The 72089-nt window shown below is 44.0% G+C and overlaps 1 long non-coding RNA gene across 1 annotated transcript; it reads right to left on the bottom strand.

Annotated features, from left to right (window-relative positions):
* Positions 1 to 13451: 13451 nt before the first annotated feature.
* Positions 13452 to 32843, bottom strand: LOC105013766. Its single transcript, XR_828260.3, has 3 exons — positions 32150 to 32843; positions 27641 to 27714; positions 13452 to 14014 (listed from the first exon to the last, which is right to left on the bottom strand). It is a non-coding gene; the product is annotated as an uncharacterized LOC105013766 (long non-coding RNA).
* Between the last annotated feature and the right edge of the window lie 39246 nt (positions 32844 to 72089).

Raw genomic sequence — 72089 nt, 5'->3', positions numbered from 1 at the left:
ATCTGCAACACAACCAGGAGGACTTTGGACAGGGAAAGCAAGGGGTCTTTCAAACCAGGTACTCCTCAGGTGTGGGCCAGGACCTCATGTCCTCCTAAGTTTAAAATGGCAGGAGACCGGGAACATTTTGAAAATGCATTCCTTATATCTACAAGGATTTATAGGAGAAGGAGAACTGACCCTACTCCCCCAGCATGATAATATATAATAAGACCTTGGGGCTGAGACAGGGGGGTTCGGTGACACTGTGGCCCTATCTGAGGGAGGCCCCGGACAGGACCCAACAGGCAGGAAATAAATCCACCCACATTGCCAAGCATCAACCAAAGGGACACCCACCAACCGTAACCAGCCCAATTACACAAGTGCGCAACAGAGAGACATCAACAAGGCAGTGACTCCGCCCCCAAATGGCATTGGAGGGAGGTGAGAGCCCACTTGGCAAGACAGCAAGGGTGGACAATAACAAGCCTCTGGTCACCTTCACGCCACCGGGCCAGACTACACTTAATCATACACCATGCTGTAGAGATGAGTCTTTAGTACACACTTGAAAGTTTGCACTGAGTTTGCATTTCTAACCTTAATTGGCAAATCATTCCACAGTAGTGGACGTATATGAGAGAACGCCCTGCCTCCAGCTGTTTGTTTAGAAATTCTAGGTACAATTAAAAGGCCTGCATCTTGCGATCGTAGGTTACGTGTAGGTATGTATGGCTGGATCATTTCAGCAAGGTAAGTAGGAGCAAGTCCATGTATTGATTTATAGGTTAACAGTAAAACCTTAAAATCAGCCATAACCCTAACAGGCAGCCAGTGTAAGGACGCTAGTACAGGAGTAATGTGTTCAAAAAGTTTTGTTCTAGTTACGATTCTAGCTTCCGTGTGCAGCACTAACTAAAGTTTATTTATTGATTTGTCAGGGTAACCAGAAAAAAGAGCATTACAGTAATCTCATCTAGAAGTAACAAAATCATGGATTGGTTTTTCTGCATCCGTTTTTGATAGAAAGTTTCAGATTTTTGCAATGTTCTTTAGATTTTTGCAACGCCGAGTTTTCTTACAGTTTTTTGAGATACGACCATGCAGCCGTCGAGGTTCACAGTGAGATCTGCCAACAATAATGGCCCCAGAGCCTAGCCTTGAGGAACACCAAAACATACCTTTTTGTCAGAGGATATGCCATCCACACATACGAACTGATATCTTTCAGATAAATATGATTTAAACCAGGCTAGAACATGTCCACATAGCCCAATATGGGTTTCCGGTCTCTCTAAGAGAAGGGAGTGATCAATAGTGTCAAAAGCAACACTAAGATCAAGAAGCAACAGGACGGATGCGGAACCTTTGTCTGAGGCCATTAGAAGTTAATTTGTTACCTTCACCAGTGCAGTCTCAGTACTAGTTTGGGGTCTGAAACCGGACTGGAGCATTTCATAAATGTTATTTGTCTTCAGGAAGGCATTCATTTGTTGGGAAACAAATTTTTCTAAGATTTTTGAGAGGAACGGGCGGTTCGATAATGGCCTATAATTGTTTAATATGTCAGGATCCAGATTTTTGTTTTATTTTTTTTGTTTGGTACACATCCGGAGCAAAGGGAGCAATTTATTATGTTCAAAATTGGCAGACCTAGCACAGGAAATAGCTCCTTAAGTAATTTTGTTGGAATCGGGTCTAGCTGACAGTTTGTGGGTTTAGAACTCATTACAAATTTAGTAAATGTGTCGAGTGATACGGTATCAAAAATTTCAAGTGTCCCCATTGACACCTGGTCAGGGAGGTTCAGGACATTCTTAAGACAACTGAGATTTTGGGGAGTATAACTATTTAAGGAGGAGTCAATCATTTGTTTTCTAATGGTGATGCTCTTTTCATCCAAGTAGTTCATGTATTCATTAAAGCTAAAGTGAAGACCCACTTCACTTGTTGAGGGTTGCTTTTTTGTTATCTTTGCAACTATATCGAAGATACATTTTAGATTGTTTTTGTTCACCTCAATCAGGTTGGAGAAATAAGCTGATCGAGCAGATGTGAGTGATTTTCAGTATTGTAGTGTACTGTCTATCCAGGCTAGTCTGAATACTTCCAACTTGGTGGAAGTATGAGCAAGGTACATGCTCTGAAAGCATAATAGTCTGTGGAACACAAACATATTTGTAAAGGTGCTAATAGGAATTTGTCTTGTCACAAAAACATACACTGTGACCTAAGGGTTGGACCTATGAATGAACAAATACATGTGTTGACTCAGTGGTCTCTAAAATGTGAATTTCTCTGCACAAAGCACATGATTTTTCGAGTCTGTCTGAATGTGAGCTAAATACTGTTTCTGTGCAACTGTGCATGTGAAAACCACTCATGCCAGAAATAATGTGGTAAAAAGTAATTAAGTGCAATTAAGTGCAATCAGTTCAGAGTTTCAGCAGGGCTTTGAAGATGTGGGACGGCAAGCGCACATTCACTTTATTTACCTGTTTAATTGTTGTGTAGAAGAGGCCAAGACAAGCGCTGGAGATGTCAATGCAGATAATTCACACAAACACAACTTATCTGCTGGGAAACACTGTGAGTGTGAGTGGAAGCGAGAACAGAAAGTGAAGTCAGCCAGTATCCACCCCACTGAAGGGTAAGACATTACAGTTCTTCTCAATTGCTTTGGCTCAATTCTCGAATTAGTTTTATTTTTCAAAAACATTTGTTCAAATCTCTGAACAATTAGTTTCTTGCTCACACCAGATTGAAATGTATTATTCATTTAAGCAAATTGCACATGTTTTGGCGCATGTGGAAAAGATTAAGCTCAATTGTCTACAATATGGCACAATACTTACAGTACCTGCAAATAGTTTGCTGAACAAAACTGATGAGTTGATTCTCAGTGAAATTGTCATACTCTTCACAAATTCTAAACATTCTTTCATTGTGTGAGCCATCACATGCAAAGTGATATATTCAATTATCAAAATCTGTCAGACATACATGTATATTCCATAATTATGTATGACATGGAATGTTTGTGATATCTGCTATATTTGCAAATTACCTGCCAGGTGACATAATGAAATAGGAATTGCCAAGAGATTTTTCACCTGGTGCATTGCAAGGGAAAACATTAGATGTTATCTTGATGAAAATCTCTTGCCAGACCAACAAGAGTGACAGGATGTCCACCCAGAAGATGGTAAATTGTAGTGATACATACAGTGAGGAGGTGCAATTTATTATTTTTTACTACAGGTTTCTCCATTGGTGCAGTTTTTTTGTCATGAATACCATTTTGTGGCGAATCTTCCACGACAACAATTTGTACAGTATTCACTTTTCCCAGTAAAGTTTTACCACTGTTGAAAGTGGTATCTAAAAAGCTCAGTGTGATACACACCAGCATTCAGCTGAACAAAAAGTAGAAAAAAACTCAAAGAAAGTTCAGTTTTGTTCAGCAAGCTATGTGCATGTAGGTATTGTGCCAATTGTAGACAATTGTATTTACTTTTTTGCTCACATGTGCCAAAACACGTGCAATTTGCTTAAATGAATGAGAAATTCTAATCTGGTGTGAGCAAGAAACAAATTGTTCAGAGATTTGAAATGTTTTGAAAAAAATAATTCTCATTTGAGAAATGAGCCAAAACGATTGAGAAAAAGTGTAACTTAAAGCATTAACTCTAGATGTATACCAGTCATTTTTGCTGGTATGTATGCTAGTAGTACAGTAAAAATATTGCCCCTCTAAATGGTCTCCTAAACAGAGGTTCTGTCACTGTACACACTCACATTTAGGTGCTCCAATGGGCTGGACAAAGGCTGACAACTGCTACTGGAATTTCTGTTCAACAACAGGACAGCATGTTAACACACCCTGCCGAACAAATACACCCTGGTATCCCCACAATGTATTTCATGTCCCATAATATTACTGATTTCTTTACAGACCGACTCATTTCCTCGGTTTCAGTGCGTGTCTCTACAATAAGGTTGGGGTGAGAAACAAACTCCGCTAGCTCAGCAGTGCCCCAGAGGTGCAGATGTTGAGCAGATAGACAGCTGGTGGCCAGTGATCGCCCTGCTCCCTGCTGGCTCTGTGTCACAGTCGCTGCCTAGCGCTCTGCCATCCTCTGTTTCTTAGTGTCAGTCACTTCATTGGCAGCTGTGCCGTGCCATCACTCCAGTCTCATGGATTCTGTTCTTTTCTTTTTCTTTCTTTTCGTGTCCCTCGCTTAATGCACCTGTGAGTGTTGTTGTGTTTTTTTTCAGAGGGAGGTTTCTTTGGCTGTGTGTCAGATATGGTGACACCCACCTCCCCTCCCCTCCCCTGAACCTGTCACTGAGCTGTCTGTTCCCTCCTGTCGCCTCATTTGTTTCTGCATGAACCTCCTCAGAGAGAAATGTGCCCTTGTCAAGACACAACAGTCCACAAAAGGTCCTCGCTCTTTTTGCTTCCGTGCTCCCTTCTTCTTTCTCTCCAGCTCTTCTACCTCTTTAGTTTATTAATCTCTCTTTGTCCCTCTGTCTCTGTAATAAAGGTCCAATGAGGTCCATGATCAACTCAGTCACATCCTGAACGTATCGCTCTGTTTAATGATTGCTTATCTAGTGATTTGTTTTAGTACAGGAAAAAACATTGTTAAATGTTTCTGTTTCCACGCATTCAAATAATAATATATATTTTCCCCAAACATTCTAATTTACCCTTTTCTGTTTGAAAATGTAATTTAAAATATTAATTGGACATCTGTTGTTCAGGCAGACACTAAACGCTCAGTGCGATGGGAGGTTTGCAAGATTTTACACACACGCGCACACACACACACACACACACACGTATAAGCAATATAATATAATTCCCATGGCCATTGTGAGTTGTAAGAATCCCAAATGAACTCAATTCTCCTTATTTTTTGGGGAGTTGGGGAGAGGGGAGCAGGGGGCATTATAAAGCCCTGTGTCAGACAGCAATTTCACGGTCCCTTATTATAACCAGGTGGCTCTATACGTTGAGCAAGTATTAGCATTACAGATGAGACAAATGTATATCGGCTGCAACACTAATTTAGGCTATCAAAGAAAGGCTACAGTAGCTAGAACCTGTGAGGTTAGAATCATTTAGCGTAAAATTGCTGTCTTAGTGGGCTTTAGCCGAACCCCTGCCCCATTACACTGTGGCTGTATGACGTGTTCTGGGGAAGCCTTTTAGACTGAAAGGATGTGCAGTCCTTCTTAACGAGATCTATGCATTAGGCAGTAGTTTCAGGATAATGAGCCTGTACCTACATGGGCTACATAAAACCCCATGCCAGTATGCCCAGATGTTTTTTGATGCCTTATTTTAAATGCCTTATTTTAAATTCTGTGTGTGTCTGGTGGCCTTGCTGTTCGACTATTAAATGTACACTGTTGGAATCGGGTAAGGAGAGAGAGGATAGGATTGTAGTGGATTTGAAGGGACTCAGTACAGGTACTGGTGCTCTGAATCTTTCAGTTCACGGTCAGGTACAGCAGCCAACCAAACCTTGCTGGTCACTCCCGGCGCCACCAAGTGGTTGGGTCCACTAGCACCACAGGCTTAGAAATAACCCTGTCTTGCCGACCACATAAATATTTCAGCTTTTGTTTTTCTAAGGAAGGTTCTAACATTCGGGGAACAAAAGAAAATCATAATGTTCCATTTCTTTTTCTTTTTCATTCGAAATGTAAACCGATTTTCAATAACTCAGTTTTAAATCTAAATGTATATTTGTAAAGAATCATGCCCCAAATATTTTTAAATATTCGAAGAACGATAATATATGAGACAGACCCTTTCCAACGGACTTCATGATTCCTAATATGATGGCTAATGGAAATGCACAGTTTTTTTGTGTGTGTGCATAGAAAGGTAAAGGCCTGTGTGTGTGTGTGTGTGGGTGTGAGATGTATAGTGAGAGTTGAGAGGGTTTCTCCCCTGCACAGAGCAGTTCATGTGTGAAGGTGGGTCGTGCCAGAGGACAGGGGGATGGGCAGGATGCTGGTTGAGGGGAAATGCACAGATTTTGCGCTTCGTTAACCACCATCCTGCCAACCATTCTCACCCCCCACTTCAAGTCCCCCACCCCTCCCAATTCCTTCCCCTGTGTTAAGCCTGCCACAGCCCCATTCCACCGCTCCTCAAACCCATGGGCCTTTCGTGTTCTGACCTCATCATGACCCATAATAACGGTCTCTGTACGTGGAGGAAATCCTACAGGTTCTATAGACATATTTCTCCTGTTCACTACGCCCCCCAGCTTTATCCAGGTTCTCCCTCTCTTTCTTTGTTCCTTCTCCCTTCTTTTTTGGCTCCCCTTACTTTCGCTTTCTCACTTCTTCATTTGTCTCCCATAGCTCTTCTGTCTTTCTCCTCTTTCGCTTTGTCTCTCTTAGAAAATAATGCTGAGTTGGTGAATAATGTCCAGTGCCCCCCCCTCTCCATCTCTCTCTTTTTTTCTGTCTGTCTTTCTCTTATACTGTAGTCTCTAGTGAAACAGTGTAATCATCCTCTTCTGCCGCCATCTCTTTTTGTCTCTCCTCCCTGCTGCTGAATGAGATGTGATCCCAAGCGCAGTGCAGGAATTACTCATATCAATGTTTTTATCTGAACAATTATTTTCTCTGCCCCTCTTTCTTTCTCTCCTCTCTATTTCGTTTAGAGCCTCTCAGTTTGTCCCTGCTCCTGCTCCCTCTCTGGCCAAGTCTAGATGGACGGATGCTGAAGGCAGTGCGTGAGCCTGTTACAGGGCTGTGAAATGTACAATGGCTACATACTGGAATAAGGATAGAAGGATGAAAGGAGGGTGAAGTATTCTGGTGGGATGCTCTGGGGCAGGAGTCTCATGGTGCTCTGAGGAGAAGCACCAGGTGACCACAGCATTCCTCTATCTTTATGTGGAGCAGAGTTTGTGGAAAACTGAGCACAACTGTGACCTCAGCATTCCTCTATCTTTATGTGGAGCAGGGTTTGTGGAGTACTGAGCACAATAGTGACCTCAGCATTCCTCTATCTTTATGTGGAGCAGAGTTTGTGGAATACTGAGCACAACTGTGACCTCAGCATTCCTCTATCTTTATGTGGAGCAGAGTTTGTGGAATACTGAGCACAACAGCAAGTCACATTAATCAGTCTCTCTGACCTTTCTGCCTGTCTGTGTTACCATGTAAAGCACACTGTGTGGCTATTGTATGCCATAGAGTTGTGTGCGTGAGTGTGTGTCTGTCTGTGTGCGTGAGACAGTTAATGTGTTCTGATAATGTGTGTGTTTGCCGGGCAGATGGAGATATTTGCATTTGTCTGTAAATATTTGGGTCTGTGTGTGTGTCTGTCTTTTCGGGGCGCCTGTGCCTGTGGCTAAAAATCAGGCGAGCTACAGAGAAGAACAATCTTTGAATAGCTGGTCTCAAACTCCTCTCTGCAATAGAGGGCATACATTATCTCCTGGTCCACTGGGAGTTTACACCTGTTTAAAATGCGGCCAGTTGAGCTGCCCATGAAAAGGGGCCGGACTTAAGTTTAACCTGCGTTGCGGCAGGTCGTAACCATGGTGATTTACTTTACAATGTTATGGTACAATGTCGGGATGTCCCGCCCCTCTAATTTACACCCCCTTTGTAGAGGAATGCAGATGCTTTACTTACTTTAGAGCCAGAAGGTCATCAGATTGTCTGGACCAGCATGTTGAAACGAGACTGAATATTTCTAATGGTCACTTTGGTTAGCCATTTCAAATGTACCTTTGCTTTTGTACATAGTAATGTGAGCGCAAACTCTGCTCCACGTTATAGTATGGAATCTTTCCTGAGGGAGTATGGCATCTGTCCTGGGGGAGTATGGCATCTGTCCTGGGGGAGTATGGAATCTGTCCTGAGGGAGTATGGAATCTGTCCTGAGGGAGTATGGAATCTGTCCTGAGGGAGTATGGAATCTGTCCTGAGGGAGTATGGAATCTGTCCTGAGGGAGTATGGAATCTGTCCTGAGGGAGTATGGAATCTGTCCTGAGGGAGTATGGAATCTGTCCTGAGGGAGTATGGAATCTGTCCTGAGGGAGTATGGAATCTGTCCAGACCGAGTATGGAATCTGTCCAGACCGAGAATGGAATCTGTCCTGAGGGAGTATGGAATCTGTCCTGAGGGAGTATGGAATCTGTCCTGAGGGAGTATGGAATCTGTCCTGAGGGAGTATGGAATCTGTCCTGAGGGAGTATGGAATCTGTCCTGAGGGAGTATGGAATCTGTCCAGACCGAGTATGGAATCTGTCCAGACCGAGTATGGAATCTGTCCTGAGGGAGTATGGAATTTATCTTGATGTTTCTCTGATTGGTGAACCAAGGAATTATTTTAATTAGAGAGCTGAAAAGTAAAGAGAATGTTCCATTAGAGAATATCACCTACCCCCTTGGCAGTTTTTCTTTCTCTCTCCCCTTTTCTCTCACTCTCCCCCCCTTTCTGTCTCTCTCTCATATTGTACTCTTTTCAGTACAATAGCCTCATCCTCTTCAACACCCATCTCTTCTGTCTTTCTCTCACTTTTGTAAATGTGGTTCCCTGGTGCAGCGCACAACACATAGTGTTTTTATCTGAACAATTATTTGAGTTTTAGCAAATGAGTGATTAATTATTTGCAGCTCCAATTACCATTCAATTACGAGCAACACATAAAAATGTCCATGTTGGGCTAAATAACATTTTGCAATCATGCCATGCCACATTCCTGGGCTAATTGAGGTTAATTAAGTAGCTGGTAAGCAAAACCACATTAATGAGCATAATTAAGGATATCATTGAAGCGGGTATAAGTAAGTAACTCAGTAGTTACTGGAATAAATGTACATTTGAGCAGGTCTCTGCATGTGTGTACTCCCTAACACACACCTTTCCTCTGACCTGTCTGTCTGTCTGTCTGCCTGTCTGTCTGTCTGTTTCTATCTATCTGTCTATCTATTCTGTGTGCAGATCTAGATGATGTGGACATATGACAGTTCATGAAGCAGGGCCTCCCTGGGTCTGAATCATTTCCCTGGGTCTGAATCTTTTCCCTGGGCCTGAATCATTTCCCTGGGTCTGAATCTTTTCCCTGGGCCTGAATCATTTCCCTGGGTCTGAATCTTTTCCCTGGGCCTGAATCATTTCCCTGGGTCTGAATCACTGCTGAAGTACAGTATGGGCCATTAGAGATGACACACATCCAGATGGGCAGACAGACAGCCAGATGGGTATACAGACAGGCAGATGGGCAGACAGACAGCTAGAATCGAGCAGGCATGTCAAGAGGCAGTCTGCCGACAGATAGATAGAGAGGCCTAACATCACACGCCACAGATAAGGCTCCGCCTGAGGAGATAGGCCTTTTCAGATCAACAGGATATAGACTAGCGACAGGAGAGCAGAGCAGTGGAGTGGGAAGGGAATAAAGGAGACCCAGTCTGTCCCTCATTCCCATCCTGCACCACAAATAGAAAGGAATCAGCTTCTGATGCACTTATTGCAGTCTGACAATAAAATACATTCAAATGACTGTAGCAGCGTAGTCTGAGAGAAAGCCCCTTTAGTTTGCTGGCATTTTAGCTCAACAATCCGGTCTGGGAAACACTGAGATGAACAGTAGTCAGTCTCTCATCATATAGAGCAAGATTAAATTGAAGCCAAAATGCACTGTGAAGTGAACTTGAAATGAGAACATCGTCTCTGTCTATCCAGGGTGTTGGGTCAGTAGAGCTTATCAGATACATTGATTACAGTGTTCCTCTGCTTTAGGCTCCAGGGTAATTCCGTTTCTGTTCCCTGCTGAGGCTGAGTAGAACTTACTGAGCTAAATCCTATGAGCGAATTTAGCGTTTAGATGATTGTATTTGTTTCTTGTTTGTGGCTGCTAGAGGGAAAGAAGTTCACTAATGGATTCATCTTACTAGCCAAGGCCTTTGTGTCCCAGTAATGATGTGTTTTCCCAACACGGCCGCTGTACCGCCCCAATATTACGGTTTATCAAAACAGCCAATCATCCAGGCTATCCGAAGTCCCGATTGGAGCGTTGCCTTCTCCTTTCCTGAATGTGGTGAATGATACATTCCCTTTGTGGACACTAATTCATCTCCTGTTTTCCCTGAACGGGGGGCCTGAGACAGCCGATGTGGACGTCCTGGTTTTACAGACCTTTGTGGACCTGTCAATCACAGGGCAGCGTTTACCGTTCCTTCAGCGCTGACTGCATCAACTGCTTCTGTCTGTCTGGTCCCAGTGTTCTGCCCTCTTCACCTCTCAGGTAGGGGCACCACACACCACACACGAACACACACGAACACACACACGCACGAACACACACACTTGCATCACTAATATAGAATCTTGCTGGAAGCGTAATAGTGTGTGTGTGTGTGTGTATATATGTGTTTTTTATGTGCTTTGTATGTGTGTGTTGCTGTGACTTGGTGCGAGCCAGACAGAGAGACCCCCTGGCTGCTCTCCCATTGACTTTCACTTTGCCTGATACAGGATGTCAGTTTAGCAGTCGATTGAATATCTACCAGACCTTTATTTATGACACTCAGGATGAAGTGTTGCTCTGTGTTTTTTCTTCTCCATTGAAGAAGTGCAGAGGGAGAGCTAAAGAGAAAAAGAGAGATAAAAAAGATCAATCAATACATTTTTACAGAAAGCCCTTGTGTAGAAGTACTGGAACTGAGCAAGGAGTGTGGAGGGGGGGGGGGTAGGGTTCCCCAACCTAGCCAAGCCTGTCTCATAGTCTTCTCACGCAGGACTCCCAGTTTGTCAGTCCCCACAGACCCACCATCATCAGTAATGCCTTCAAGATGCCATGTTTGTGTGTGTGTGTGTGTGTGAGTGACTGCGGGTGTGTCATTTCCCATGAGCCCGCCACCATCAGTACTGCCTGTAATGTGACCAGCATGGTCCATTGATGAAGACGGCTCGTTGGCTGGGTGTGGGCCTGCAGCCTGCTGCACTTCATCTCTGCCATAGCCTTTCCTTTTAGAACCAGAGGAATGCCGTTTATTGAATTCCTTTCTGTTCAATTGGATAACACTCTATTGCTGTCATTTTTCATTTGGCAATGCAATGCAAAAGCATACCTTTGTGTCCCGTCCACTGTTCCAATGGATTGTCCCTTAACAGATTGTAGTGGCACACTTTGTTTCTCCCTAATCAGATCATGTCTGTACCCCAGCTGAGGATAACCAGCGATTTTCTGAAATGCCTCAGACATTCAGGCAACACCCTGTATCACTGTAGTGTTCCAGTCTGTCCGCTAGGGGTCATCTATTCAGGTACCATGGCGTTAGCAAAGCAGTCCTGGGTTCCATTCCTCCCTCAAGTACTTCTAAAATAGCACTCATTTACTCTTGACCGAACTACTGGTGTATCTTGGACAGAGATTGAGAAAGGACTGAAGAAGAAAAGTGAGTGGAAAGAGGGAGGGCGTGCACTCATTCTTCACAGAGCCGTGTCACATGGTTGCTGATAAATGTGGTCAAGCATCAATACGGTGTGAATAATGAGGCCTGGTGCACTTTGTTGTAAGTGCAGCCGTGTCCACACACACACACACACACACACACACACACACACACACACAGACGCACATTTAATTTTCTATCTAAAAGGGGATACCAAAGTTGACCGCTTTTATTAATCTTAACCCTAAACCTTACATTAACCCTAACCGCTCCCTAACCGTAACCTCAGTAACCTAACATTTCTGCGTATACCTAACCTAGCCTTAATGTCTAACCCTGAACCTCGTGGATACATTTCAATTGGGATCAGGAAAATGTCACCATTAGTCATCTTTTCCAGATTTTGTTGTCCCCGTTATATAAAGTAAGAAACACACACACACATTCACTTACCTAACAGTTTACAATGCTCGTCACCCCATCTCAATTTGGATATTAAAATGTCCTACGGTGCTTGGCACGTTGCACCATGCTCTCGAATGTCACCCGGCCGGTGTATTGATCTACAAGGGCAGCATTATCATATTATATTGTGTTGCAATGCAGTGTCTGTGGTCAGTCTGTCTGCTGTACATTCCTGAGGTCCAATGCACACCGGAAACGGGGGCACAGCTGTAGTGTCTTACAGGACTGATTCCATGTGGGAGATTCTGGTTAAGGTTGCTGGTTTCAGTGGTTTTGTACAGCCTGTGTAATGGAAAGTAAGGTTATGAAATGCCTTGGTATTCTTCGTTCTGTTTATATTTTTAGCTTCTGTTTACTTCACCAGAACCGTGTCAACGCCCTCTGTGACATTGGATTTTGATGATGCCATTGATTGGATCGATTAGGCTCTGGCAGTAGGAAATGTGTGGGTTCTGTTTTATTCCCTTCTAAAGGCTGCAACAATAACTGTTAAATATATTGTAATCGTCTCAGTCCCCCTTCAACTACTTCACCACATCCTAAACATAAAACCGAACACAACCATTTACTTTGGCTGTGTCAGCTTTGCTCTTCAGGTCAAGATGCTTCTTTTGGTTAACGTACTGTACTGCTTCGCTCAAGGCGTTCAACACCATCTATCACCGAGACCCAGGCAAATTGAGCTTTCAGCTGGGGGGTGATAAGGAAGCACATTAAAACATCTGTCACACCTCCACAGCCCTGGAGATATTAAGACAGTGAAGAGGGAAGGAGGTGGAGTGGGTGGGTGTGGTTTTTAACAAGCACACCACGGTAACAAAGAAATAGAGACACACTGATTGACTCACTGGAGGGAGGTTATGGAAATAAAATGGGGGAATCTTTGTATTGTGCTAGCCACTGTAGATGTGTGGTAGCTGCTGTAGATGTGGACTGGTGGTTGCGGCTGTAGTTGTGGACTGGTGGTTGCTGCTGTAGTTGTGGACTGGTGGTTGCTGCTGTAGTTGTGGACTGGTGGTTGCTGCTGTAGTTGTGGACTGGTGGTTGCTGCTGTAGTTGTGGACTGGTGGTTGCTGCTGTAGTTGTGGACTGGTGGTTGCTGCTGTAGTTGTGGACTGGTGGTTGCTGCTGTAGTTGTGGACTGGTGGTTGCTGCTGTAGTTGTGGACTGGTGATTACTACTGTAAATGTGGACTGGTGGTTGCTGCTGTAAATGTGGACTGGTAGATGTGGACTGGTGGTTGCTGCTGTAAATGTGGACTGGTAGATGTGGACTGGTGGTTGCTGCTGTAGATGTGGACTGGTAGATGTGGACTGGTAGATGTGGACTGGTAGATGTGGACTGGTAGATGTGGACTGGTGGTTGCCGCTGTAGATGTGCAACGGTAGTAGACACTGCAGATGTGGTCTCTCCTGAGTTTTATGGATGAAGGAATATCTCAGCATGTCTTTGGTGTGATTGACCCCCCCCCCCCTCCAAATCAGGTTATTACACCCCCACACAACACACATTCTCCCCGGTAAGACCACACAGTAAAGACGACTTCAGCAGTTTATGGACTTCAGGATAGATTTTTATTGATCAGACATGTGCATTAAGACTCAGAGAGGGAGAGTCTTGCTTCACCCCGAACACATGCACCCTCACCTTAGGAAATGGCCTCTCTGTGTACCGTTGTTTACCAAGCTTAGCAATAATATAATTATATAAATACAGAACAGTTACTAATAGTATGCAGTAATACTTACCTGGATTGTTTTTCACTAAAAAGGGAATATCCCTTCTGGTGTACAAATAGATTTACCCACAGTCGGAGCCTACTCTGTTCTGGTCTGAAGGGTCAACTGGGTCGGCCAACAGTGCTTCTGGATAGGTGGGACCATTCCTGACACAGTGTCTCTGCTCTCTGGTGGGGCCTGCTGTCAGTCATTGAATCAGATGCCGTGTTGGTGTCTATCTCAACCATTCGTGGTCTCTCTTGAATGATCCGGAGTGATCAATGCACAGCTACAGCTGGTTGAAGGGGACCAAATCCATTGAACAGTTGATTTGGTTCCATTTTACCAGCTTTAGCAAAGCATTTTTGGTGTGAGGTCCCACGGAAGCGGGACAGCTCCTGAGTCCTGGAGGAGAGGAAACAGAGAGGAGAGGATCAGGGAGAGCTAGTTGACATGTTGGTGATCAAACACACGTCTCTGTTGCTAGCGCACAGAGACAAAGAGCTGGATGATGCCATTATATGTAATCATAGACCTGCACCAGGTTGCAAAATAATGAATGACATGGAGTAGATATGGCAGATAGGGAACAGAGAAAAGGAGAGAGAAAAGAGGAGGTGAGGTGAATGAGGAGAAAAGAGGTGGGCGTGGGGCCCTAAGAGATGAACATAAACTATGGCTGCAGACAAACCTGAGGAAACAATGAATTTATCACAAGTTTGTCAATAATGCTAATGAACCCCCAGGATACAACACCTCAGGAATTAACTCCAATTGACCTCTGCAGAGCCCCCCCACCCCCGACCGCTTTATTTCCCCCAGTCTTCCTCGTGTTCACTGCCACTCCCTCCTCGTCCACCCTCTCACGTTCTCTCTGTCTACCTTTCCATTCCCTTCCGGACCCATCTTCTGGAGTATCACCTCTTTATTGTGTGATCTGTCATTTGTTATTCAGGGTCGTCTTGGCCCTCAGTGTATAACTGGCTCCGGTGCACTCAGCTGCCCGCTGTGCGCTGCCCTTGGTGCTCCCCACTCACAGCCTTGTTCAATTAGCTGTAGCTGATCATTTAGCCATTAGGAAGTGTACCACTTCACACCCTTAACCCACTGCCGGATCCACAAAATGAGCCACAGCCATTAGGTGGCCGCTATCTCTTCCACCTCCACCACCGATCCCCAGTCTATCTCTTCCACCTCCACCACCGATCCCCAGTCTATCTCTTCCACCTCCACCACCGATCCCCAGTCTATCTCTTCCACCTCCACCACCGATCCCCAGTCTGTCTCTTCCACCTCCACCACCGATCCCCAGTCTGTCTCTTCCACCTCCACCACCGATCCCCAGTCTGTCTCTTCCACCTCCACCACCGATCCCCAGTCTATCTCTTCCACCTCCACCACCGATCCCCAGTCTATCTCTTCCACCTCCACCACCGATCCCCAGTCTATCTCTTCCACCTCCACCACCGATCCCCAGTCTATCTTTTCCACCTCCACCACCGATCCCCAGTCTATCTCTCATCCCATCAGAAAGCCAATGCAGCTAGAACTGCAGCATCCTGCTCAGTCTCTCTCCTGTGTGTCTCTATATATCTTCCCCCACTAACTCTCTCTCGCTTCCCCTCACTTTCCTTTCTCCCTCTCTCCCCATCCTGGTCCCTCCCTCTCTGTCCCTCTTTTCCTCTCTCTCATTCTTCATTCCTCTCTTTCCCTCCCTCTCCCTTTACCACCTCTCTCTCTCCCCTCTCTCTTCCCCTTTCTGTCTCTCTCTTCCTCTCTCTTTCCCATGCTTGTCCAGAGGGAGACATGTAGACACAGGATCATGCAGACACAGTAGTATGAATACACATAGATACGCTCAAGCAAACACATAGCTGGGAACTTTAACCAGTATCACCAACATCGTTCGTTATTGTACAGTCTCCACGATATGACCTCTACCACTCAGAACCATGTTCAAAACCGGCGTGATTAAGTGTTGCGAATTAACACTGAATGAAGTGTTGTGCCGTGTTGCATAGTAACTCGCTGACATCTCTGTGTCCGTCTGAATATGTGACTACAACATGTATCTAGCGCTATCCGGACTTGGTTTTTAAACTGCAGTGCCTAAATGCGCCGATTTTAAGGTTAACCCATCAAATGAAAAAATTTGTGATTAAATAACAGGCAGACGAGCTAAAGAGCACGACAGGCCTTCGAATCCACTCTCTGGCGTTTAATAAACTTGTCACCAGAGAGCCGGTGAATTGATGAGGGAGAGGCTTGGCTAGGAGAGGACAGGGGATGAGGGGAGGAGAAGAGAAAGAGGGGAGTGGATAGAGTAGCACACGGAGAAGGACACTGAAGCATGGCCTGGATTCTACCTGTCCCAGAGCTGCTTCTGTACATACTCTACTGCACTGTACAGCACTGCAGTGTGTGTGTAGGTGTGTGTGTGTGTGTGAATGCATGTTCAAGAGTCCGTTAGGAGTGTGTGTGTTATTTGAGAGAGAAAATTAACTTAAGAGGAGAAAAGCAATTTGCATTAAATCCTTTTCACACACAGGTTTTTATATAGATTAGAGAGGCAATCCCTCTGTTACACTTTTCCTGTTTTAATTTCAGTCTTTCCCTCCATATGTCTGTGCCCTCAAACACACGCCCGTTTAACTCACATACTTTGTAGTCATCTAGTCCTCCAGGTAAGACTGATGGATGGTTAGCAGTGACAGGTAGGAGATTCATTCTGGATGTTCCCTAAAGCTGCTGTACACAGTAAAGTCATAATTGTAGAGGTCTCATATTCTCCAGGCATAAACTGTAATTAGTAGTCAAGCCAAGTGCTCACCTCTCAACACTCCTCTATAGTCAAATGCTAATTTTAACACGCACATAGACAAGCTTAGAAGGTGTGCTTGTCTTGAGTAGAAGCGGTTTGTGTGTGTGTGTGTGTGTGTGTTGTGCCCTTTATCAGTCTGGCTGCTTTTAGATGGACTGGCTACTGATGTCTATTCTGGGAGCCTGCTGGACTCTGCATTCCTGCCCTTATATTGGAGATGGAAGGAGGGTTCATCGTTTGGGACAGCTGGACCTTTCAATGAGGGGTCGGGAGGGGTGGGGGGAGATGGTCGGGAGGGGTGGGGGGAGATGGTCGGGAGGGGTGGGGGGAGATGGTCGGGAGGGGTGGGGGGAGATGGTCGGGAGGGGTGGGGGGAGATGGTCGGGAGGGGTGGGGGGAGAAGGTCGGGAGGGATGGGGGGAGATGGTCGGGAGGGGAGGGAGGGGTGGTCGAGAGGGGTAGGGGAGATGGTCGGGAGGGGTGCATGCTGTCCCCTAAGAGGGAAATGTACAGGTGGCAGAAGGGGAAACTGCCCATGAGACACTATGTATAGAACTCCTGAGGGTTTGCGCTCTCGCACCATGTCCCTCTGTTCTCCCTGTCACTAGGCTTCAGTATGAACCTTTTTATTGGAAGCGCACAGTACGGTCCATCACTCTCTCTCTCTCTTTCTATCACTCCCGGGAGTGTCACAATTACAAAATCATCTCTCTTTCTCTGTTTCCCTCACTCTCTATCACTCCCAGGAGTGTTTCACAATTACAAAATCATCTCTCTCTTTCCTTCTCTCTCTCACTCTCTCTGCTACGCTGTCTCTCTCCATCCACTTGACTCTTCTCTGTCTCTCCTTATGTGGAGAATTGGGGTCTGTATGGCTCTCAGCTGGCCTGCTGTCTGACACACGACACTTCCCCCTTCCCTCTGGCCTGGAGGGCCCAAGGGCCAGGCACCATCAAAACACACCACTTCCTGTCACATCCACATTGTACAAGACCTCACACTGTTCTTCCACTCAGCCCTCTAATAACCCCCCAAAGTCAGCAACATCTGAACAGGACACGGCTCGGGGCTCCCTACTGGCCTGTCTGGACTAGCCAACCTGGCAGAGATATACAGCAGTACCAGAGACACACACTACCTTGTGACAGAAAAATCACTCATGTAAGACTGTAACGGTCATCCATTCATGGTGAGTTCACTACCCTGGAGGTGGAGGCTGAGGGAGACAGCGCGGCAGATTAAGTGTGACCATATGTTTTTCGCCCGCTCTTCCAGTTTCCGAGTTAAAGCGCCGCTGTACCATGTGCTAGACTGTGCTGTGGACCACTCCTTGTTTAATGGAGGGCTGGTGACAGCAGGGTTCGCGGAAGATGTCAATCAGTCCTCTGGTTAATGAGGCTAATTCACTCACAGTAATGAAACAGCTTGACCTCTGCTCAAACCGTAAACTTTATCTACACTGCCTTTATTTCTTTCTGCTAATTGTCTACTTAATGGTATGAATTGGGTGGGCTATGCTTTGTCAGTGTGTGTGCACGTGTGTGTGATAAACACTACAGTGCTGGATAGGGAACATTTGAAGGACCAGAGGTGGTCACGGTTTCCTATGCTAGTATGGGCCAGGCTCGAGGCCCACCTGGCAAGCGAAGCCTCGGGTTGGTAGTTAAGTGACCTCCCCATCCGAGGCCCCTGGTGTCTGGGGAGAGAGAGAGGGGGGAGTGCTTCTGCAGTGCAGTGCCATGCTGGGCTGGCTCCTCTCCCCTGCATTCGAACGTGAGCAGAGCAACACGGGTCCAAGCCCTGACTCAGCACTAGCCCTTCCTCTGATTGGCTTATCAGGGATGGAAACAATATTGTAACAGGACCCTTTATCCACGGAGCCAAGCCAGCTTCACTTTTCTCACCGTGATTAAAAAAAAGAAGACCGAAAACCTGACTGACCTTGTGTTTGTGCAGTCTGTGGCTTAGACTGTATGGGCTTAGTTCACAGAGCATGTTCTATATTTTCTCTGTATAAACCGGGTATCCTGTTTATCATGGTATCTAATGACAATCTGACACAATTAAAGATCTACACTTCAAATTATACTTTTTTATTAGATCCATGTTTATTCGGCCCATGTTCATTTTACTTTGGAATGATTTAATCCTCAAAACCGCTTATTTCTTAACCATTTAATCTAATAGTAACACCCTTTAAAGAATCAATAGCAATTTAGATGCTATATGTAATTATTTCCTCTGCACTTCCCTGCTCCTCTCTATCTGCTGTATATCTCTGATGTGTTTGCATAGACCCACCAGATGTCAATTTGGTTTGCTAGTTTATCTTCTTCTACCCATTTGGAAAAAAACAACAACTATAATTTCTGTCTTAATGTAATCTTCATTAGTGGAGGTTTACTCTTGGACCAGCCATTTGTCTTATCGCCTTGGCAGTGTGATGAGAGTGCTGAGCGTCTCCTTTGCGGCACGGCTGATTTTAACCAGGACTGCCTTGCAGTAAAATTCTTTATGGCTAGAGGAAAGGGATGGACAGTGCCATTAAACGGTACATTTTGAGGCCCGCCGTCACCACCGTTTTGAAGCCCTAGAAGACATCTTGATCTGGGCCCGGCCAGCGCCCTAGTTAACTCCTGTGGAAGGCTGCCTACCCTCTTATCTTAACACAGCAAAAGAAAAGAAATGGTCCCAGTCATATCAGAGTGCCATGAAAACAGGGTCAGGCTGTTTACTCGCCAGCACAGAAATATGAATACATTGAAAGACAGTGGCTTTGCTAGATGCAGTTAATGTGGAGGTGAAAGAGTTCAGACGTATGCGCTGCTACATTTAGGAGAAAAACGCCTGAAATGTCATGATGTCCTTGCACTTTGTCAGAGAATGATGTCATACGCATTACAACTGGCTGCCAAACTGCAGCAGACCCATCTTCATCTCTCTCTTCCTCTTCCTCTCTCTCTCGCTGTCTCTCTCTCTCTCTCTCGCTCTCTCTCCCTCTGCATTTACCTGGCTTATGCAGCCTGATTCTCACCCCAAGCACGATCCTACTGGCCCTTCCAGCCCCCCCACACAGCTCCCAACCCTCCCTTAACGAAGTACGACCACTTAGATATTTTAGCCATGCATTCATTACCATCATCGGCAGGCGCACAAAGCGGGGCTTGATATACACTCTGCCGCGAAACAAAAATCCAATGCAGTTAAACTCAGAAAGGAGCTCAGGCGGAAGAATGTCCTGGCTGACACACTCTCCATTGTGAGTGTGGGACATCCCTTTGTCAGTCCAACAGAGCCCTGCTGCATCTGTCTAAAGGGACTGAGGGTGTATTAAATGTGCTGTGTTTAACTGATCTCACCCAGACACAAAGAGCAGCAGAACAGGATAAGCCTATAAGGCTGTGGAAATTAAAATCTATTTCATTTGATCTCCCCCTTGTCTTCTAAAGACATGAGAGAGATGGGGAGAGGGGGAGAGGGGGAAGGCAAGGTGATTCAAATCAGCAGTTCCATGTTGCCTCGAGACAGAGTATTGTATGGTGAAGCGGGAGAAAAAGTTGGCCACTTCAGAATAGCTCTCATCAAGGTGATGTCTATGTGTAAATAAATGAGGGGAGAAAGTGAATTCCAGCGTTGCTATTGACAGAGTAATACATTTAGATCAGATCATCAGAACTGAAATGCTTTGATGGAATGATGGGTGTGGATCTCAAACTTTCCATAAAAAGCATATAGGTAACCCAACTTCATAAACTTTCTCGCAAGATAAAAAAAGAATTCAAACAAACACACCCACCCACACACACACACACACAAACATTAACATGCAGAAACAGTGTTTGCACAGGGAAACTACTGCAGCGCAGGTGTTCCCTCTAAAGCATGCCATTCTGTGTGAGCATGTCTTCCCCTCTATTCCTGGCTCTGCCACTCTCGTTTCCCTCACCTTCAAGTGTCCTTCGGGGACCTTGGGCACTGGGCTTGCTCCTCTGCTCTGCTCCAGACCAGTGCTGCTGTTCCCATAACAGAGCAGAGCCACACAGTCTCTGTGTATTTTCCCACTAATGAGCCCCTCAGCCTGCAGGCCAGCAGACCACGGCGGACCAGTGGGGTCCGGACAGTAATCATGCTAATAACTCAGACTGCTTCCCTTCCCGCTCTAACACTACTGCTGCTAATGCTGTAACACTGAGCCGCTGTTTCCCCCCGTTTCTGTAACAGTAATACTGCTATGAAACCGTTACTGTTACAGATAATAATCTAACTACAATACGATTCTGTACCACTCTTACAGAGAGCAATCTGACTGTGATACCGTAATCGTTTTGGATCAAAAGGAGGAGCAATTATTTGAAGCCACCCAGCGGCTGCTGGAACAGATAGAAGACATAACTCTTTATTGTATTTTAGAGAGTCATTCAGGCCACTGGCTCTCATCCTCTCGAGCCCATTCCTCTGACTTCTTCACCACTACCCCCCCTTCTCTTTCATCCCCATCTCTTTCATTTTGACCCTATCCTGTCTCTATCGTGTTTCCATGTATCTATGACTCTTCCTCTCCAGTGCTCACAGTTCTTAGCTCTTCCAGCTTGCTGTGGTATTGGAATGTCAACTAGGCTCTCTCTGACACTGCACTCCACTCCTCTTGAGATATATATGCACTTAAAGCGATCTCTGATCAGGAATGCTGGCTGCTTGCTATTTTCCTGCCGCATGACCGGTGTTCCTCCAACTCTCACCTGCCTCCTCTCCTCCGCTTTTCTCCTTCTTTCCTCCTTCTGTCCGTGCTCCACTGCTGGCCTGACAACCTGTCTGCGGTGCTACTCTCACGGCAGCTGCTCCCAATTACACCCGCTTATAAGGGACCGGCAGGAGGATACGCTAGGCCACACACACAGACGGAACACCAAGGCATGCATACACAACACACCCGTGTTCACGCCCATTCTGAAACAGAACAGCACAGGAACAAGCAAAATGCAGTGCTGGGTTTCACCTGAAGTAGGTTAGTATGTTGTTCTAGCCACAGACCACAATGGATGCTTCGAGGGAAATGTGTTTACCTTATATTTCCTCTGAGAAATACCCATTCCCCCTTTGGCAATGCTATTTTATTTAGACCTCAGAGGGGGTGGGGAGCTTTATGAATGAGAAAAATACCTAGCATATGGTTTGCCTCATTAACATATTTGACAATTCATAACAAAATATTGTTTGAAGTTAAACTATCAAGTGAAGTCAGTTTCTGGAACATAATCACTTCTGGGAAACATTTACATTTGTATGATCCCTGTTAATTTGGGTTGTCTTTAGGATAAACTGTAGTCATTTTCTCCCATCAGTAATTACGGTATTATAATAACATAAGCTATAAATGTTATTGCCTTATAAACAGATCTTCTGTGTAACGCTAATTTTACAACTAGAAACCTCTGTAATGTGATTGTGTGTGTCTGCATGTGTTCAAGCGTGTGGGTACGTCGCTATGTGTGCATGCATGTGTGAATATGTATATGGGGCGGGGGGGGGGCACTAGACATTTTCCAGGCTGACATTGACAAGAGGATGCTGCCATCAGAGTGCCCTTGTTCCTTTAATGACTTCCTCCTGCTTTACAGCTCCGCTGAATTTTAATTAGCCCAAGTGTTAATTTCCAGTAAGCACAGCCAGTTGGTATTGTAGAGAAAATGGCCAGCGTCTGGATGGAGTATCATTACACACGGCAGACAATTCTGAGGACTGTACACTTACTGTACCCTAACACTCATCTACTATATGACTACACTGTACCCTAACACTCATCTACAATATGACTACACTGTACCCTAACACGCATCTACTATATGACTTCACTGTACCCTAACACTCATCTACAATATGACTACACTGTACCCTAACACGCATCTACTATATGACTTCACTGTACCCTAACACGCATCTATTATATGACTTCACTGTACCCTAACACTCATCTACAATATGACTACACTGTACCCTAACACGCATCTACTATATGACTTCACTGTACCCTAACACGCATCTACTATATGACTTCACTGTACCCTAACACGCATCTACTATATGACTTCACTGTACCCTAACACGCATCTACTATATGACTTCACTGTACCCTAACACACATCTACTATATGACTACACTGTACCCTAACACTCATCTACTATATGACTACACTGTACCCTAACACTCATCTACTAGATGACTACACTGTACCCTAACACTCATCTACTATATGACTACACTGTACCCTAACACTCATCTACTATATGAATACACTGGACACTACCACATATCTACTATATGACTACACTGTATGCTACCACACATTTACTATAGGAAGACACTTTCTTTTTCTTACATCAATATAAACAGCCTTTGGCATTTCTAATCAGTGAAACTGTTTTCCACATTTAATTTGTTGCAACTAATTAATTATTACTTAAAGACAAAATAAATCTCTGCTTGAAAAGCAAATACATGCATTCTATGAAAAAGCTCACAGTGTCTTCCTATGATCATATTGATGCAGTAATTAAATATGTATCTATGTAAACAGGAGGATCGCTTGTCTGTTTTAGGGCTACATTGTTTATGCAGACACTGATAGAGTCATGTAGGGTATGGCGAGGTTACTGGAGTTTAATGCAAGCAAATGTCTGTTTAATTGATTGAAACAAATTACCTCAGCATTGATCCCTGTTCTAGTGTTCATACTGATGGGAGTGAGGAGGGCAACAAAGGGCAGCTCTGAAGCACAGAGGCTCGAGTCCCTGACCCTGCTGGGATACAACTGGAAGCTACGGATGCAGAAGCCCAGATTAGCAGATTCACACTGCTTGTTTTTCATAGAACCTCAGTTGAGTTCCATTAGTCAAAATGGCAGTTGTAATTGCCATGGCGTGATAAATGGTAATATTTAGTACTGTATCTTAGTGCAGCCTGTGTCTCCTCTCTGATCAATTGTTTTTTTTGTGCTTAGATCAAAGGACTCTCATCAACATTTGTTTAATTGCCGATTGACTCATTGACTTTTCAAAGTTGTAAAGAAATGATGTGGTTCAGCAGTGTGCTAATTGACTAATTCATTCCAAGCATCTTTTTTGCCAGGCTGTTTAGAGTACTGTGTCTTTCACCGTTAATCTTTTGCCACTTTTCTGTCACAGTACTGCCTCATTTTTTGATTTATGTAAATTCTCAGTGGTATTCAGTGACTATGAGTAGTCTCTTAGACACTCTGGAAAACTGTTAGTTTTATCACTCAGCATATCTGATTCATTTCTATTTCATTGACTGATTGAGGGTGGTTAGTGTGGTGAATTGCAATGCATTCTGGGTGATGTTGCTGCCTCAGCTTAACGCCTGTCTGTCTTCAGTCCACCCCAAAGACAAGACTGTACTGGTGTAATACCATGTTAGTATAAAGTATAAAGTCCAGCCCCAGATAATATGAGCATTACAAAAAAATATACAGTGAGAAGGATATGACAACAGTAGGCTACATATTCATTCCCCTGGATCCCAAAGTCTCTGAGTCAATGTCTAGTTTATTGACCAGATTTTGTGGGGTTCTGTTTGAGATTTAGGTCTCGAGGGTCGTCAGTACGATGTAGGACGACCAGATCCACATGTGAAACTTGATTATGAGCAGTTGTCCCTCCCGTCTGTCTGTTACCGTCAAGCAACACATTGTCAGGGCAACATTACTGGCACCCTATAGGAAATTGTATAAACAATAATACAAAAACTATGTAAAGAAAAGAATAGAATAAGAAAAGAAAAAACTAAATAATTAGCTTTCCATGCAGTTCAGTATTTGTAAAACATTGTCATACTGTACTTTTTTACTCATTTATTAAATGTTCCAAAACTATGGGACCTAACTACATTATCCAATACGCTGCTAGGCTTGCTCTAAACTCTGGCACGTAATATCTGTAAGCACAGCCTGGCCTAGCATAACCCAACACAGCCTGGCCCAGCGCAGCCTAACACAGCCTGGCCCAGCGCAGCCTAGCACAGCCTGGCTACAGCCTTGTACAGCACAGTACAGCCCAGCCTGTCCAAGCAAAGCCCAGCCTGGTCCAACACACTGCTCGAAAAATCTCCCAGATAAGAAGAAGCCGGCCTCCAGCTCACTTCATGATGACTTTCTTCCTGCAACTTATATACACCCCTTTCCTCATTATAATGGTCAGTTATACAACCACCAAGTTTGTCCCGTTTTGGTGTGAAACAAATACACCACATTACACTATGCTTTGACCTGTATATAACATTAACTCACGTTTTGCAGTCACTAGTGTATTTCCTAATGGTCAGTGTTACACAGCACTTAACTGCCCTCGCCGGCCCTGAGTGAAGGCCCACACACATGCTCTTTGGTTGGACTGCCAGTCTGCCGGGCAGCCTGCCGGGAGGCTGTAGTGCGTGGGGCAGCGGGCGTTGCTGGTTTAGTGGGCCTCCCTGACGGCTGGCTTTGGCTGTCTCAGCACGGTGCCGCAGTCAGCATTGTTGCATATTTAATGTCCTGATGAGCGCTTCCACCTGCTGACACAGGCAAAGTGACAGAACAATACACCCCTAACCCCCCTGCCCGGAACACCATCATCAATCCACTGCCTCGCACGCACGCCACCCCGGCCCAGCCCCACCGCACCGCCCTCCCATCAGCACTCTGTCCCCTCTCCCCCTGTCTCACTGCTCCCTGTCTGACTGTGTGCCCCGTTCCCCTCTGAAACGGATTGGTCTGTACGGCAGCACTCCCTCTGGTCCTGGCAAAGCCACCGTCACCTGGCCGAACGAAAGTGACCTCACACCGAAACGCACCCTACGCACAGTCGATCATCACCGTCACCTGGCCGAACTAAAGTGTCCTCACACCGAAACGCACCCTACGCACAGTCGATCATCACCGTCACCTGGCCGAACGAAAGTGTCCTCACACCGAAACGCACCCTACGCACAGTCGATCATCACCGTCACCTGGCCGAACTAAAGTGTCCTCACACCGAAACGCACACAATGCACAGTCGATCATCACCGTCACCTGGCCGAACTAAAGTGTCCTCACACCGAAACGCACACAATGCACAGTCGATCCTCACCGACACGCGCTGTACGCTCATCGAGTACCGTTTTGTTTTGTTTCCGACCAATCGGTTCAGTGACGAAAGAGATCTGAAATGAGAAGCTTCTATTTGATCAGGTCAACTATCAGAACTGGGATTCCTGTGTAAGTGCAGTCAGCGCCCTGTACAGACCAAAGGGTTGGCAGCGCCTCTGGTTCCTGTCACTTCAGGACTGCAATGGCTTGATACTTTCCAAGTTGAAAGATCTCTGCCTGACTACTATCTTAAGCACTGACCATGAGCGAACATCGGCAAAACATTTATAACTACACCACAAGGTTAAGCACCACTGAACCTAAAACAGCCTTGGGGTACAGGTAACAGTTTACAAAAGGATGAGGTGTCTACTGTCCACCTAAAAGAGGGCATAATGTCTTTGCCGAGACCGGTGTAATAACTTGCGGACAGACACTGACTGTGCGCAATCAACACACAGTCAATTATCTGGTCTTCCTTTCAGCATCACAGTCCCAGAGTCAGTGGCTTCCTCTGTCTGACCTGCTGCTGTAGCCCATGGTATCCAGTAGTAAGCATTTGTTCACTGCACCATTTGCTGTAAACTGCTGTCTCTGTTAGTCTCTGTCACCGAGCGCACAAACCAGATCTGCTTCCCGTAAAAAAAAGTTACAAAAATAAAAAAGGGCCATGAAAGGGGAAATGCTAAAGAAAGTACTCCGAAGCCATTGAAGTATGACAGACATCTGTTTCTTTATAGAAAGGTAGAAATAAATGGGATGAATGATATCCTGAAATCTATTCGGAGTAAAAAAAAAAAAAGTGCTGACTCTGATTCGCTGCACCTACTGTACGTCTCTGCAGTACGTGCTGGATTGAATTCAACCGAACCAGAACTGAGCAGAAAACTGCGTATGCCATCTTTTTAAATAGTCACACAGATACACATATCTGCAGATTCATACGCATGAATACACAATTAACACAAACACTCACTCAGTGTCCAACAAACAACCACGGCTGACAGTACTTAGGCTCTTTCTAAGGTCAGGGGTCTCTGTAATAAATGACCCTGTTTCTGTTGAGTCAATTATGTCAGATCTTAGTGAATTAGTTGATTCCACATATTTAAACCTCTGACTTTAGTTGTTAGTATGACTTTTGGTTCATTTGTGTCCAAATGCGCTGCGTTTCTCCCCTACCTGGGATACATACTTCTTTACATTCCATAGTTGCTCTTGTTCATATGGGCATATAAAGAAGTATGTCCCCCAAGCAGGTAATGGTCCTTTTTTGCGCATTGGTTTCGCTCCACCTTCTCTCCTCTCTCGCCGAAGAGCCTAAATGTTGAATCAGGGTCCCAGGCCCACCGCTCCCATCTGACAACCCCCCTTCCCACCTCAAGGGTCCCAGTGGGGGAGAATTATAACCCCCCCCCCCCCCCCCCCCCCCCCCACTATCAAATCAGAAAGTCACTGATTCATGAGGCTTCAGCTTTTACACCACTTCAACCTTTCGTTTTCTTACAGTCTATGGTGTTCGTGAACAAATGCACTTGTTTCTGTTGAATTCATTCATTAACAGTGCTGGAGATATTGAAAAGTCAGTCACACAACACAGTGTGGTCCCATTATGGGCTCAGTTGCTTAACCGGTCAAACCATTAACATTTCGCCTCAAATTTTACTCCGCATTTCTCAATGATAAACCATTGATATAAATCATTACCAAATAACTCGCAATAAATCATTACCAAATAACTCGCAATAAATCATTACCAAATAACTAATCAAAAATATCACATGCAACTTATGGCTGTATTCCTTTTTTAACATAAGTAGTGCAATCATGAACATCTGTATTACTCCTGTGTGCCGTGGTTTTAACATGATTCTCTCAAGAAAAACCTGCATTGCCGTGAGTAAATGTTGCCTACTCTGTAGACTATTACATGTGCTAGTTTCTTACACAGGCTGTCCAGAACGGCACGCTATTCACCTTGAGTGTCACGCTTAGAGGTGTAACTGCAGCAGCGGAGAGAGCGAGAGGTAGAAGGAGAGAGGGATAGAAATAGAGGGGGAAAAAGACAGAGGTAGATCTAGCGCTTACCTAGTGGATAGCTGTCAGGTAGTGTCCCCGTCTTCAGATGGGCCAATGCGCCAAAGAGGAGTAAAACAATAAAGCTAAGGGGAGAAAGAGACAAGATGAGGAAGTGCATCTTCTGCTTTTCTTCTCTCTCAGTCAGTCCAGGGTTCTGCCTCTGCAATATCTTTCGTTCTCTGAATCTCTCTCTCTCTCTCTCTCTCTGGTTCTCTCTCTCATACACAAACGCGCACACTCTCGCCCCCACTCTCTCTAACAACCCCTCTCTATACCCCTCACTCTTCCCCACTCCCCCTCCCCCTACTCTCTCGCTCTCTCTCGCTCTCGCTCACACACACACTCTCTCTCCAACAAAAAAAACTTGTAGTCCAATGCAGAGCTCCCCTTGTCCCACTGGTCTACACTTTTCTAGGTACTGAAATAACCCCCCTCCCTCCATCATTGCCACGTGCATCCCGTTTCCAGTCTGCCTCCCTGTGATGTAGAGCCTAAAGTTAACACTGCCCTCTCTTCCTCTGTTGGCTTTCCATGCCTCGCCTTGTCTCACTCTTCTCCTTTACCTTCCTTATCTTCTCCTTCACCTTTCCTCTCTTCTCCTTCACCTTTCCTCTCTTCTCCTTCACCTCCTCTCACCTCCTTTACCTCTCCATTACCTCCCCTCTCTTCTATCTCACCTTTCCTCTCTCCTCTCTATCTGTCCTCTTTTCTCCTCTACCTCGCCGTATGTTTCCTCATCCTCTCTTCTATTCCTCTAATTGCCTCCTCTCTTCTCTATCGTTCCCTTCTTTGCTTCTACCTCTCCACTTCTCACTCATTCCCTCCTTCTCCCTGCCTGCCTGTCTCTCTTCCTGATCTCTAAAGCTCCTGTAACAATGTAGTCCCGATAGGATGAGGAGACAGTAATGATAAGATTGAATGGCAGGCTATTATGGTCAGGTACTGTATGGAGCAAGCAGACTCAAGGTTTCCTCTGGAACCCTCCAGAAAAGATGTACATTACTGCCTTTTGTGTGTTTGTATGACTACAGTTGTGTGCGTATGTTTGTTTGTTTGCGTGTGCGAGGTGAGAGAGAGTGCCCTTGTTGGCTGAGTGAACACCATTCACCTGAGACCCCCTGCCCCCTCCCATTAGCCTATCTCCCTGATCCAAAAGCCTTCCCCCACCCTGTCTTTTTAGATCAATACCAATTTATAGGCAAATGCACAAAGGCTGACTTGCGCTTTTAATGAATTGAACCATTGCAAACGTCAGTCTTCTAATGAAGGGTCTGAGAGGGGTGTTAAGTACACCTACTGGAAGAGGGACTGTGTGTGTGTCTGCTAGCCAGTGTGTGTATATGTGTATGTGTGTGGTCAGATGGTGAACAGCCATTGCTCTGATTGAATTTTCCCTCCAGACCAGTTTGGCCTCTGTGCTGACTCTTTGAAAACATTTGACAATTCGGTCATTTAGCAGAAGCTCTTATCCAAAGCAGCTCAGAGTTCGTGTGTTCAGGTAAGGTAAGTAGGAAGACAGGTGTGACTACCACTCATACATAATAAGCATGTTTTACTCAAGGAAGCTATCAAAAATGACAGGAGACGTTATGATTCTGTGACAGACACGAGAAGACAAGAAGTTAGACAAACAGACTAACAAGGATGGAGTGTCCCTATGCTGTTTCCGGTGTAAATGAGGCGCCGTATGAAAAAGCCGACGCCATCACATTGACTGACAGCTCAACAGGAACTGCTCTCCTTCACCGCGGCGGGGGCCAAACTACCCGGACGCGTCTTTACCTGCGAGCTGGGGCCATTAGCCGCAACAAATAATTACAGACCCCCTCCTCAGACAAGGAGAGCTGAGAACAATACATTATGGATTCACCAAGCATGACTAACGATGAGGGCCTTAGGAAGCTATAGGCTGGGAATTTGAATGAAATGTCTTTTTCTGTAGATTATTTTGACTTGACAAATGTTGCAACAAATACTGTAATTAAATATGTTTACACTATTCTGGACTGAATTGTCTGGAAGCCTAGACGTCTGACAGAAAGAAACAAGGGAGCAACGAGAGTGTTATTAACACCCCAACTACAGTATAGGGTTGTTGAAGAAAGTGTAAAAAAAACACTACAGTGTTTTAGATGTGAAAATCAGTGCTATGTTAACCGACACACACGTTCGTCTAGAAGTGGACATTCGTGTTTCATTGAAACTATCTGCAGTGTCACACGCGAACGTGATGACGGGTGTGGGAGTGAGGCAGCAGGAAAAAGGAGGGGGGAGTTGGAGAAAGAGGCAGCCTGCAATTGTATGCATGGACATTATATGTGCACGCACACACTTACACGTACACGCACTATAAAGATCCCAAGGATTCCCCAGAGACGAGTACTGTGTGCGTGTGCATTCGTGTACAGGGTCAACATAAGTGGAGGAAGTGAAGGGGTCTACGAGCCCCTGCCTTTCCATGGTTGGACCTGAACCTCCACAGGCCTCTGTTTGTAGCCCAGCCAAGCCCGCCCCTTAATTCAACTAAAAGTCTCCCCCATAAATCACAGTGCTTCTTTCCCGCCCCCCCTTCCCCACCACCGACCCGCCACCACATGCGCACACCCTGTCCTGCATGTGCTCCCGATCACCGGACGAGACCCATTACCAGAAATGAAGCCCGACTTCAAGCCTGCTTACCACGCCTCCCTGCGAGGGCTGATGTGTGTTGAGGAATGCTCATGAATCAGATTAAAGGATGAGCGCTGTGTATTCAAACACCTGATCTGGACCGTGATACCCAGAAGGAGGTCTATCAATTTGTAAAAGTATTAAAATAAACCTCAGAGAATTTGTTTCAAGGGACAGCTGAATCATTGCAATGCCACCACTTTTAGAGTGTCAGCTATTCCAATCCCTGTCAAACAGCTGCTCGTGTATGTAGAACAACCAGCCGTAGCCTGTTTCTCTGGCAGCACCTCTGTCACCCGAGCTTCCCCAGGACCAGACCAGGAGTCACAGTTAACATGTCCCACTCAGACGCCCGACTCCAGGACCAGACCAGGAGTCACAGTAAACCCGTCCCACTCAGACGCCCGACTCCAGGACCAGACCAGGAGTCACAGTAAACCCGTCCCACTCAGACGCCCGACTCCAGGACCAGACCGGGAGTCACAGCAAACCCGTCCCACTCAGACGCCCGACTCCAGGACCAGACCAGGAGTCACAGCAAACCCGTCCCACTCAGACGCCCGACTCCAGGACCAGACCAGGAGTCACAGCAAACCCGTCCCACTCAGACGCCCGACTCCAGGACCAGACCGGGAGTCACAGCAAACCCGTCCCACTCAGACGCCCGACTCCAGGACCAGACCAGGAGTCACAGCAAACCCGTCCCACTCAGACGCCCGACTCCAGGACCAGACCGGGAGTCACAGCAAACCCGTCCCACTCAGACGCCCGACTCCAGGACCAGACCAGGAGTCACAGCAAACCCGTCCCACTCAGATGCCCGACTCCAGGACCAGACCAGGAGTCAGAGTAAACCGTCCCACTCAGACGCCCGACTCCAGGACCAGACCAGGAGTCACAGTAAACCCGTCCCACACAGACGCCCAACTCCAGGACCAGACCAGGAGTCACAGCAAACCCGTCCCACTCAGACGCCCAACAGACAGCTGAACACCACTGACACCCCACTATCTGGGATTAGAGTAAAATTAGCCAAGTCAAACGCATGTCAGCATAGTTTGGAACCTTGCTCCCACCTTCACCTCCTGCTTCTATCTCTCTATCCCCTCTCTTTCCCTCCCTCCCTCCCTTCTCTCCTGAGAGTGACATATGTGGCTGTTCGGTCTATAGATAGTCTTTTAAGACCTGCGGTGATAGGCCGATTCCATGACTGCCCTCACTCACACTCACTAGTGTCATTTAACCCCACCATACCAGTATCAGTCGGCTTTCAACCAACTAAAACCTCACACCTGTCTTCTTCAAACCACAAACATGTCTTTTACAGTCCCAAGTTGTCCATGAGTCAGTCATTTCCTTGACAGAGGAAAGCAAAGACTCCTCATGTGCCATGATGCAGCAAAAGTGCAGCTACTGCAGTGAAAGTGTTAAGGCTACGATTTTAGAATCAACTCTTAATGCATATAACAATGTAACTTACAGACATTTTCTAAACTGTAAATGTTTGTAGTTCTTCTGATAACCCTCAACCATCTACAGATACAAAATTCTCCCACAGGCTGACTCTGGCATGAATGCATGGCGGCCATCCACGGGGGTTAACGCGCTGCAGCCCTAGCCTCTCCGCTAACACTAATGCAACTTTGACACTGGAGCAGATAGCATCTCAGCGCTTGGTGCCCCGTCGCTGTGGGAATGGTGTCAGAAAGAACTGCACCGAGAAGGCAGCCGGGCTGTCCTACTGACGGGCAGTGAACACATGCACAAGCAAGCAAACTCCTGGCGCACACAGTACTCATGTTGAATCGGAGACAGTAGAGACACGCATGTAGAGAGAGCAGCACGTACCGGTGGGGGGTGATCCGGAGGGGTGGTGGCCCATGCGTTGCGGCTGCTGCAGGCAGAGTGTCCGTCCCTTCCCTGGGAGCTGAATCAGCGATGGAGAGTTTAGGGATGCAGAGAGGAGAGGAGGGTCATGGGAGATGCTGCCTCTCTCACTCCGAATGGGAGGAAGAGGATAAGAGGAGGAAGAAATACCAAAAAGGAAAAAGGGCAGGTAAAAAAAAAAAAGAAAAAAAAAAAAAGACTTCAACCCTTCTTATTAGAAGACTGTATAAACTGATGATTTAGCATTGAAATGCGCCATCTCACGGCTAACCGTCCCTCCCTACCTGGCCATGCTATGTTTGACTGAGGGAGCCTGATCAAACTGCTATAGAAGGATCAGAGAATATGGACTGTGCACTGACAGAGCTGAAGGACAAATCGAGAAGAGTGGCGGAGGAAGGGAGGGAGAGCGAGAAAGACTGACGGTGTGAGTGCAAGAGACAGAGAGTGAGATAGCCGAGTCTAAACGGTAGCATGAGAACAGAAAGGAAAGGAAGGAAGGAAGAAAGAAAAAAGTAGGCTACGTTTTGCCTCAACGGTAGATTGGGAGGGATGACATTTTTTTCTTTGACAGAAAGTGTACCATCTCCTTCCATTCTCCTTCTCGACACTGACCCACAATATTCCACAGCACAACAGTGCACGCGCATCCAGAGGTCATCGCAGCGCGGGCCTGTATCAACCTCCAGATGAAAGTACAGATGAAAAAAACAAATGTGTCGATCCCGTCACAGGGAGACTTCACAGGAAAGGCTTGAGAAGATCAAAAAAAGTTAGCAAAAATATTTTTAAAATCAAAACAGTGTCACCTGGCGATGCTCTGGAAGAGTCGAACATTGACTTTAAAATGAAACGTGGACGTCGCCAAAGAAGGACTTGGACCAACTCAAAGAGGGAATGGAGAGGCAGTGTGATCAGAGTAACCCCCCACAGTCCAGAGGCTTATATACCCAGGTAGGAACGGCAGACATGCCCCCCCTGACTAGCCCGCCTGCAGCCCGACGCTGCCTGGCCTTATTTAGTGAAGCATGGCAAAAAATAGCCTGTCAAGTGCTGAGCGTCCCGTCAAAAGGGGGTTGGATAGTGGGACAGACGGGGTAGAGTGGCCGGGGGGTGGGGGTGGGGGAGGGGGGCGGGGGGCTGCTCCAATCAGTCTCTCTGTCGATTGACTAGTTTACCCTGTCCTCCTCCTTTCTCTTTCTGTCATCAACCTTGACTTCTCAATCTGGTGTCCTATAGCCATTTAGCCCAGGCCAGGCAACTCTAAACCATAGCAGCCCTTCCACCCCCATCATCTGAAGCCCCTGCATCCTGCCCAGTCACCCTGGGTATTTTTAGTGGGCCCAAATAAAGAGGTGTGTGGCCTTCGCCCCCCCCCCGCCCCCCAGTCCCGGCCCTGTTGCCCAGGGTGCACTGCAGATTGGCCGGTGCTATTATGTGCCTCAGCTATGTATGGGCAGGAGTGGCTATGCTCAGGGCGAGAAGGGGAGGAACTTCAGGGTAGACCCTAACGTCACGGTTGCAGTGCGTTTCTTTGTGTGTAGATGCATGACTTGATAAAAGTACAACCTGTTTAAGTTGGTGTACGTACGCCAACACGACATGGGTCGAGTTTTTAATGATCGAGAGTGTGTTTCTGTGCGGCTCCTGTGTTCTCTTTCAGACCTTGGCTGAGGATGTGCTGTTCCGTTTCTGTGTGTTTCTCTGCTCCAGTGTCTTTGGAGAAACAGAGACAAAAAGGTGGAGGTAGAGGGTCTGGGAATTAAAATGACAGGAGGCGGTGGGGACGGAGAAAGGAAGGGAGGGGAGAGATGGGAAAAGAAAGGATATTGATTTCCACCTTAAAGAGGCAATCTCCGCTTTTCCAGAGCTCCTGGGAGGTGTGTGTGTGTGTGTGTGTGTACCATGATGGTTGTCACAGGGACACAGTACAGTTGGGCATTCAAACACACTGCACTATCTCTGGTGTGCGAGCAGAGCTGAATCTGATTACACAGCATTCAGAGATCCTGGCAAAAAACACATTTACTCTTCTGACATTTGTTCTATAGCCACATCGTCCCACCTCGTCTCATTCCCCATTTTTATAGTTTGGGCCCAGGTTGTGTGTGGGAGCTGTTCCTTTGAAAAAAAAAAAGAAATATCTCCATGAGAGCAAGGATTATTTTAACAGAAAATTTCCTTTTGTAAATCAAGGAGTTCTTCTACTTGAAACGTTAACCTTTGTTACAAGGCACATTAGAAAAGACTCCATTTAACTTGATTACCTCAAAGTTTGTTTCTGAATACATTTCGGCATACAAACCTGTCCTAAGCGGAGTGCGTGGATGTATGCACATTGCCTGTACTTCATGTATAAATGTGTGTGCGTGTTTGTAGTGTGGACGTGCTCGTGTTCGTGGTATGGTGTTTAGGTAGCTGGTCTCGTTCTGTTTGTTGATCACTGGCTGCCCTTTTCGAGTCCCTCCTCTCATGTCAAAAATGTTGGAGTGCTGAAAGTTAGAAGGTTGTGCTGCAAGATAAAAATCCCCTGAAGCGACTCGGACTGTAGTAGAGGAGGACGTCGTCAGCAGGGCAGAGCACGGGCAGGGGTCATGAAGGGGCTCAAAATGGCTGAAGGACACTGGAGAAAAACAATGACTCAATTACGTCAAATTCCCAACAAACAAAATGCTTTTTTTTTTTTTGGCGGCTCTTTCTTTCTGCCCCAGAAACAATTACTCACTGTCACAAATTATAAATCGTCTTGCTCGTGTTAAATAATAACTCCATATTCTATGTAATTTTCTTGTTTATGTTGTTCATTTTAACTTGTGGTATTTAGTTGGCTGGATATTTTAGGCTTGGGAAAGTTAATATGGTGATTACACTACCTCACTAACCTGATGCAGGTTAAACGTGGTTAAAAGTGTTCGTCAAATATTTTATTAGAGTGGCAGTACTATAGATATTTTCACTAATGGGTAGGTACATGCAATAGGCCTGGCTGGCTCGCCACTCTTACAACTAAGAGCATTAGCAAAATCTCCATGCAGGCCTTTCTGGGAAATTGCAGAGATCTGTATTCATGTTTAATAATGAGATGCTCGTGTTCTAACCACAGGAGGAGTTTTTGTCCCAAAGGCGGGACGGGACGCCTGTGTTCTGAGCCAATAGAAACACGTTGTGCTTATTTTGAAAGGATTCTAGCGATAAATAACCTCTCACTTCTGGTCTTCCACTCCTTCACACTTGTGAGCTCTACAGGCTAGACCGACGGGGATGGTGGTGAACTTAGAGACTTAATGACCACTTTCAGACTGGTTTCAGACTGGTTTCCGTCAGAAAAAGGGGAAAAACAGGGGAAACATTTTTGTGTTTGTCTCAGTGGTGGCTGACTATCGGGGGTGGAGAGACACTGGTCTATCTGTTCTTTAGCACCTTTCCCTGCACCCCAATAGTCAGCCACCACTGAGACAAACTGCAGAGTGGAGAACAAACACAAAAATGTTTCCCCTGTTATTCCCCTTTTCCTGTCTTCCCTTGGATGCAGTTAAAGCTGTCCCAGGGGAACATTACTTCAGCTGGCATGTGAAATGGCCTAAGAGATTAATGCTTCTTCTACATTACCAGGTGGCAGGAGAAAAGCAATGGATCCAGTCTACAGATCCCCACACACTCAACATTCAGTCTAGTCTTTAATCTGGGAGAGAGAGTTCTCTCATCGCAGCCACAGTCTGCTGATGAAAAAGTGAGGGGGTGAGAAGTCTTAATGGAGTTGGAAACTTAAATTGACGAGAATGACTTCCCATTTTGGTAATGGTTATGGACTTTGTACTACACAACCTTGAATGCCTCAAAGGAATGAAGTTGGAATTGTGTCAGGGACTTGGTTCAAAATGAGACCTTATCCCCTATATAACACACTTATTTTTACCTGGGACAGTAGGGCACTGTGAGAGGAAAAGTGTGCTATTTCAAATGCATTCAGGGCTTTTATTTCTATAATGTAATTAAACCATCTGGTGTGTCTATGTGTCAAGGTGGACACGTCTTGGGAAGCAGCTGGTGCCTGTCCCAGGTTTTAGGACTATACCACAGAGATTATGTAGTCTGAACACAAAATGGACCTTTAGTTATTCGCTGTTGGCAGGCTGTTTGGTTCCCCCTCCAAACATGCAGCAGAGGACAGGACAAGGCACAGAGACAGAGAGAGAGCTGTTAGTGCTGGCAGACAGAGAGACCGACTGAGATACCTGAGGGAAGAGTGTTTCTGGAACAGGTTTCAACCCTTTAATACTGTAAGGACAACAATCCCCCTGGTCTTGGATCAGTCGTAACGGGCACTTAGTTTTGGACCCAGAAGAAGCGAGTGATGGTGCCATTAGTTGGAGGCCCTGTAAGCTATAAGTGGAAACGCTGCCAGGAGAAGGATGCAATGAGAAGCGTTCGAAACGCAAACATACGCGTACAGTGTTAGAAAGCACCATAAAGCTCCATCTGCATCCTCATCATAAAGTCTGTCTGTATGACCGTGCCACGGCCAGCCCCTCTGCTGTTCCCCGTCCAATGATTTAGTGACAGGGGGATTTAGCCAATCTCCATGACTGAATCTGAATTATGGTGCCCAGACAGGGCTAGTGTAGTGTGTCAGCTCTGAATCAATAAACACATCTAAATATAAACTTGCCTCATGTAACAGTGACAAAATTGCCTTTTATTTTTCAATAAAAAGACGGTGTGGAACAGCCCAGTGTGGGTTTTTTCCCGGCCGGGTGTGCAAGTGAAAAGGTTTGCTCACGCAATCTGTGTGTGTGTCTGTGTGTGCGTGTGTTTGAGAGAAGGCTAACAGCGGCCGTGTAAGTGTGAAGTTGTGTTTTGACAAAGCCAACACAGATAAAGGCAAACTCTCTGTGGCCATGTCCGCACACACCTCCTGCACAAATATGACAGGGACATGCTGAGGTGAGACAGGATTGGCTGCTGGCCAACTTTTTTTTTTTTTAAATGACGCTTTCTTTCGCTGGAGTGCCGAATCGACCCACCCTCTGTTTTATGTGGCTGTATGATGGTCCTAGCCACAAGGTCACATGACAGTCCCATAGAGTCTCCTTCTAAGAGTGTTGCCCTCCCCCTCGCTCCACCTTGCTTCTATAGGCGTTGCGTCACTGCAGCTGAAAATTCCCCTTAGGTTGGCAAATAACAACAATGTTAAATCAAGGCGAGTTTCAATTATCATTATTGTCATATAGCGTATTTGGCGTCTTCCTCCTTTTCTTCTCATGCTAATGTTTAGCCGCGGTCGGGGAGGGGGCTGGTCCTCAGAGGCGACTGGGGAACAAGCGCATGACACATTGATGGATCTCACTCCCGCCTCGCATAATCATTCTCCTGGCCACTCGAGGACAGAGAGGGAGAGGGGGAGAGAGAGAATGCCACGTTGCCCACCGCTCAGATGGTGGTGGTGGTGGGGGGACTGTGGGGGGGGACGGGGGACTTGTGGGGACTTGTGAGATCAGAGTCGCAGCTGTAGCTAGCGATAGTGCACGGTGTGTTAACACGCTACCTCGCCTCCCTCTCACATCTGTTCATTCACTCTGCCGCACTGACTTTAGCTTAGTGAAGTGATCATTTCCCTTTGAATTAAAACTCCCCGTAGATTGCACTCCATTATGCTGAACTACTGTATCAGAATCTCTGACAACAACTCGGCATGCTTGGACCAGCTGCTCAGGCTCTGTCTTCAACGCAGCTAGGCTAAATACCCTCTGGAGAAGGCCCTGTGGACCGCAGTGATTAGTGGTCCAAGACGACGTTCTGTTACATAGAATGATATAACGTGTAACACAGTCATAATGCCTGTGGCTTAGATATAAGGCCTGGAATTTTCTTGGCCAGGTCACTTGATGGGAAGATATCCTGGTCATACTCTTGAATGCTAAACCTATCACTCTGAGGTCCATATGTGTGAATGTTGGCAGGCCAGGTTGGTGAAGGGTTTTTGTTTCAATTTAAAGATAGATGAAAGGTAGATGAAGTAGACACCGTTAGCGTTAGGGAGGGATAGCATGAACTAGTGAGAGATGAACAAAAGTGGAGCGCTAATATGTTGATGAATCTGTGTGTATTTTGGTCGTGGCAGCTTTGATTTATCACCAACAGTTTATTCAAGGTCCTGAAATTAGCGAGACACTCTGCAGGATGGAAACACAGTGTGTCTGCATATGTGTTTGTGCAATCTCACCCAGCAAAATCATTAGAATCTTTTTTCCCGACCTATTTATTCGACTCTATTTTCAATGTCTTTTCAACATACAATGCTTATGGGGTTGCCTACTGACCTTTCAGCACATTTCATTCAGTTTCTGCGGAAACAAAATCCATCCCCCTCAGCCGATATCCCTTTTTATGGATAAGAGAAACGTGGAAGGCCAAGCAGTCAGACTGTATGGTAGATAACAGACTAAATGTTAGGACAATTACAGCGAGGGACATATTCTTACCAATAGAAAAAGTTCGAAAGAGGGATGAGGATGAACCAGAGGAAGTTATGAGATGGTGATGATAAAGAGAGTACAGCAGTGCACTTGGAAAGTCAAAGTTGTGTGATTCCAGAAGAGGTTCTGCGATGCGCCCCGGTGCTGGCTGAGGCAGAGAGATAATAAAAAGCTCCTCTCTCCTCCAACAAGGTGTCGGCAGGCAGTGTCTTCTTGTTCCCAAGCAGAGCTCCTAGATTGCAGTCCCAGCTGGAGATGGATGGGTTTGGGCCTGGCCAGGAATGTCTGTTATCTGTCCTGATAGCTGATGGAACGGGTGGCAGACACTGAAAACAAGAGAGTGTGTGTGTGTGTGTGTGTGTGTGGGGGGGGGGGGGGGGGGGGGGGTTAAGGAGAAGACGGGGTGAAGGATGGAGGATGGTTGGGTTAGCAGTGAAACAGAGGAAAAGGGAGAAAAATGGTTCAAACTCCCCTAGCGAAGTGAGTTTCACTGTCCTCCATGGAACTCTCTTTCGCTCACTCCCCCATTCTCTTTCAGTATGATTTATTGCCACACACCCTCCAAAACACTCCCAGACTCTGTCTCCCACTATACTGTTGATGATGCAGGTATATACAGCATATATATAGTATATATATATACACACATACAAAATATGCCTCTCTTCTGCGTAGTTCATTTGTGCATGTGTGTGAACGTCTTTGTGTGTCTGGGTGTGTTTCTATGCGTGTAGGCTTCACTTAACCCATTTATTTCGCCAGTTGTCCTCAAAATGACACTGATAGCATCCCAGTCTCTGCCGTAGGTTCTGCAGCAGGTTCGTACAAACTCCCACTCACGCACGCATATATAGTACACACAAGCATGCTTTCAAGCCTTTTCCAAACCTTACCTTAACTAATAAGACATGATACCCAACCATTACATTTAGCTTATTCAGCAGATGCTCTTATCCATAGCGACCTACATGAGCAATTGAGTACTCAAACCAGCAACATTTCAGTTAATGGCCCGACCCTCTTGATCACACTGTTGCCTTCCAACTTACTACCGAACCTTGAACCTGACCTTAAAGTTCACTCTGGTTGCATGATCAACCCACTGAAATTGCCAAGCTCCTCTGAAACAAATTGTTTTAAAAAGGTGTTCCCACCTTGTCTAAAAGTGACCTCACCCTGTCACAGAAATATCGCCACAAATCCCAATCAAAATGAGGTTCAGGTGTGTAGCTGGTTGTTTTTCAGAAGGCGATGCCATGTACTCCCTTTCTGGATGTCACTCTTGTTTAGTCTTTTAAACCAATGATTTGTTTGCGCCGTCTGACTTTTAAACTGAAAATAGATTTCAGATGATGATCTTGTGACCAGAGTGAACCTTCAGTACCTAACTCTAACCTTAACTGTAATACCGTACCTAACCCACTCACTTCCCTGGGGGATTAGAGTTTGAGTGCTACACCTATCACTAGTAATAATGGCTAGTTGGTCATTGTGGTCAGACGGCATGTAGGGTCTCCAGGGGTGCAGCGCAGAGCAACAGCATTGAGAGATGAGGCAGAACTCAATTTATAACCTTTGACTCGTCTCTGTCTGTAGTACAAGTGTCAAAGTCATTGCATGGAGGGCTGAGTGTGTGTTTTCGCTCGTGCCTTGTACTTGATTGATTCATCAAGGTCACTAATTAGTTAGGAGATTCCCTCACCAGGTTATTAAGGTCGTAAATTGAAAGGAGAAATAAAGCTAAAACCGACACTAGGGCCTTCGTGGAATGAGTTTGATACCCTTGGTTTTTAGTGTATATTAAAAAAAATTGGCCCATGGCCCCAGTTTGCTATCAAAATGTTTGTGCAACCGCACCATTTAAATAAAGAAACAAAAAGATTATTTGACAATTAATGTTCACTCACATATTTGGAGCTATGACATTCTGAAAACCTGAAGGACGAAGGTTTTAAATACACCAAGAAAGATCAGGCAATGTTTGTTTGTGATCTTCTGTGTGGAAAAGATTGTTCTTTTTCCTCCAAACTGTTTTACTCCTTGGTCCGGTCCACTCAGTTTAAAGGAGTTGTTACGGAAACCAAAGACACACGTTCCTGCAAGTGTTTTTTATGATGAGGCCATTATATTTTGTCACCCATTCCTCCAATTACCTCTGGAAACCACATTTTTTATGAAGAAACTAAAATCTGCTCTATTTAATACACCTGCATGTTGTAACCCTGAATCTGTGAACCAATCGAGATTTTTTTCCCCTCCAGTTCTTTGTGAGCAAACCCATTTTCACATCAGGAGGTTTGGAAGAGGCTGCTAGAGAACGAGGTGATTTTCCTTAGGTTCAGTAAGTGGATGTTTCACTAGGTGCAGAGAGTTACATCAATAAGAACAAGTGAATCAAGGAGGTAAAACATTAAATATGTTTGGCCATGCCATTTGCAGCTGTTATATCTCTGGCAGGGCTGTCGGCTAGAGTCAATGTCTTATTTTGCCTTGCACGAGTCCACTGCACCAAACATCCAAATAAATTATACATACACTGGAACTAGGTTAAAGGAGTAAATATTACTGTGTGGAGTTATCCTAACACTGCTGCTCTCTAAGCTCACAGTAAATAAGAAACCACCAGGAGAGAGAGAGAGAGAGAGAGAGAGAGAGAGAGAGAGTACTCATTTCATACATTATTGATAATGCTAATCATCAGGGTTAGAGGAAGTGAGGAAACAGTGAACAGCTACTACTGGCAACATACTGACCTTTCCATCAGGATGGGTCTCACTGCAGGAATGATCAGGCTAAATGAAACCTGCAGAATGAGACTAAATATTTAAATAATGATATGTGAGGAATAAAGGGTGCATGATCAAGTAGTGAATTACAGTAGGCACAACCTGATGGAACATGTTTTCTGTAAACATTTAACCGTTACGGACCTTGATGTAATAAGGCATGAGTGTCAATACAAATAGATTCAGGAGACACATTAAAATGGCAATGCCCTGCTAAAATACTTAAAATGAAAATTCCCTTTGTAGTTATTGGGACAGTGAAGGATTAAAAAAAAACATTATGAGGTTTTCAACATATGACTTGTAGGCTGTTTTTAATTCAAAGTATATGTGTAAATATTGTTTTCACTATTTATAAATGACAACACTTTTTGTACATATTTTTTATCCCATTTCAGGTCACCAAAACCTTTGGACAATTGGCTTGACAAAAATGTCTGGTTGGTCGAGTGGGTTCTGTCACATTATTTGCAGGCAAGAAAGAGCTGTGAATTTCTAATGTTTCAATTTATTTATTTAAACTTCATTCTATGTTTTGCATTTGCCTTTGTATTCTCCTGCTGGTGGCTGTCAACATGATGACCACCTGCGTGTAAATGGAAGTCAAGGAAGCCATTATACGGCTGAAAAAAACAGCTAAAACTTTCAAAAGTAAAAATGCAATGGTGTAGTTAATCATTGCAAAAAATAAGAACAAAATAAGTATGTAAATCCCCTCAAATAAAGGTTAATAATTTGTACTCAGTAATTGGCAGATTTTGTAGAAGTACAGGGCCAAAATATGTTAAATAATTTTCAAGGAAGCCTTATATAAATTGAAACTATTCATGAAATATCTTCTGTACTGTACTGAATCTATTAACTATTAAAAAAAATGTTTTTATATTTTTCATATATAAATGTATATACATTTCTGTATGTATATTTTTTCAAGCTTGGGAAAAGAAAGCAAAAGTGAAAAGAGGTTAGCGTCAAATGGAGGCTTGGCTTCTGGCAATGAGGACAACTTTAAAGTTATTCAAACACATTACAATGATCACACACACCATTTTTGTTTCATACACATCAATGTTTTTGAATGTTAGTGTGATTTTTATTTATTTTAAAGGTTCAGGTATTTCCTTGGATTTATTTTTTACAGCCATGGCACAAAACAATATATGCCCGCTGCGCTCTTTTAATTTACGATTTACAATGAAGTTATCTGGCCTGTACTCAGGCCACTGACATAATCATTATCATTAATCCCAAACCCTCTCTTTTTCTCTCTCTCTGTCCCTCCCACTCTCTATGTCCCTCCCTCCTTTCTCTGTTTTGCTAGCTGAAATGCAATCCTGTCAGACGTGTAACCGAAGCTCTGTCACACAAGCTTGTTGCGGCCGTATGGTGACTATTTTAGCGTGGCCTCTAACGGTTGTGCCTGTCACATTTCATGGGGAGCGTGGCTCTGATCTGTGGCGGTAAACGGACATGAGGACCGGCTGCCCGTTCGTTCCTAGCTCTGCACACCGAGCACTGCGCCAAGGTCGCCGTGCAGTGATTACTGACAACGCTGAACACACACTTCTCTCCCTCTATCCCTCTCTCTCTCCTTCCTTCTCTCTCCCTTTCACTCTAATTGTCTCTCTCTATCCTTGTCTTGCCTCCTCTCCCTTTCTTGCCCGTCTCTTTTTTTTCTTTTTCAATCTCTCTTTTCTCGCTCTGTTTCCCTCCATAGATTCATTTGTTTCCTCGTTCATCAATTCAGTAATTCACTTTCTGTCTTGTGTCCTTTCTCCCTCCCTGAGAGGGTGACAAACCAATCATGTTCTTTTTTTTGCTCTCTCATTTAAATAAGAGTTGCTTATGCTTACTCACCATCACAGAACCATCGTTGAGGAAATGTAGAATACAGTTCCACTCCCGAACTATCCTTTTCGAAGTCCTTAAGCTAGTGTTCCCTACCAACCTCTTACTGTAAACCCTGGAGCTTGTCCGGATCTTACTGTAAACCCCGGAGCTTGTCTGGATCAGACTAAAGCTACTGTAACCCTCCAGCATAGAGACTCACCTGTACACAATAGCCATCTTAACACAACAATCCCTCAGGTTATCTGGGTTGTAGATTTCTAAATACAAAGAGGCAAGTACGCTTATCTCAGAGCTGCTCTCCTTCAGGAGTGAGAGAGAGAGCCATGTGGAACTGTAGTGGAGCCACAGCTGTAACTCCTCAAGTACAGCGGGATCACTGTAGAATATATCCATCCAGTTGGTGTTGGTGGTAACTTGGGAAAAGAGGGGTGCTCGTTTCACCCCGTAGCCTCCAGGGGGGCTGCACTGAATCCCGGGCCGGCTGGCCTTGAAGTGCTCTTTTTCTTACGCTAGCGTGCGAGATGGGTGATCTTTCCACGGCTCAGTATTTGAGCTAGTAGTGCATTTCTCACTCCCTGAAGCATCTTTGTGAAAATGTCACATCCACAATGCTTCTTGGATCAAACTTCGTCCCTGGGCTGTCGTATGTAGCATGCAGAAGTTTTTGGGAATTGACATTAGCAACATTCCGTAAACCTTTCCGTGATATACAATATTGATAGCCATTTTAGCACATTAATAGCCACAATTTGCGTGAGAAGGTTTAACTGAAGAGTAGTGAACATTGCTAATGAAAGATAACCTCAGGTATAGACCCAGTGATTCACGAATGATTTTATGCTGTCAACAGCCCAAAGATGTTCTTTTGGGTTGAGGTTTGGAAACTGCGCAGGCACCTCAAGTAAACTGAATCAGGTTTTGTCAGACCAAGGGATGTTTTTCTCCTCCTCAGTTGTATACTGTTGTTGATCTTGTGCTTTTCCCTGCTTTTTGCTGATAGGTGTGAAATGCGTTGTAGTTGTAGATTAATTGTGTGTTTCTGCACACCACTGTTGTACTGCACATGTTGGCTTGCATGATTCTTGTTTTTCTCTGACCTCTCCCATCAGCAAGCTGTTTTTCCCCACAAGGCTGCTGCTAACGGGATCTTTTTTGTTTGCAGCACCATTCTCTGTAAGCTTTAGACACTGTCGTGCATGAAAATCCCTGGAGGGTGGTTGTTTCTGCGAGGCACACTTGGCACTGGCGATAGTAACATGGTCAAAGTTGCTTAGGTCATTAATTTTGTGTTAGGTTGGAGTTGGAAGATTCAGCTACACGGACAGAGAATGAACAGGTATAAAAATTATGAGTTATAGACGGGGTCAAACAATACAGTTGGTTTGCTAGTTTTCTCCAATACAATTGCATATTCTGGATCCAATATAATTACATATTCTGGATCCAATACGATTACATATTCTGCTTTATATAACTTTATGTATTACAGTCAATTTCAATAAGGTGAAAGTAGGGGTGATGGTGTAGAAACAATTTAATATATATATATATATATATATTTTAGCTTATTAAGAAAAATTATGCAATTTAATGAGCTAAGCTTACTTGCCCAGCTTAGAGAAAAACATTCTAATTCATTATGGAGGGTTAAATTACCATTTTAAATATGTTTTCGTGTCTGAGAGCATAGGTTCTGTTAAGGGGCTGTTGAGGAAAGAGTAGCGGTGCATTGAGCAGTGTAATATGAGCTCTCTACATTTAGATCAGAAAATGTCTTTGGTTTTACATTTCATGCCTGCTGGTCTGTCTCAGATAGAGTTTTTATATGTCTGTTAAAAAATGACGGTGTCTTTTTAAAAGACATCTACACAGCTGGACGTACAGCCGAAATAGAAGAAGGAAACATAATCTGGTACTTATCTTTTAGGGTGGTTAGTTTCTTTAACATGGAAAGTGTCCTATTTTTTGTTCTTGCTACTGGGACCTGAAATTCTATTTCCAGCCATGGTAATGATGAAGGTAAATCAATGTTTTACTGCACTGTGTTAGCCAGTGGGTATTTTCTATTAAATCCCCCAAGCAGTCTTGGTAATTTTATTTTTAAATCATCGCTGTATGTCTAATAAATCACAGTGTTTTTGTTTAATGAAAAATCTCCAACATATATCTGAAATAATTTCTTTAGTGTCCTTTGACCCTTTAATGCTTAGTGTGATCATGTGGGTGTTTGTTTTCAAGATACATTGCATAAACAGCCTTGATTGGCTGATTTTCTAGGGCCCACCACTTTACCCAGATGAACAGCCAATGCGCTGCTGTAATCAGAACAACTTCAACATCTCAAAATTGGCCAAAAGCTCCATTCTACTTGAGCCGGTTGATAATGTAGGTATTGTTTTTCAAACAGTGCTTGCAAAAAAATATATATTTTACTGCATTGGACAAGGCTTTGTTCATGCTGGGTTGGGAAAATGAACCCATGGGCTGGGTATGCTTAGTGCCGTCAACAAGGAACAAGAATTGTGGGAGAAGATTGCATATTAAGTTATTATTTGTAGTTTGTATCCCAGGAGAGGCAATCAGTGAGTACCTGTGGTACAATTGGGAGGTCAGGGAGAGAGCACTGAGTGGAGAAGAGGTTATGGTCCAAAACCTCTCCTCTCTATGGTCCAATAGTGTGGATCAGCTGCTCTGAATGACGCTTTGGGGTAATGTCTCTCTTTTCCTGTTTGTATCTCTCACCCTCTATGTCTCTGTTTCATTCTCTCTTCCCCCCTCTCTCTCTCTGTGTGCCTCTTCCATACCATCATACACTGGGCTCATGTAAATCTCCCCCCTCTCACACTCACCAGATAGATGGATCAATCCCACAGTCTGAACAGGGGCCGTGCTAATAAACTCTAATAAACAGCACATCCACTGCTTTTTCAACTTTTACTCATTTCTTTCAATTAACCTTTAAGCTCTCCCTCCTTTCACAGAGGCACAAAGAATGGCGTGAGAGAGGGGGTTGGGGAGGTGGATATAAAACAGACAATAGAGTGATTGAGAAAAAGGGAGAGAGGGTGAGCTCCAATTCCCAAGCTGGATCAATCGATACACTATGAATATTCTTATCAGTATCCTCGAACCTGAGAAAAATGTCAACGCTTAGCTAGGCTGAGTAGGAAAAGAGAGAAGAAACAACAGATAAGTAGTTGGGATTGGAGAGTGGTAGAAGAATGAGTGGTGGAATGTTAAAATGATTGGTTTACCCGGGTAAGAATTGTGGAGCGAAGACAGTAAGGCTTCTCCAGTACTTGGGAACCCAAGAGCAGAGCGTGGACCGGGCTGAACAGAACCAAAGCTAGGAAGGGTACAACCAGCCGACCAAAGGTGGAAGGGCGAAGGCCCCCGGGTAGGGATGTTTGGTTTGAGTAAAGCCTGAAGGCAGGCAGGGACGGTTCATCTTGCTCGGTGGCTAAGCACTGGCGGTGGATTCAAGCTCCAGTGGAGTGTGCGGAGGAGTGGGGTGACATTACCTGCCAAATGGACCCTGAGATGGAAACATACTCCACATGCACACACCCGATGAACCCTCCCACGCTGCCCCCACCCCGCTGTCCATTTAGCCCCCCCCCCCCTTCGTCTCGAGAGACTCAAAATTAGGATGGATCATACATCGCTAAAAGTACTGTGTGTGCGTGCGCGTGTGCGTGTGCACGTTTGATGAAGGGCAGGGGGAAATGGGGGAGAGTGGGGCGAGAAGGTAGAGTACATGCCCTACTCTGAAGGACAGGTTACTGTTTGGCTGGCTTCATCTCCTAAGTGATGTCACTAGCCCTATTCATTTAATCTTACTGGCCCTCTCCCTCCCTCCCTCCCTCCCTCCCCATCACCTTCAGCACCACGGCTATCACCCCTTATCATGAAAAAAAAAAACTGCAACAGAAAGCGAGAGGAAATCTATCAAAACAGTTTTCCCATTCTCACCCCTCTCCTTTCCCTCTATCTTTTCTCCCCGTATCTCCTCTTTGTCCCAACCATCATCTTCTTTGGTCTTTCTCTCTGCCTCTCTCACCTCTCTTACTCTTCTGCTGGTGTTTCTATCGGGGGGGAGGACATTTCTCTTGACCTCAGCATTTCACTCTGAGCTGCGTGTTCTACCTTTCTGAAGGAAGAAACAAGGCTATATGGGTTAGCATGGCCAGGAAATTCACCCCCCAAACCCACCACTTCCGGGGTTAAAGTAACATCAGAAGGTACCTCCTCATTCTCTGACTGGGTGTCAGCACAGTACAAGAGTGGCTAAGGTCTTAATGGACCCTCATCCTTTAGAACAATCTATGTACAGGGGTGACTGCAGCAAGGCTGATACACCATACACAGCAAAACCATCCCATCATGGAACCAGGCCACACAGACCAGAATCCAAGAATGATCAACTAGCCTGCTTCATAATGGAGTGGTTTTAATAAGCAGGATTATACTGTGCAATGAAGGACAGGGCAACAATCACTTATGTCCAATGAGTCAAAAGATGCCTACATGCCCAAAAAGGTAGATGATTATCACCTCAACATTGAAACTATTACATTTTCTGTTGTATAAACACACTTGATTTATTGATTAGCTTCATCCAAGGGTATTTGTGCCTATGTCATTATAGGCCTATTTAATAATTGTTTTGGCATACTGCAAGCCAAAAGGTCAGCCATTATCCTAATCTGAATCTTAATAAATGGTCGCTGTATACCATTTGCATATCTTTATTTAGGCCTAAGTCAGCCTCAGTATAAAACTGCCATGACTCTGTATTATTTCACCAACATAGCAAATCCTCCCTGTCCAAACTGTTAACCAGTTACGTTTTCTAATCAGTTATCCATTCTAACCAGTTACCCTTTCTAACCAGTTATCCTTTCTAACCAGTTACCCTTTCTAACCAGTTATCCTTTCTAACCAGTTACCCTTTCTAACCAGTTACCCTTTCTAACCAGTTATCCTTTCTAACCAGTTACCCTTTTTAACCAGTTACCATTTCTAGCCAGTTACCCTTTCTAACCAGTAACCCATTCTAACCAGTTACCCTCTCCCATAATGTAAGGAGCACTTAAGTGATTATACTGAACATCATACAATTAACTTGACACTGTACATCAAGCACGTGACATTATCCGGTACATCAAACATGTGACATTATCCGGTACATCAAACATGTGACATTATCCGGTACATCAAACACGTGACTTTATCCGGTACATCAAACACGTGACATTATCCGGTACATCAAACATGTGACTTTATCCGGTACATCAAACATGTGACATTATCCGGTACATCAAACACGTGACATTATCCGGTACATCAAACACGTGACTTTATCCGGTACATCAAACATGTGACATTATTCTGTACATCAAACACGTGACTTGATCCGGTACATCAAACACGTGACATTATCCGGTACATCAAACACGTGACTTGATCCGGTACATAAAACACGTGACATTATCCGGTACATCAAACACGTGACTTTATCCGGTACATCAAACACGAGACATTATCCGGTACATAAAACACGTGACATTATCCGGTACATAAAACACGTGACTTTATCCTGTATCTCATATACTTTATTTTGTACTATACATCATACAAGTTACATTATTAAGTACATTATATATTTTATTACCTAACATATTATACACTTCACATTATCCCATATAGGGTACACTTTACATTTGAATGTATGTCATACGATTTAAATTATATTGTAAATCATACAATTTACATTATATGGGGCATCATACACTTTAATGAAGACCCTACACTATACAATGCTGTACCGTTCCTGGTTGGTCATAGGATAGGAGACCAGATGATCCTGGAAGTTTTGTTAGAGGGCCAGAACGGGGCACTCTTCCCTCTAGTCCAAAGATCAAATCCTAGTACCCCAGGATGGTACGTTAAAGTGATTTCCTGACTTTGGTCACTTAAAAGGTGTAGGGTTGTGAACCCCAGTTTCCTGGCAGAATTTTTTGTCTGGGCCACATAGCCTACCATCACCCTACCGCTTATAAGTGTCTCATTCATCCGCTCTCATCCTCTGGTCGTATCTCTAAATAATAATGTGTTCTCAGTCAACCTAGTAAAATATTGTTGTTGTCAGTTGTCTTTCTGTCCGACCAGCAGAGACTCAATGGCTTTACTAGAAAGTTATGCTAACGGTAAAGGCTTTATCTTATTGAAATAATACTACTGTAGTTCAATGTGTCACATCTCTCTTACAGGACTGATACCATAATCCTTGGCATCTGTGATAAATGAACAATATTTGTGGGAATATTTGGATATCATCTCTCGGCAGGCACATCCCCATAGATTTTTTTTTTTATCTCATAAAGCTCTATGTCATTATTAGAACATAAGAAGGGCAGCCCTGTTTTTTCTTCATGATCTCTAATGTTTATTGACAATAAGCACAGATTGAGCTTGTGTGGATTTCCAGTGTCCCGTTATCTCACTGCCAGCTGGCGAGAGCGGGACATGGGGAGTGCCAGTCTATTAGATGAAGTGACAACTCCTCCCCACCTCTTCTCTCTCAGTGACCCACCTACTCCCCTATGTCTTAACCCTGATAGCACTCAGAGCTTTGGGTCTGCCAACCGCACCATTTAGGGTTAATAAATGGAGCCCAAATGCATTTGACCTCCAAGGGACACCGTAGCTTAAACATTTTTCACATTGACACAGGGATAATATCAAGCTATTGTGGCCTTGATATTTTAACCAAGTACTTGTGGGAATGTAATTGACTTCCTTTCCGAAATCCATTCTCTTCTACGTGACCCCCTCCACCCTTCATTCCTCCAGCCATCCTCCTGCCCCACAGAAAGGCAGTCACTAGCAGGGTTCACATGTTGGCTAGGCCGGCAGATTAATGACCTGGTTCATCTTAATGTTACCATTTACCATGCGCCATTCCATACATCACCCTGGGAGGCTCTGTGGCAGGAGGAGTACGGCTCACCTCCCTTATCCTCCAGCCTCCTCCCAATTTCTGACTCCCGCCCTCGCTTTTTTCTCTGCTGCCTTGTTGTTGAAGGACAGCCTTACTCTCCGTCTGTAACTGCACTCACCAGCTACTTTATTAGGTATCCTATATAATATCAGGAGCCCTTTTGCCTTCATCCGCTTTCCAGGTTCAACAGGTTGTGCATTCAAAGATGCCCTTCAGTACACCACTGTTGTAAGGACTGGTTATAATAGCTTGAAGCCTGGCCATTCTCCTCGGACCTTTGATTAACAAGGTATTTTTCACCCACAAAACTACCGCTTACTTGATATTTATTTATATTTTCCGCTCCATTGTCTTCAAACACTAGAGATTACCGTGCATTAAAAACCCAGGAGGTCATCACTTTCAGAGATGCTAGAACCACCACGTCTGGCACCAACAGTCACACCGCGGTCGAAGTTGCTCAGATCATGTGCGTTCTAATGTCTGGTGAGTGTATGAGTGGAAGGTTCTCGTTATTATCGTACACTCTGAGTGGTTTAACCCTTATCTGGACCTATGCACCGCCCCAATGTCATGGCACGTTGTAAATACCCCTTTCAGTGTTTTAACAGGGACCTGTAAACTCAAAATGGGCAAAATAAAAACTGGAGTGTCTTCATTCTTATACACCGCGTGACTGGGGTTGTTACAATCTTTATCGAGTTTGCAGTTATCTTTGTTATTTCAAACTAAATTTATGGTCCTACAGTTAATCGTAACAAAGCTTGAGCACAAGGGGATTCATAATTCTCATACTAATTGTGCTAATGCTTGTCATGACAACTACTATTATCATGGCAGTAAATAGTATCCATAAGACATATTATTGTCAGGCTTAGTAATAGCCAGTAAAACTGAACATCTCAGCCTGCTGCAGATCAAATATTATTTTTATCCATAAGGGAAAAGCTGTTGGAGAGCCCCGGCTTCTGTCTTTTGTAATGAGTGCTTGCACAAGTGTCCAGTGCATTTAATGTGTGTGACTATAAGTTGGCTGTGTGTGTGTTTGAGCAGGTGTGCGTGAGAATGTGATACGGTGTCTGTCCCCTCTCCTCTTCCCTTTTCTGGGCTGGTTACACTGGGGGCAGCTATAGAAGGAAAGGGCCCTGTCAGCCAGCCTGGGATATACAGTAGCCGTTTGTATGTGCAGGCAGGAGGATATGGGCCAGAGGGGCCAGCTGAGTTTACTAAACTTCCACCAGCGACAAAAATAGCTGAGAATGTGTGAGTAGGGTGTGATTGTGTGAGTAGGGTGTGTGTGTGAGTGTGTGTTTGTGTGTGTAGGGTGTAAGAGTGTGTGTAAGAGAGTGAGAGAAAACAGAGAAATAGGAGAGCGACAGAAAGAAAACAAAAGAGAGAGAGCGTGTGTGGTTCTATGGTCACAGTACAGTATATGTGTGTCTCTTGTGCGCAGAATGACATACAGACAGGTTCCAAATTACAGCAAATCCAACATAAAGCATCTCAGTAAGGTGGTGGGCCACGAGTCGAAATAATTGCTTCAAGGCGCCTTGGCATAGATTCTACAAGTCTCTGGAACCCTACAGGAGGGCTGAAACACCGTTCTTCCAAAAGACATTCCTTCATTTGATTTTTTGATGATGGTTGTCAAAACACCATAGGAGTTCAATTGGGTTGAGATCTGGTGACTGTGAAGGCCATATCATATGATTCACATCATTTTCATACTCATCAAACCATTCAGAGACCTCTCGTGCCCTGTGGATGGGGGCGTGGTCATCCTGGAAGAGACCCAATGATGAATCCTCTTTCAGAGTCACTTAGATCATTTCCTCTTACTATCGTAGTGGAAACACTGAGGTCAACTGGGGCTTTTCAGCATTTTTAAATGTGCCACAGAGGACGTTAATTGCTTAATTATATCACGCAGTACACCTGTATGGAGTCATCTGCATTTTTAATGTTCCTCCTCTCATTTATTCAGGGGTTTCCTTTCATTTGTCTCCCATCCATACATACAAACCTAAACAAATAAAGAATCAATAATAAGACTGTTTCTGTACTATTTTTCTATACTTCCACTGACATCTGTGCTCCAGCATGGTGCCAGTGGTCGTAGGAAGTTGAAAATAAATAGAGGTTGTTTAACCTAAAAGCATAACAAAGACGGGTCTGTAAGAAGAACATACCTGCAAAAGACTGAAAACAGTTAATGAAGAGGAAGTGAACAGAAAGGTCACGTGATGAAGACATTGGGTGGATGGCAGGTTACAGAGTGACTGTGATCTGCTAGCTGATTACCGCAGTGATGCATTTCTGTTCTTATTCTACATTAAGTCCTTCATGAGGCCCACAATGCCTTGTCCAACCATTAAGGCATGAAGAGGACAGCTTGACTGATACCAGACCTTCATCATTTTGAGGTTTTGTCTTACTGACCTACACAACCTACAATGTATTTCCTAAGTAAAAGAACACTACAAAAGTATTCATATAAAAAGGAAAAAAAAGTGTACATCTTCACACCCGAGAGTTATTACTATGTGGAAGCAGCTTTGGCAGCCGTTACGAATGAATATTTTTGGGGGGAGGGCGATTGGGTGAGATAAGATAGAAAAGTGAAGACAGAGAGCAGAAATCCATCCTGTCACTTTACCTTCTCACTCCATGTATCACACGTCATGTATCACTTTACCATCCCAGTAAATAAGCATTTAGGGTGAGTAAAACTGTAAAGTTCAATAATGTGAAAGTGGAATGCTGTGAGTGGTCTCAGTGGGATAAGAAGCACACATACTAAGAGACTTCACACACACACACAGAAAGACAGCCAGGAAGACGCACAGAGAAAGACAGACATGGGGACACAGATAAAGACAGACAGTGAGACACGCAGGGAAAGACAGACAGGGAGACATGCAGAGAGAGAGAGACATCTGTCCGTCCCACTGGTAATCTGACCTGCTACTTGTACCGTACAGAATGTACATACAGTATAACTCTGTGTAGTATACCTGTACAGAATATACATACAGTATAACTCTGTGTAGTGTACCTGTACAGAATGTACATACTGTATAACTCTGTGTAGTATACCTGTACAGAATGTACATACAGTATAACTCTGTGTAGTATACCTGTACAGAATATACATACAGTATAACTCTGTGTAGTGTACCTGTACAGAATGTACATACTGTATAACTCTGTGTAGTATACCTGTACAGAATGTACATACTGTATAACTCTGTGTAGTATACCTGTACAGAATGTACATACAGTATAACTCTGTGTAGTATACCTGTACAGAATATACATAATGTGTGAAAACGATGTGGAGATAAATATACTCTGCTCATTAACTGTAATCACTTGCAGCAAGTTCTGTAGGTCAGACATATACCCCAATACCTTAAACGATAACCCATTTATCCTATCCCTTTGAGAGTATAAGAAAGAGATGAGAGGCGTTGTAAAAGATGTTAAATGGAGGCCTTGTGAAATTCTGAGATGGAGTCCTGGGTGGTGGGGGATATGAGGGGGGTGTGTAGACGGATTATTGAGCTGCCCTCATCACTCATTTCCCTGAGCAGCTAACTATGACACTGGCCGATGCACACCACCATCTGTAATGTTAAAGGAGGCTGTGTGGGCGGTTTAGGGAATCTGTCAGTAATGTGGACCCTCCCAAAACCACTTCATTAATCTAGACTGTCCGTTCATTCATCTCCTTGCCTTGACTATGCTTAAAAAACTGTCTCCGCGTCTGTCACTTTCCGGGCCAGCGCTGACAGACGCCAGAATTGTGTGGCCAGAGAGGGAGAATGTAGGAGTGGTAAGAGAGAGATTCACCGTTTTAATGTTGAGGATTAGCATGACTTCAAAAGAGATGGTTAGGTTCAGGCATAGATGTGGTTTGCGTTAGATATAAAGATTAAGGGTTAAATGGGAATAACGATCATTTCAAAGATTTTTATAAGATTTTCTAAATTCTAATATGGCTTGAAGTAATTGATTGACTGTCTCTCTATACATGCAACTCTCTCACCCAGGGACCGCAGGTTCGATCTAGAGCAAGTGCTGCGTCCTTAACTTTTTCTAACATCTCCAAACACATCTTGGCTTGTACAGTACATTTTAAATTGCCCTAGTAGGAGAGACAAGTAGCCAGATGACACTGTATTCATGCTAGCTCAACCTTGCTCAACCCCGGGTGAGGGTGTTGCATGTGGTGAGGGTGTTGCATGTGGTGAGGGTGTTGCATGTGGTGAGGGTGTTGCATGTGGTGAGGGTGTTGCATGTGGTGAGGGTGTTGCATGTGGTGAGGGTGTTGCATGTGGTGAGGGTGTTGCATGTGGTGAGGGTGTTGCATTTGGTGAGGGTGTTGCATTTGGTGAGGGTGTTGCATGTGGTGGGGGTGTTGCATGTGGTGAGGGTGTTGCATGTGGTGAGGGTGTTGCATGTGGTGAGGGTGTTGCATGTGGTGAGGGTGTTGCATGTGGTGAGGGTGTTGCATGTGGTGAGGGTGTTGCATGTGGTGAGGGTGTTGCATGTGGTGAGGGTGTTGCATGTGTAGACAGTCCAACAATTACTTCAAGCGATTCATGAGCACATCTTAGATATTTGTTGTTATTTCCCATCAAGTTTAGGATTAAGGTTATTTATTACAGTTAGTGTTGGGTATTCATTACAAATGTTTAAGATAAGGTTTGGGAAAGCCCAAAACAAAAGCAATTATTAATATTTTGAGTTGAGGGTTGTTTACCTGGCATTTAAGCTTAGTGGGCAACTGTACCTACCACGGCTTTGTTATCAGCTTACACAGTAATTTAGTGGGAGTCGTACGTGGCTCTTTGGTCATAGATGAACATGGAGTATAAGAGGGTACAAAGTGTGCACCCTTGGGGGTCTGCTTGTTGAGCCTCAGCATGGAGATGATGATTGAGTTGATGAGGTCATTCAACAGCCTCTCACAGCATGACACAAGTGATTACTACAGTACAGTACACATTTAGTTTGGTCACCTGGGCCTGCCGTGAACAATGGTGAACATTTCTGGAGCAGGTGAGGACAGCCGACCGGGCGAGGTTGAATGGGTCTATAATCACCCCTGCTTGCGTGTTGGCAAATGCTCTGAGGACACATCTATGAACGTTGTCTGGGTCAGAAGCCTTGCAGAAGTCCAATATCCTTGATAGTCCTACTCACGTTGTCCACCAAGAACGTGAGCCCACAATAGCAGCTGGTGTTTAGTTTGTCCGGGAGTTGAAGGGGGGGTCTGGATTATCTCTGCCGTTATTGGCTGAAGTCACCGCAAGATTCTTTGCCATGTCTGACCTGCTGAGGTGTGACTCTGTTTTGTCCTTGCATTGCCCCTTGCCTGTCAATTTTTTTTTTCTTTTTTTGCAAAGGTCAAAGGAGACCTGTTTGTCCTGTCTCATCGCCTTACAGTATTTATATGCAACAGAATGCTTTTTCAGTTTTGGACACTACCATTTATTCTTTGAAGTCATGACGTTCCCCATAGAGACATCAATAAATAAGCTATCCTACAACACATTCTGAAATATAACAATAATTTATTATTGATATTTTGATGTCCCATCTGTCCTTAATTTCTCTGTTAAAATTTGTGAAATAAACGTCCAACTGAAGATTCTCAGGAATAGGCCCTACATTTGACTATAGGGAATTCTAGGTTGGGGAAGCAAATTGTTTTGAGTACCCGAACAGTATCTATTCACACAATGACTTCATAATCATTAAGGACACAATTTTGTCAAATCATCGTCACAATCCTTAAAATTAACCTAAAGAGATCCTCGTTCTTAATTTGTAAAAAAAAAAAAAAAAAAAAAGATCCAGAGATGTAACCTTAGAATGTAAAATGCTGGTTGATCCTAAAGAAATGGGGAAGATTAATTTGTCAAAATTATTGCGACCGACTGTTAGTCTGATGTCTAGAATTTCTCAACTGTGTTGTATGATACAGGGAGCATTCTAAGGAAGTAATGTGATACAATAGAAACATAAATACAAATCTATAGAAACATAAAACTCAAAGACAGCAGAGCTGGCTATGAGCCAGAGGCGGGACATCCGCGTTAAAAGACGCCATCTTGTACTCTTGTACTTTCATCTTGTTACTTTGTGTTATCTAACCTTACGCTGACATTGTCGGTGGCAGGTTGTTGCTGAGGCTTGGCCCCTTCAACTGGCTGCTAGCAGTACCAGGCTGCCTCCATTTCCTCCACATGCCCTCTGCTTCCCTGCTCTGCCTGTATCCCTCCTGTGTGTGTGTCTGTTTGCATTTTTGTGTTTCTGTGCATCGTGTTTTTGTGTCTTTCTTTAGCTGTCTTTGTATTGGCAGGTGGGGAAGTCTGGTCTCCAGGCCCTGAAACAGTGGTGGTGTACACTAGCTGTTTGTGCATTCTCACTGGGCTGTTTTCTACCTTGGCTAAAGTAACATGCGGAGGTCATTATCAAAGCCAGATTTACTTAAAAATGTACATTATAAAAGCACCACGTTTACTTTACAGAATATATTTTGAACTATCCAAAGTGATAGTGAAGCTATTTATCAGAGACTCTTATCCAAACTAACTTACCATGTTGAGGTAATACATGTTCATACTTCTTCTGACTGGATCCCCTTGTGGGAATCCAACCCACTACACTGATGTACACCACGACAGTCAACCAACAGCACTACAAGAGACCACATCGTTTCATAGGCCAACCATGGTTAAGAAGCACTGCTCTGGCCATGATACACAAGCATTGGTTTTCAAGGAGGACTGTTTCAAATAATTCTAAAATCTTACACATCCAGTCCCAAATAACAGCCATGACCATTCAAAACTGATAGGTGGCACTAAAAACCAATGTACTGTAATATTATAATTAGAGTCTACAGAGACAGGTGCAAGATACAATATCATCCCTAAAGAATCTTTAAGAAATGAATGCTGCAATGTCCACCAATCATAAATTGTCAGCAGGTATGTTTTGCTACTCTACCCTTGGGGAATGGATGCAGCAATCTCCTCAAATGTTATATTCAATGCCGTTTCCTTCATAGTGCATTATATAGTAATATCAATTTTCTCTGGTTATTCTTTCATGAACTTTGAAGCTTATGTTTTGCTCCCGCTATAACAGACCCCTTTTAGGTTTGCTTCATAACTACTTTAACTGAATACTAGCAAGAACTTACATTTTGCTGCATGTTGTTCCCAGGCACATCAGCAGTTCCAATGTTCTGCCCTTGTAGTCAATTCTACACCATAAAGTAAACTTTCTCATATTTGCTTACTTTTTCTACTGGCAGAATATGCAAGACCCTGGAAAAAAAACATTTTGTAGCACATATGATCCTAAAAAAAATTCATGCTACAGTATAAATCAATTTGTGTAAACAGAATGCAAAAGTCCAAATTATAAATATATTAATGTTAAAATGAATGGCCAACTTGCTGGACAAAGCTAAGGGTCACACTACATCCCAAATGCTGGCTTGCCTTATAAGTTAAGCCAAGGAGAGGAAACCAGGACTGTGTTAATTCTGCCAAATAATGTTTCCGTTGCAAAATATTAGGTATTCAGAATTTCTATTGGACAAAAACTGGTTGATCTCTTTAGTCTAGTTTTTTTTTTACAAAATGTTTAGTGACCAAAATGTTTTGTTTGACTATGTAAAAATGTCATTTAATCCTTTTTGGAGAGGTCTTCTGGTCTAAAAATACTTCAGTGCCCCAGTGCTGTGATTGGGGACATTGCCCTTTAAAGTGTGCTGTCTTTCGGACAGGATGTCTCTAGTGAATAAAGACTGAAACAATCTTTGAGCCTCTTCAGTCTGGTTTCCAGCCAATCCATAGCACAGAAACTGCACTCCTCAAAGATGTCAACGACCTTCTCCCCTCTGCTGAGGCTGGTTCCTTCAACAGCCTGACTCTCATCGCCCTGAGTGCTGCCTTTTTCACCGTTAACCACCAGATTCTGCTCACCAGGCTCGAGGGGCTGGGTGTTGAGGGAGCTGCACTCTCCAGGCTGAACTCCTATCTCACTAACCGAACCCGTTACATTTCACTCAAAGGCCTAAACTCAGACTCAGCCACAGTCACTCAAGGTGTCCCCCAGGGCTCAGTACCTGGTCCCTTACTCTTCATCATGTACATCCTTCCCCTTGGTCAAATCCTCTGTCACTTCAATCTTAATTTCCACTGCTGTGCTGATGATACACATATATTTAGCCACCAAATCTCTCACCAACCCATCTCAGACCCATATTGAATCAGATGAAGGAAAACCTCCTCAAACTAAACATTGACAAAACAGAACTCTTACTCATTGGAACCAAATCCACCCTCACCAAAACTGTCACTTTCACTCTCAGCATTGATAACACCGTTGTTTCTGTATCTCCCACCCACTTTGATCGCACATTAAACAGTCTGTAAAATCTGTAAAATCTTCATTCTTCCATCTCCGCAATATTGCCAAACTCAGACCCTCCCTCTCCCGTCCTGCTGCTGAAATCCTAATACATGCATTCATAACCTCGCATCTTGACTACTGCAACTCCCTACTCTCCGGCATCAAATCGACAACCCTCCATAAGCTCCAAATGGTTCAAAACTCTGCAGCCAGAGTACTCACTCACACCAAGTCCCAGCAGCATATCACCCTTATCCTCTGTGAGTTACACTGGCTTCCTATCTCCGAACGCATTGACTACGAGATCCTCTTACTAACATAAAAAGCCCTAAACCATACCGCCCCTGCCTACGTCTCCGACCTTCTGCTTCCATATCAACCTACACACACACTCCATTCCACTACTGCAAGCCACCTCGTAATCCCCAAGTCCAAGCTCAAAGGCTTTGGTGACAGGGCATTCTCAAGGGTTGCTCCTAGGCTCTGGTACACACTCCGCAAAAACCCACCCGTGACTCTGAGACTATCCCCATCTTCCAGCAACGCCTCAAGACTTTTCAAAATCGTCAACCCTTAGCCATGCCCAATCCCATTCTCTCAATTTTCATTGTTTTCTCATGGTATTTTTTTGGGTTTGTTTGTGTTCCATGTCCTATTTGTAAAGCATCTTTGGGTATTGAAAAGCACTATATAAATATAATGCATTATTATTATTATTATAGATCACAAGGCAGTAATCAGAAGAGTCGCTGCTTCAACCCTGGGATCCTGACTATTTTTCCAGTCGGTTCAACAGCATACCATTTATCATCCCCTGCTTCCAACGGAGTCATTTATCCTTCCGATTCCTTCCCTCAGTTGCTCCTTAGATCGTTGCAGTAAATGAGAATGTTGTTCTCAGTCAACTTGCCTGGTAAAATAAGGGTTAAGTAAATACAATTCTCCTGAGTACCTCCATGTCGGAGAGACTGATTTGAGTTACCATAGGCAGGAGGGTCTGGGCCAGTGGTAGGTCAAGGGTGGGGGCTATTGATCTCTATCACATACTCACTATCTCAATCGGTCTCCCTCTAGGTGCGAAAAATACAGAATAGTCTTACGAAGCCTTCTGACTAACTAACAGCATTCTGTCCAAAACATAGAAAAGTTAGCTACGCCCATTATGGGATACTTTGGTTTTCCCCAACCCTGCTCCTGGAGAGCGACAATTGTGTATGTTTTCACTGTAATCCTAATCTTGAATACCTGATTCTAAATAATTAGATAGTCAATAAGAAACAGGTTTGGAGAACAATGGTGTACCTGATACGCTGTGTAAAAGTCTCATTGAATGCTATCCTGCATTTAACACCAATTAGATATATGTCACTATAGGACATTATAGCATCTCAAGCTATTTCTACATGAAATTATGTGATCTGCTCCTTTGTTTTCTTTCATAGGTTTACATAATGCTCAAAGCCACAATTTTCTACAGTCTAAAATTATACTTAGTGTTTTCTCAGTAAGTATTAGATTAGATTGGATTCAACTTTTTTGTCATTGAACAAGTACAAGTACAGTACAATGTAACGGAGTTAGCATCTAACCAGGAGTGCAAATAAAAGAGGGCAGAACATGTATGAGATGTATAGATGTGCAATGAAGGCAAATAGATAAGGGCAGACAATTTACAAATATTGAGTATAGTGTATGTTACAAGTGGGATAAATAGTTATGCAGGTACCAGTGCCAATTCTAAATGGCATTATAGATGTGCAATCAAGGCAAATTGAAGGAGTAAAGTGGCATGTGCAACCTGGATGCAGAGATAGCAGCAGTTTGTGGCATGGATGTGAAGGGTTCCTGATGATGATGCGCGCTCTGAGCAGACAATGCTTGCGCTGGAGGTCTACGATGGCTGGGAACTGAGCACCAGTAATGTGCTAGGTGGTTTTCACCACCCGTTGCAGGGCCTTCTGGTCGGCTACGGAGCAACCGCTAAACCAAACTGTGGCGCAGTTAGTCAGAATGCCCTCGATTGTGCAGCAGCAGAAGTTCACAAGGATCTTTGATCAGGCTCCTCAAAAAGTACAGGCGCTGCAGTGCCTTTTTGACCAGGGCTAAGGTGTTGAGTGACCAAGAGAGGTCCTCGGAGATGTGGACACCCAGGAATTTGAAGATAGGCACACGCTACACCTTAGTGCCATCGATGAGAACTGGGGTGTGACTGCAGCCTTTAGACTTCCTGTAATCCACAATGAGCTCTTTGATTTTTTGTCGAGTCAGCCTCTCTGTAGGCTGACTCTTCATTGTCACTGATCAGGCCTACCACCATGGTGTCATCTGCGAACTTGACGATGGTGTTGAAACTGTGTTGGAACTGTGTACAAATATGAGCCATTCACTTGAACGAGTGTGTCCGATCTTTTATATGTTGTTAATTATATATTATATAATTGTTCATATATATGTAATAAAGACTTGAAATCCCTATTGTACCTCATTTAGCCATGAAATTCCTAGTTTAGATGACAAAAGCACAAATCGGCATGTGCATGACGTGGCAACAATGGCAGACAGCATCTTCAAGTGGACAAAAAGTTATCCTAAAAACACCCAAAAAAGACCAACTTGATTGGTGGATGATGAGGAGACCACTGTCTCCGTGACCAACCAGGGTTCATGTTTCCCAGGGTTAAGAACTTACTTTTTTATTGACTATGTATTAGTACTTAGTGTTATATTAGCCCCTATAAACGTCTTCCATGGATCCCTCTGTAAAAGTCAGCTCAATATGTTGTTGCAGTAGTTGCTTAAAAATGTTTAACTTACTGTTTTCAGTCTTGACTGGTTCATTACCCAGGAATGTAGAGGTAGAGAATTATCTTATTTCCTATCAATGGATCAGCCTTGACTAATTGATGGATTTGTCATGGAACCTATATCTGATGATTAAGGTTAATGAATTATGTTGCTGGCAGAGACATCTGCCAGCCGGTAAACAATAAGCATTGTCTCCTCCCAGATGTGTTTTCTCTCTGTTTAAAAGCTGATGTGACTATTCCTAATTTAGTTAGCCATCTACAATGGTAGACGACTGAATCCAAACATTTATACCTTATGCCTGTACAATTTTCCATGCTCATGGTATACAATCACATATATCTTTTCAGGCAGTCAGGATTCAGGATTCTAAGTCTCACAAACCAGATACAATTTCCCATTTCATAAATATTAATTAGAAAATTAACAACCGTTTGGTTACCACACATTATGATCTGGATTTTTCAAATGCAAAATTTGTGATTTGTCTTACTGATTAAAAAAAATATATATTATTATTGTTATTGAGAAAAGACAAATAATGACATGAAATCATTATTGATACCCTAAACCCATTTGGTGGCACATCCTTTGGTAAAGATAAATGCAGTTTATTGGTTCTTGTAACCATCAGCAAACTTTTTGCACTTCTCTACTGGCCACTTTTCCACTCTTCAGCTGAAAATCACTTGAGTTCTGTGATCTTTTAGAGGTGCCTTTGACTAGCTGTTGGTTTTTAGCTAAGGCCAATGGTTATCTATAGGATTAAGGTCTGAACTCATTGCTGGCTACTCCAGAATAGTCCAGCATTTCTTTTTTAGTAATTCCTGAGTGCATTTCCATGTGGGTTGGGGCTCGTTGTCCTGCTGGAAGACCAGTTTAGACCAGTTTCTGCATAGTATACTACTGTACTATGTTTTGCTCCAAAACACCTTGATAACATTGTGCTCCAAAACACCTTGATAACAAGATGATTTCATGATGCCTATAATACATTCAAGTGCCCCAGTACAAGAGTCAACAAAGCTGCCCCAACAACATTAACAAACATTTTGTTGCTGACATCCTCAGACAGTTCTTTGGTCTTCATTATCTTCACAGTGGTAGAGGGAGCAGAATGTTATATTTTCCATTTCAAACCCTGTTGAGTGGAAATGATATACCCTGTAGGCACCTGCAAGTAACCACAGGTGAAATTAATAACCCATTAAACGAGGACCACTTACTCTTTACCAAAGTATTTAGAAATCTCCAAAAGGGTGCCAATAATTTAGTCAAGGCAAATGTTTTTGTTTTTAAAAATAAAAATGCACAGTTTTATTTTGTATGAACAATTTATCAAGGCTGGTAGCTGTTCTCAGGTATCACGTAGTACAGAGTTCCTTGGTACAGCACTTAGATGTCTGTGATTGCCATTATAAACCGTATACCAACTCAATTCCAAGAGTAAAACGTTAAATTATGTCATACCTGTGGTATACAATCGCATAAACCTTTTCAGCCAATCGGGATTCAGGATTCTCAACCCCTTTTTACAATGAAACTTTTGACAAAACCAGGTGCCTTTACCACCACTACACAGACCTCCTTCCCATATACTATGTTCTTCACAGACCTCCTTCCCATATACTGTATCATTCACAGAACTCCATCCCAGTGTTTCCTCCAGTCTCCCAGGGCCTCATGCACAGATAAGGCTCAACCTGTGCAGAGCACGTACCCGTTTGTTATATAGTGTTCTTTCCAGTTGGCATGTGCCCGTCCATCTTCGTGACCGGTGTCACGCACTCCCACGGGTATATGTCATCCGTCTTTGTCATGCGTCACGCACTCCGACACATTGTCCGTCCGTGTGAGCCGACAACTCCGCCCATTTTTTCAGTCTCAGCACATGCCTCTCAAAAGGTCTGTGCACGGTCCTGCAGGGCCTACTGGGTAATGGGGAGAAATGAGGCAAAGGGATTTTCCCCCAGCAGTCTGTCTGTCACAAGTCCCACTAGAGAAGATGTGTGTGTCAGACAGACAACTTTTTCACAGCTACTGCATAGTGAAGTCCTCTGAGGCTTAGGACCTGTCTTCTCAGGATGGGATTTCCTGTGGTGCTTCTGTACGCCCTGTGATACCACCTCTTCCACTGCTGTCACTTTGCTTATCTTCTAACAGGAAAGGTGAAAACTCACTGACATTTCTCCCGGGGGAAAAAATGCCTGTGTCGTTTTTATTGTTATTATTTGTCCATGCTTAAGTTTTGCTTCAGTTTTTTCAATTATTTCCGTGCCACATTTCCTTGGCCGGGACACATGCCATCAGAATAAATGGGACGTGCTGGAGAGAAAATTAGTTTGATGGGCTGAGCAGGGGGTGAGCATCCTCAATGTCCTATTGGGAGAGATGAGAATGTCATTTTATCAACATTTTCAATATGAGGAGCACACAGAATACTGATAGATGTTTGCAATGCACCACTTGCTCATGAGAAGGACTGTGGAGTATTGTAAACTGATCTGAAAGCTGCTCTCTGCAGGAGAGGAGATGAATACTTCAGTGTTCCCCGTTGGGGATCACTGTGAATGTGAGTTTATTCAGTCAGAATGTGTTGATTCAGATTTGTGCTTCTGCTGGACCTGTGAATATGACAAGGATTGTGACAGTACGTGACACTGTAATACAATAGAACATCCATCTTTAAAATAATACTGTAAAAGAGTTCAACACACAATTGCATTATCAAGCCGCATGTTAAGGACTCGGTCCTACGTTTCTAAATAAAGACCATTGTCACATTGTCCATTCATCAATTCTGTGTGGTATTCTTAGACTGTTCAGAGTCCGCGCTGGACACTCTGGCCAAGGAGTAATGTTGATATGAACGCGCTGACATCACAACGGCGTTCAAGCATGCGGCTAGCAAAATGTCAACCAACTTCCTAGTTACATCCTGGACACAAATGGGAAAACACCTTACTCTGAAATATTACCCAACATACAGCTTGCTTGTGTTTTTTCATGTTATCAAGAGGTATAGTCAGTATGAGACTGGCAACAGTTATTTATAATTTTTTACAAACGCACCTCAAAATGTCAAATGATGATTTCATGATGATAATTGACTTGATCAGGAGCTTACCAAAACTGAACGATGAGTTATATTGCTTGAGTCTCTTCCCTGTACAGAGTACCTAAACCTTCATAGAAAAATATACTGCTAACAGAAAGGGTACCAGGGAGTCAAATCAAAGCTCTAAAGGTTTGATGTGAATAAAACAAGCAGTGCAAAGAATACAGGAATTAGGCTGATTGTGTAAACAGCACATGAACTAGGCTAAGTGGTTGTAGCTACATTTCAAGTGTTAACAATCCATCTAATGTGAAGTGTCATATTTCACCGCCATAAATCATTTTTTATCATTGATCGCTGGCCTTGGATACACACGCCTCTATGGGAATTGCAGGATTATTTTTTTTTTATCATTTTATTGTCACTACAAGGAATGTTTCAAAAACACAATTTTCCCATGCTCTTAATGCCGACTGCAGTTTCAGAGGTATAATGAATGGTGGTCATAGATCTTTTTCTGGGCCAGACTCACAGCTTCACGTGTTATCGCCTGGTGGGTCCTCCCTGAAAGTAGAATCTGCAGGGTATTTTGGTCTCTGATCCCCCTACCTCTCCTCCGTCCCTCCTGCGTTCTCTTGCCTTCCCTTATACCCTGTAACCCCCGACCCCCCTGGCAGTAAGCCCCCAGCCCTGAGCCGCAGGAAACAGCTGAGTGACGCTTTTAAACCCTCCATCAGCCCTTCGCAGCTCATCCACATGGAGGGACCGGTGACCTCGGGAACATGTGTCAATGCCACACTAAAATACTCTACTCTGGTGTCAGTGCCAGTAGTCCCGGATTGGCTCCGTGGCACGATCACACAGCGAAGACTTGCAAAACATTTTCCGATGGACACCGAGTGAAAGATTCTTCGCAACCACAACTTGAGTCTATTGAACAAATGCAGGGTGCTCTGTGACAAAAAATTAGTCAGCACGATGTCGCAAGAATATCGGAAGGCCCTGGTCATCACTGACATCCCTTATCGTTAAAAGTGGTCTGGCCGATTGTCTCAATTTCTCTGTCTGTGTTCCGCCCCGCCAACCTGTCTGTTATATTCAACACATGATCACCTACATACCGCGCAGTGCACACGTTCTTGAATAAACCAACTGTTTTGTAGTCAACTGCATAGAAGCACACGTTGAGGTTATTTTTCTCCACTGAGCCCTGAACACTAACTCAACACCGGGAAATAGAGATGGCCAACAGTACTGAACCATCAAAGCCTCCAGACCTGTCAGACATGGAGGGTCATGAGAGTGACATAGTTGTGTAATGACACAATGGCTGCGTCCCCATGCCGTAGAGTGTGTGGGGCAGGGTGATGGGGTTCTGGGGGCCGGGACACAGGATGGGACAGGAGAGGGAGGTGATGCTATCTCAACAACTGTCAGCAGTTTGGTCCGGCCACCGCTTGCCCAGCTTTGAACAAATCTGCTTCAGCAGCTGAAATGTAGAATGATGTGTGTGTTTGTGTGTCAGAGACAGAAAGAGACAGCAAGAGTTTGTATTTGTAGGTGTGTGCAAGTATAGTATCATCTTATGTATTGGTTTTACTTGTGTTTGGTGTGAGAATGTCATTGTGCATGTATAAATGATAATATTGAAAAAATAATTTGAAGATCCATGAATTCCAAGAAAGTATTTTCCAAAATTGAATTTGGCCTATATATCATAGTGAAGGTAGAATAATATTGCCCATATTATCTCACTGTTAGGTTATCTCATTTGTTGAGTTATAGAGGCAAGGTCAGTTACTGGTCTGCTAAATGGGTGGTGGTGGGGACAGAGAGAGAGAGAAAACGAATCTGATTTACTTTTGACTTTCGTCAGCAAGTTTTCCACCTGTTCTGAAAATGGTCTACAACTTCTGTACACCAGTGATGGACCTCTAAGGAATCATCAAAATTAACTGTAGTATAATGAAAATGTTGAAAGTTTTTTTTAATAAGAGGATCCTATGTGTAATCTGTAATTTGGCCAGTGGCCAGTTGGTCTTTTGGGCTGCCTATCGATTATAATGACACTTTTAACTGCTTGAAGCGCAGGGTGTATCACTCATATCCCTGTTGAGACTCAGGCGAAGATCAGCCCAACCCTTTTCTGCGTACGTGTGTGAGTGTGCGTTTGACTGACTGTGTGTGTGTGTGTGTGTGTGTGTGTGTGTGTGTGTGTGGGTGTGTGTGTGTGTGTGTGTGTGTGTGTGTGTGTGTGTGTGTGTGTGTGTGTGAATGCCACGCCAGGAGCACTGGCTCCCTGGTAATGAATGTCAATAAATTAGCCACGCGTGTATTTTTCCTTATTAATGGCCTCTGTGGCAAATCACAACCTCTTTAATGCATTTCACTTAGTGTTGCTCATGAGTGCATTTCATAAAGCATGGCAGCTTTTTAGACACTTCTTTTGGGATGGAATTTATCACTCTCCCTGCTATCCTACCCAGAACACTTTCTATACATCCTCTACAGCGTAGGAAGTTATAAGTCTTTGCTCTGCAGTTTTTTGTGTAAAAAACTAAGTAATGTGTAAAAATGTCAGACAAAAATCTACATATATCATTTGGATTATTTTCATTTGTGTATATATTTTAGAATTATGTTATTTTTGTACTATATGCTGGTGATATACATCATGGTAGACAGTAGGGAAAGGCACGGATAGTCGAGTATTAAAATACCCAACATTTATTTAGTATTCGAATATTTGCGTATGTATTCAATTAACCCCAATTTTGTTTTACGTATATGTATTTTTTGGGTTGAAATTAATAGAGTTTAATCTTATTTTTACAATCTAAAATGTTTACATGTGACGATATACCATGACATTTAAAAAGTATAACGTTTAAGTCGTTTTTATAACATGCGCTCCTTCTCACGTGTTTGTTGTTTACATTCCTTAATCAAAGCGTTTTTAGGGTGGTCGGGCCAAGTCAGTCAGAATGACGCAATATATACTTCTTGGCCTACAGTTAGCTAGAGGATGAAAGGCAACTAATTCAAGGGAACGTGGAATATATTTACTGAATTAATGTTATCCCCAGAAAAAATATTTGGGCCACAAAACGGTATGTAAAGTTCAGCTGTGGAATCGAAAGGCTGTTGGGAGTGCAGAAAACGGCGAGTTAAGCAAATTGCATATATCTGGCTAGCTTAGCTAACTAGCTTCTCTAGACTCTTCCATCTAATTATCTCAATGTTGTGTGTTGATTAATATTGTCTTCTAGTTCTGTAGTTTTGCATGTCAACCACATGGCTTCCTCCATACACGCAATCGCTTTTTTGTCACACGAACGGTCATTAATCCAATGTACATGAGAACGATACACTGTCCTTAGGGCGTTATGTCGTATCCCTCTTGTGGTATCGGTAGTTTTTAAAATCATGTATTTCGGTTTACCGAATACTATTCGAATAACAACACATACTATTCGTAATATGGTCCAATGCACATCCCGAGTAGACAGCCACTATTTTTCATTCTTCTGTCAACCCATTTGTCTAAATTGGTTCTAAAAGACTCTAATGTCTCATGTCTCAGTGTTTCTCTTAAAGATGACAGAGGTATTCAATCATATGTCAGCATAACTCTCAGAGATGACAGAGGTATTCTGCCAAATGCCAGTGTTTATCTTGGAGATGACAGAGGTATTCCACCAAATGTCAATTATCCTCTAAGAGATGACCGTGATATTCAACCATATGTCAGTGTTACTTTCAGAGATGACAGAGGTATTACACCAAATGTCAATGTTACTCTCAGAGATGACAGAGGTACTCCACCAAATGTCAGTGTTACTCTAAGAGATCACAGAAGTATTCAACCATATGTCAGGTTTACTTTCAGAGATAACAGTGGTATTCCACCAAGTCTCAGCTATTCAGTGACTTAGGTATTCCACCATACTGTATCTCAGCTCTAAGATGACTGAGGTATTCAACCATATCTCAGCTCTATGATGACTGAGGTATTCAACCATATCTCAGCTCTATGATGACTGAGGTATTCAACCATATCTCAGCTCTATGATGACTGAGGTATTCAACCATATCTCAGCTCTATGATGACTGAGGTATTCAACCATATCTCAGCTCTATGATGACTGAGGTAAAAGGAGTGTCAGAAACTAGTCAATCCCCTCCTACCCTCTCCTGTTGGCCTGTCTAACACTCCTTCCACTCCCCTAGTCAATCCCCTTCTACCTTCTCCTGTTGGCCTGTCTAACACTCCTTCCACTCCCCTAGTCAATCCTCTCCTACCTTCTCCTGTTGGCCTGTCTAACACTCCTTCCACTCCCCTAGTCAATCCCCTCCTACCTTCTCCTGTTGGCCTGTCTAACACTCCTTCCACTCCCCTAGTCAATCCCCTCCTACCCTCTCCTGTTGGCCTGTCTAACACTCCTTCCACTCCCCTAGTCAATCCCCTCCTACCCTCTCCTGTTGGCCTGTCTAACACTCCTTCCACTCCCCTAGCCTGAAGGTCAGTGGCTCCAGAGGAAATCCCATTCTGCTGAGTCCGTCAAATGCGAAACCAGAGAAAAGCTGCGACCCACCTGCCCACTGACGTCCATAAAACAAACACAGAATGACAGGTGTCGTTGTGTTTTCGCCTTCCTTTTCACCCCCATCTCTTTCTTTCACTGCACTGCCTCTTTTTTGATGTTGATTTATAGTTTATTGTTCCTCATCGCGTTTCAAGGTCGCTCTTAACGCTGCCAAACTAGGCCCTTGAGGAATGTCTTTGAGCACACCTGCCAGTGGAACTTGGAGCTACACTTCATGCAGCTGGCACAGCTACCCACCACGGATCTCCTCTTGCTTGTGAGAGGCTAAATCCAGCCTGGGGTCCCACTGAGCCCCCAATGATCCAAATACAGAAAGCTCCAGTCCACCATTGTACACAACCAGACACCTCCAGCTCAGGTTTTGTCTCATCATTTAAAGTACACTGCCCGCAGAAGTATCTTGGAACGCAACATCAAATCAGCCATGTTGGCTGTCAGTCACCTGAGACTATTGCATCAGTTAACAGCAGTTGCCTCTCTTACTATAGACAACCATTGAGCTATAGAGTATGGTGTTATTGAAACCCAACTGGTGTCTGACTGTGTGAGTGAGGACTAAATTCGTCCCTGGCAAGAAGGGAACTATTAAAAAAAGCTGTGGAACGGGCAAAAGTGACTAGAATGGACAGTTTACTAAACCTTGCTATTTTGCCACTGGTCAGTGGACTTAACTCCACTATTATTTCTGGCGGGTAGTCACTACTAGACTAGAACCCAATTTAAGAACAGTTTTTGCCTGATCTCAGTTTGATTGCACTGAACTAGATGGAGGGGGATGATGGGAGAGGAACAGATACAGTATGTACTGCAGAATCGTCTTTCCCTGGACTCCAGTCAATGCAGAAAAGATCCATCATGTACTCCCCAGGGGAACCTGGACAGCTAAATACAAGTTAGCAGGACACTATAGACATTATAGATTCCTTAGCTACCGGGTGGTTGGATGGGAGGGTTGGTAGGTGAGTGGACGGCGGGGTGAATGGGCCTCTGGGTAGGTTGGTGGATGAGTGGATGGAGGGGTGGGTGGGTGGGCGGGTTATTGTCTGGGTGGGAGGGGGACGAGGGTGGAGCAGGAACTAATTTGCTTGCAATTCTTTTGCAATTTAGGGGCATGTTCTTTTTAAAGAGAACAGAATGTTGTGATTATGACATGATGATCTCCCGGCACTGAAACAATGGGTGTATTGTTGAGTGTAGAGGCAGACATGCATCATATGTTGAGCGGTCATTAGGACTTTGATTGGGAATGAGTGTCAGCTCGGGCATGCTCATGACTGAACACTTTGAAACAGGTACACAGTGTTTAAAGATGTCATATAGTGTCATACGTCCTGACCACAGAGAAAAGGTCTACATCAAGAATGTATTTCCAAAATGATATACAAAAATTAAGCACCTTTTTCGTTTTGAGTGAGTAACAGAAGCGTTCAATTTGCAGTGGTCTCTTAATTTTAACCCCTTCTGTTCCTCACTCAAAACCTTCCTTTTCAACTTTTTTGGAAAGGAAAGGAAAAGGTGCAGTGGTCTCTTAATTGTTTCCGGAGCAATATACCAATTTTCACGCATCTGGGTATGTGTCTTTCGGCTTAAAATTTTTTTGACATTGCGATTGTAAGTATAAAATCTATAACTCCGATGTGTCCCATATGAGAATATAAAGATGATGCCTGTTGAAATCTAATCCAACTTCAAATAATCTTATATCAAGGAATTGTCATGAGGCTATTTCAAAATATCCAAGCAAATATTTGTCAGTAGTTTGGTCAAGATATTGATTAAATTATACAAAGCATAAATTAAATGGAATTACTTCAGAAAGCACTGACAAGACAAAGCATGAACAAAGACATGCCATACCAGGGAGAGGCATGAAAGCCAAGGAGCATGTAGTTTATCATACCACCTTTCCATAGAGAGCAGAACAGGACAAGAGACAGGTCACACATCATCACTCACAAATAACTCCCCTTACCCTTTACATGGCATCTACGAAGACTCCTTTCATACAGGCCCAATATACATGCAATTGTTATCCTATCATGCATTCAAATAGTCAGTGCCCAGATTCTGTAATATAATTTAGAGAGAGACACATAACAAACGCAAATAATAATAATGATTATTCATTCAATTTATATCGCGCTTCTTATAGAATCTCAAATCTATTACAGAAAATCATGACAGTTAGAGGTCAATTCTCTGAACGATGCATCGACCAAAGTTGACAGGGTCAGGTCATGGCTTGAGTGAAGAGAGAGGTGGCTAGAGGGTTGTAGATGATGGTTAAGGAGTCCTCTGATTATCTTGTAAAGGGCAAGCCTGATCTTAGAGCTACTGAACTTCTCTTTTGTGTGGCGCCTATTTAGGTGATGCCTCAGCAGCTCTGGGAGCCAGCAAACGCACCACATAAAGTTCAGAGTAGGGGCAGGTTATGATCATTAAAAGCCCTCTTCCTTTGCACTATTTCCTCTTCTATTTCTCTCATGCTTTATGTAACTCTTCAAATGAGCAACAATATGAATTAGAAAAATATGTGTGGCTCCAAAACATCAGATACAGAATGCAATAAAACTGTTTTTAGAAACAAAACAATATAATTAAAATGAATGTAAACTGCATGAAAATGTGTAGTCATTATGTCATAACAGTAGAACTGTGCTTTGAACAGTGGCTCTGTATTCCAGCACTATGTACAGTCTATGGGGTTAACGTAGGCTACTGTCTGTCAACTTTTTTTAAAGTATTTTCATCCATATCGAATGCATCATTTCAGAATTACAGCCTGTTTTGTACATAGTTCGGCATTTTTGTGTGGCAAAGCATCAAGCATACTCCAATGTTTACCTCAACTTATTTATACCCATAGATAATACAACCTT

The sequence above is a fragment of the Esox lucius genome, chromosome 12 (genome assembly GCF_011004845.1).
Source record: "Esox lucius isolate fEsoLuc1 chromosome 12, fEsoLuc1.pri, whole genome shotgun sequence".
NCBI lineage: Eukaryota > Metazoa > Chordata > Actinopteri > Esociformes > Esocidae > Esox > Esox lucius.
Note: the sequence above shows the minus strand (reverse complement) of the source record. Positions and strands in the feature narration are given on the sequence as shown.